This window comes from Phaethon aethereus, assembly GCF_964289735.1.
Source record: "Phaethon aethereus genome assembly, chromosome: 13".
NCBI lineage: Eukaryota > Metazoa > Chordata > Aves > Phaethontiformes > Phaethontidae > Phaethon > Phaethon aethereus.
The window spans coordinates 1,102,928-1,171,184 of record NC_138589.1 but is presented as its reverse complement, the minus strand read 5'-3'; the positions used below and the strand labels follow the sequence as shown (position 1 = coordinate 1,171,184).

At 52.2% G+C, this 68,257-nt stretch overlaps 3 protein-coding genes across 5 annotated transcripts in view; all 3 read left to right on the top strand.

The window, feature by feature from the left end:
* The window catches only part of RIPOR1 (RHO family interacting cell polarization regulator 1), a gene marked incomplete at its 5' end in the record, with an annotated part of 7,168 nt that extends 3,786 nt beyond the window's left edge, over positions 1 to 3,382 (top strand). The window contains 4 exons of the mRNA XM_082005620.1: positions 315 to 511; positions 595 to 678; positions 972 to 1,062; positions 2,071 to 3,382. Of these exons, the coding sequence (XP_081861746.1) occupies positions 315 to 511; positions 595 to 678; positions 972 to 1,062; positions 2,071 to 2,168 (470 nt within the window). The 3' untranslated portion in view covers positions 2,169 to 3,382. The remainder of the gene's footprint in view (positions 1 to 314; positions 512 to 594; positions 679 to 971; positions 1,063 to 2,070) is intronic.
* A 28,324-nt stretch (positions 3,383 to 31,706) lies between these two features.
* Positions 31,707 to 45,492, top strand: CTCF (CCCTC-binding factor; the record flags this gene model as incomplete). Of its 3 annotated transcripts, none has more annotated exons than XM_082005838.1 (10): positions 31,707 to 32,499; positions 33,161 to 33,331; positions 34,214 to 34,347; positions 35,819 to 35,939; positions 36,773 to 36,922; positions 38,285 to 38,445; positions 38,862 to 39,044; positions 39,458 to 39,593; positions 42,765 to 42,932; positions 43,971 to 45,492. In XM_082005838.1, the coding sequence occupies 10 exons, from the start codon at positions 31,719 to 31,721 to the stop codon at positions 44,150 to 44,152; spliced, it is 2,187 nt and encodes a 728-aa protein (XP_081861964.1). In that variant the 3' UTR covers positions 44,153 to 45,492. The 3 variants fall into 3 exon arrangements, with proteins under 3 accessions (XP_081861964.1, XP_081861966.1, XP_081861965.1); XM_082005840.1 differs by having other exon boundaries at positions 31,719 to 32,499; positions 43,977 to 45,492; XM_082005839.1 differs by having other exon boundaries at positions 31,719 to 32,499; positions 42,744 to 42,932.
* A 5,260-nt stretch (positions 45,493 to 50,752) lies between these two features.
* Positions 50,753 to 68,257, top strand: part of CARMIL2 (capping protein regulator and myosin 1 linker 2) — a gene marked incomplete at its 3' end in the record, with an annotated part of 19,029 nt that continues 1,524 nt past the window's right edge. Inside the window, 38 exon segments of the mRNA XM_082005837.1 lie at positions 50,753 to 50,945; positions 51,967 to 52,058; positions 52,175 to 52,225; positions 52,530 to 52,589; positions 53,631 to 53,752; positions 53,985 to 54,082; positions 54,741 to 54,811; positions 55,313 to 55,386; positions 56,310 to 56,385; positions 56,462 to 56,550; positions 56,904 to 57,024; positions 57,026 to 57,088; positions 57,090 to 57,151; positions 57,153 to 57,244; positions 57,470 to 57,579; positions 57,799 to 57,876; positions 58,198 to 58,274; positions 58,359 to 58,463; positions 58,729 to 58,798; positions 58,909 to 58,990; positions 59,845 to 59,941; positions 60,151 to 60,208; positions 60,655 to 60,827; positions 61,001 to 61,069; positions 61,249 to 61,342; positions 61,418 to 61,513; positions 61,871 to 61,993; positions 62,265 to 62,378; positions 62,500 to 62,675; positions 62,775 to 62,862; positions 63,262 to 63,378; positions 63,845 to 63,911; positions 64,982 to 65,253; positions 66,449 to 66,552; positions 66,935 to 67,340; positions 67,617 to 67,736; positions 68,058 to 68,094; position 68,257. The exon segment at position 68,257 is cut by the window's right edge and continues 68 nt beyond it. Coding sequence (XP_081861963.1) covers positions 50,906 to 50,945; positions 51,967 to 52,058; positions 52,175 to 52,225; positions 52,530 to 52,589; positions 53,631 to 53,752; positions 53,985 to 54,082; positions 54,741 to 54,811; positions 55,313 to 55,386; positions 56,310 to 56,385; positions 56,462 to 56,550; positions 56,904 to 57,024; positions 57,026 to 57,088; positions 57,090 to 57,151; positions 57,153 to 57,244; positions 57,470 to 57,579; positions 57,799 to 57,876; positions 58,198 to 58,274; positions 58,359 to 58,463; positions 58,729 to 58,798; positions 58,909 to 58,990; positions 59,845 to 59,941; positions 60,151 to 60,208; positions 60,655 to 60,827; positions 61,001 to 61,069; positions 61,249 to 61,342; positions 61,418 to 61,513; positions 61,871 to 61,993; positions 62,265 to 62,378; positions 62,500 to 62,675; positions 62,775 to 62,862; positions 63,262 to 63,378; positions 63,845 to 63,911; positions 64,982 to 65,253; positions 66,449 to 66,552; positions 66,935 to 67,340; positions 67,617 to 67,736; positions 68,058 to 68,094; position 68,257 — 3,845 coding nt within the window. The 5' untranslated portion in view covers positions 50,753 to 50,905.

Sequence of the window (68,257 nt, the reverse complement as noted above, 5' to 3'; positions counted from 1 at the left end):
GAGCATCGCCATAGGGGATCACCCTGCAGCACCGCCGTGACCGCCCTGGGGCATCACCCAGAGGCTCCGCCGTCCTGGGGGTGGGCAAGTAGGTCTGATCCTAGCGCAGCCCACTCCCACGCTGCCTTCCTGAGCACCCTGGGTCCCTGCTGTAGGTCCCCAGCATCTTGGCTTGGGCACCCCGGCAGCCCCATGCGTTGGCAGCCTGCGTGGGGCCATCTCTGCCCAGCACGGGTGCAGGGTGCCCGGGCATGGCTGCGCGGGCAGCGCTGCCAGGCTCCCCGCACCTCGGCTCAGCCGGCGGTTCCCCGCAGAGCTGCTGGCGCAGAACCTCAACTCAGATGACCAGGACGTGGTCTTGCGTGCCCTGAAACGCGTGCCCGAGGGCCGCCTGAAGAAGGAGGGCCTGAAGGCGCTGAGCCTGCTCCTCGTGGAGGGCAACAGCAAGGTGGTGAGCGCCGTGTCGGCCCAGCTTCGCAGCCTGGCAGAGAACCCCCGCTTCCGCCAACGGGTACGTGCTGGGCAAGCCGTGGACGAGGGGGGCTAGTGCCACAGCCTTTGGAGCACTGACCCGCCCCCCGCAATCTCCCCCAGGCCCTCGTGTGTTACCTGGAGCAGCTGGAGGACGAGGAGGTGCAGACGCGCGTGGCGGGGTGTGCGGCGCTGGGCTGCCTGAAGGTGAGAGGAATGCGGGGAGCCGGCAGCAGAGCTGCATCTTTCGGAGAAAGAGGAGTCGCGTGTGGCCAGCGACTCCGGACACACCTGCGCAGCCTCCCGCTCCCGGGAGAGAGGAGCTGGGGGTGCCCCAAATGTGCCGGAGAAGCAGGCAGGGAGATGGGGAGGGAAGGGACGGGACGAGGGACTTTCCTGCACCATAGGGCTGCAGCGCCCTGTGCTGCCTTCCCCTCCGGGCCGCGTCCCTGCTGCCAGCCCCGCCAGCCACATGCGGCCCCTCGTCCCTTCCCTTGCAGGCCAAGGAGAGCATCGAGCAGCTGGTTTACCTGTGCCAAACCGACAAGGAGCCCGTGCGGGAGGCGGCCAAGCAGAGCCTGATGCTGTGCGGTGAGTGTCCCGCTGCTCCCCTCTGCTCCCTCCCCACCCATGGCATCCCAAGCGGGAGATGGGGGGTCCCGGGTGGTCCCTGCCTACCCCGCGCGCTCGGGCTCATCGTGCCCCGAGCTCTGCTGGGCAAGAGCAAGGCAGCGGGCAGCAAGGGCCAGGCATCCCGTGGCCACGGAGCACTGAGCCTGGTTGTTATTTATTATTTGCTAGATGGCACTGAGAGAACCATCTGAGAGGGTTTCTAGGCCTCCAGATCGCGGCAGCTGCTGCACAGGTCGGGACACGTGAGCCGTCCTCGTCCCCCCGTCCCCGTTCCTGCCGCTTTGCTCACGAATGTCTCCGTCTTAGAGCCTGTCAGCCACGTCACGTTTTGGAGTCTGTGTGTCTTGGTTGTTCATAGAGCCCATCCCCGTGGCGCCCTGGCACACGTAGACGCCTTGTGTCCCATGTCCCAGCAGACTGTCCGTGTCACCACCTCTTGCTGGGGATGGCCGCCGCGGGCAGATTTGCGTGCGGGGGTGCCAGGCGAGGATCTCTGAGCCAGCTTCCGTAGCATGGATGTGCACATCCCCGTGTGTGCCCGGGGCTCCCGGGGCAGCCCTCGGGATCCCCCTGCCAGTGCATGCAGATGTGCGCAGCTGTTTGAGACGCTGGAGCTGGCCCAGTCCTGAGCGCTGGCCCCTTTGCCCCAAGCCGGCACTTCTGCAGCCCAAACGTGGGTGATCCCTGCCCTGCGCGGGCATGGGTGTGGCAGGCAGCCGAAGAACAGGGTTTGCAACACCTGAATCGGGAGCTCTTGGGGGCTTTTTGAGCCGGGTTCTGGCTGGGACCTGCCCGGGGGTGTGCTAAGGAGGACAAGAAAGGTCTCCACTCCGTGGCCGTAGCACGTAGCTCAGCTCTGCCGGGTGTTAGCCACGTTTCCCCAGAAAGGCCGGGGAAGGTGGCTGGGGATGGGCAGGGGACAGGGCTTCTGCGCTTCGGCTCACTGACCGCGGTGTGCGCTTGCAGGGGAAGACGGTAAATCAGCTCACCGGCGGCTGGAGGAGACCCTGGACAGCCTCCCGAGGATCTTTGCCCCAGCCAGCATGGCCAGTACAGCTTTCTGAGACGCCACGCAAACCCACCCGCCATCCCTCGAGGGCAAAGGTGCCGCTGGGCCGCCCGGGCTTGCACGGACTAGGGCCGGCCGGCACCCGGCAAGCTCCCGCTCTCGGCAGCACACCGCAGTATTACCCCTCGCCGGCCGCTCGCCGTGGCCGCACACTGCCTTACGGAGCACCGCTTCCCCTGCCCCCGGCCGCCGGCCCCACGGGGTGCCGCGTACGCACCCCTGGGCAGGGTGGGGGGCGGCTCGCTGCACATCCCACCCTCTGATCGCTATTTAATATACGTGGGGAGCCCACCCTTCCTGCCCCACTCGTCGGCTACAGCTGCTGGGACCGGAGCGGCGGGGAGATGTACCGGATTTCTCTGCCTCCTCTTGCCTTCCTCTTGCTCGAGGGCCCGTGCCCTGTCCCGGAAGGACCTGCACTTTGGAAACCATGCCGTTTCTTTCCAGGAGTTGCCTGGGCCGTGGGGACTGCTGCCCTTTTTGCCACCTGGAGTCCCCAGGACTTAAATAAAATGAAATATGAGATATTAATATATTCTGCTGGCGTTTCTTCTTTCCAGCTCCACGTGCTCCTGTCCCTCCCTGACTGCAGCTGTAGGGAGTGTAGTGAGATGTGGCCCCAGCCCAGAGCCTTTCCTGGTCTGTTGGGAAGCGCCGTGGAGGGCAGGGGCAGGAGGAGTGACAGAGGGACGTACAGACGGATGGACAGAAGCTGCCACCTTTTTTTTTTTGTGTTTGGTTTTATTTTATTTTTTATTTACAGATTTTTGCAGAAAAACAAAAGCAAAAAATTCTTTTCTATAATGTCTCTATAAATCTATATATATAATGTAATTACAGAGAACGACTAATTTTGATTTTAAACCAGAAATAAAAACAAACCTTTAATGAGTGACAGTGTCGCTGTGCAGGTGTTTCTTTGGCCCCGCTGCCCAGGTGCAGGGTAAGCCGGGGGGGATTCAGCATAGCAGGTGGGGAGTCTCATGGGGAGTAATTGTGATTTCTGGCATCGCCCAGGTGCAGCCCTGCCCCACATCTCCAGCCAGAGCCAGCACGTGGGGCTGCCGGGTGCCTTTTGCGGTTTAAATGCCATTTCCAGCGTTGTCTTTATGAACGTTCTGGACCGAGGGACAAAGCTGGGCTCAGCTGGGTTTTTCTCAGGTGCTTGGAAAGGATCAACACTCCTCCTGTGGTGGCTTTTGGTTTCACCGAAAGGAGAGCAGGTTTCTCCCCCTCAGCAGCGGAAGGGGTTTCCACCTTCCCTGAGCTTTGCAAGAATTGCTGAGATGTTGCCCAATTTTGGCTGCTGGGCACGGGAAGCATCACCCAAGGTGGCATGAGGTTGCCACACTGAGGCTACAGCCCTGGTTTCTACTGTCTTCTGTACCTGTGGTGGGAACACCCCACAGGGCCCGACCCCAAGCAGGGGTCCAGAGATCCGGGGACGGAGCCCAACCAGCTCAACTGGTTGTTCAAACCTGTTCCCATAGAGATTTGGCACCTCTTGGGTGCGGGTTTCATCACCGAGCCACAACGGATCAAAGACACAGAATAGTTGAAGAGGGAAGGGACATTTGGGAATGCTCATCCATTCGCCGCCGCTCAGAGCAGGCTCAGCCAGAGCTTGGCACCACATCTGGTTGGGTTTTGAGTATCTCCGAGTATGGAGATGCCAGAACTTCTCTGGCCCGCCTGTGCCAGTGCTCGACCATCCTCACAGAAAAAGCTTTTCTGAAGTTTAACTCAAATCCGTGTACTTCTGTTGCAGCTTGGTGCTTGGTCTTTCACTGGGCACTCCTCAGAGCATCTGCCTCTTGTCTTCTTTACCCCCCACCAGGTATTAATAGACTGGATCAGAACTGCCCCTCAGCCTTCATTTTTCCAAGCTAAACAGTCCCAGCTCTCCCAGCCTCTTCTTCTACGACAGCTGCTCCAATCCCTTAATCATCTTAGTGGCCCTTACGGTCCTGGGAGGGGAGTAGGTCAGCACAGCGAAGATGCCCCAAAAGGCAGCAGAGGCAGGGAGCCCCACGGCACTGCCCCACAGCGCTGCCAGCCACCCGTGCCGGAGCAGGCAGCCATTGCACGGGCACTGCCAGCATTGACAGAGCTGGGGATTCATGGTCCCCAGGCTGAGCAGGATCTGTCCGTCAGCGCTTCTCGGGGTTTCTAAGCAAGTCCCAGCAGGCTACAGCCATCTCCTATCCTTTGGTTTCTTTTTCCCCTGAATAACTCCTGGAAATAAAACCAGCCCAGTGCTCCAGTGGCCAGAGCCACGATTTCAAATTCACTCACCTACGTGGGTGTCCTCCTTGCCCTGCCGAAACCCAGCCCCACCCCTGCAGTGCAATACCACCTTCCAAGATAAGCTACACCTTCCTCGGCTTGTAGAGAGAAGGGAGCAGGGAAGCAGCCTTCTGTCAGGGCAGGCAGGGAGCTGCAGGTCAGGACAAAATGACTATACTCCTGGAACTGCAAGGAATAATCTCATTATTTCTGTGGCTTTAAGAACATCTGGGGAAAACAACCCAAACAGATTAATTTAGGAATCTATTGCCCAGCCCCTTGCTCTGAATGGGTCTATGCTGTCATCACCAAAGACCTCTGCCCCACGGACACTGCCAGGTCACCTGGAATTGCAGGATTGCCTTTTTAACTGGAATAAACTTTAAAAAAAGTCTTGGTTTTTTGGACAGCACTGACTGAAAACATTCCCTGCAGCTTGCATCCTGCTTGGTTGGTTGTTTTTTTTTCATATAGGTCTGGGGAGGAGTAGGACAACCATCACAAGAGCCAGCTGCTTGAAAGGAGGCAGGGGACTCAACTTCGCCCTCCAGGACTTAACGTCTCCTCCAGCCCTTGCGCAGGAACCGCACCACTTCATGGGGTGAACTCCCTGGGAGCTACTCTCACAGCACACGGGGACAGACACAGCACCACAAAGCAAGCACGTTTTGCAGCAGCGTGTTTGCTATTTCAAAGGAGACAGCGTGCCAGCACCACGTTCATCAGCCAAATCTGTGTCAGCGCTTAAAACATCTCCCTCTCGTATGGACGTGCTTGTGCTCAGCAGCACCGACGACTGCTGCAGCTACTTGCTTTTCTTGTAGGAGCTGCAGCCCGTGGGAGGGTATCTGTGTCACGGTTACATTATCCATGTGCTCCGGCTTTGGAAAGACGTTTCTTTTCCCCATTTACTGCTGTTTTCCTTCTAATTAAAGGGGTGCATAGGGATTCTGGAGCACTTTGCGGTATCAGGTTTTACCTGCTGGTCTCAAGGTAGCAGATCAACAGCACAAAATAACTCATCAGCCAACGTACCCTCCTCCTGGACAGCAGCGGGGCTGGTGCATCTGCCCAGGTTGTGACACCAAGAGCACCCACCAGCCAGAATGACCCCAAGCAGACGCTGCCACTTTGGGGTGCCACAAGCTCCGATCAGCCCTCATGTAAGACATGACTTAAATCTTGATGTCATTTTTAGGGGGTTGTCCTTTGGGAATCTCAGCCTCAAAGTTGGACCTCTCACCTTATCCCAGGCTTGTATGAACATTCACTAAGGCATTTAGAAATTATTCGAACAGCTGAGTAGTCTGCGTCGAACCACAGCAAAGCAACAACCTCCTCATGATCATTGACGTGTTCCTCGCTGCTCTGTCAGGCACATATGTACAGGCTTGTTCTCCAAGGAGCGCTCCTGGGGTGACAGCTGGGGCCTCATTTCATGCAGAGACCAAAAGTGTGCTCCAGGCAGTCTCCAAAACTCAGTTTAATGCTGGCTCTCGATCTCGACTACTGTCTTCCTTAGATCTGGGTGCGGAGAGGGGTGGTGACTCCTGAGGGCTTGTACAGCGCGAGGGGGATGGAAGCACAGAGCTAGGAAGCGCAGGGAACGAGGCGGGTGAGCTCACCCGCAGCCTCGGCAAGGCGGTCAGGAGCTCCTCAGCTTCAGTTCTGGCCATTTTCCACTCACGGGCAAGGCGTCTCTGGGAAAGGCCTCACTCAGGCAACTTTTCTAGGAGCATCTGCCCCTGGGTGTCTAATTTGGACAGACTTGGGAGGCTGATTTTTAGGAGCAGCCACAATTAAGGACTGAAGCTGGGGGCTTGAATACTCTGCAAATCAGCTCAAAAGCGCCTCCAAGTGAGAAACCCAAGATCAATAGGTCCAACCCCCAGCACGTGCCAGTAGATGGTCTGGGATGCTTCTGGCAGGAGAAGTCCAGTTTGCCAGAACAACTTCTGTTTCCTAAGCATCAATCTTCCTACTACAAAAGACAAGGGGCCGTTGGTCATAGGATGGCTAACAAAAAAAAGGCAGAGGAATCATTAGCACTCATTTACTCCCAGCCCTGGGTGGGTATTTCAAGGAGGGTAAGAAGCAATTTTAGATACAAGCCAGTGCTCCTCTCCATTTTGATTCGTGCCTGAATTAAGTTTTTGAGCTTTAAAGCAGGATTCATGGCTACACATGAAAGATACGCCATTCTCCCAAAAATCACAGCATGAGAATTGATGGGTTGACAGCTTAGAATAAATCTAAATGATTTTTAAGAAATTCACACTACAGAATCTCTCATTTCCCCAGAAATGTTCTTCGTGGATTCTTCATGCTGTACTGACTTAATTTCCTTTTACACCAACCTGTCTAGTGGACGAAGGGAAGGCAATGGATGTGGGGTTTTTTGATTTTAGCAAACCTTTTGATAGTCCAACAGGACTTGGACTTGAAGATCCTTGTGGGTTCCTTCCAACTCAGGATATTCTGTTTCTACAGTTCAAAATTCTCATGCAACGAAGACCCCAGAGGTCATTGTTGTGGGCAACACCCTGTCACCTCTCACAATTAATGGTCACTTTTTGCGTTTGCTTTGTAACTATCTTCTTTTCCTCCTTCAGCCAAGGCTGAAGAAACAGAGCTACATCCTCCTTGATTCAACACAACTCATCCCTTATAGCCGCTTGGTAAGCTACAGTTGCCCTGCTGTAACGAATTAATGGACTCAGCCTGGTGTCATAATCCTCAGAAGGGAACTTGGTCTCGGTTGTCAACAGCCCTGAAGGGAGTATTGGTGCTCACAAGGCAGCCCACGGCACTGCTACCAGCGCTCTGCTTCTACTGGGAGACTTTAGGCAGGAGAAACCCATAAAGCAGGGTCAGGAGCATCTTCTCACTCGCCGCCACCTCTCAGCCAAAATCCCTCCTCCTCTCCACAACACAGCTCAAGACATAAGCGTTATTCAGACCAGGATTTAAGGGCACAGTTTACACACATTAATGTACGCTGTGTTTGTCTGACGGTTTTCTCACTTGCTAAGCAGGTTGGGGTAAAGCCTAGAACAGCTTTTACTCTGCCCTGCAGTGACATCTCAAGAGGCAAAAATTTTGGGGGAAGATTTTTAATATCAGTTGCAGCTGTAACAGCCTTATAACTCTTTAGGCTAACTAGCACGGGTATGTTGTTGAGATTTCTTTATATTTAGTCCTCTCTCTGAATTCCTGGCCGCATGGTCCTCCAGGAAAAGGAGCAAAAAAATGCAACTTCTTTCCAATGCATCTTATTTTTGAACTATTAATATTTTAACCTATTACTCTAGCTCCATTTCACATGTTTTTATGGTAAGGAAATACAAAGAGGATGCAGCACAAGCTCATAGAATTCTCCTCTCAGCTTGCCTGTCAGTCAGCTACGGGTCTGCCACAACGCTACTGGAGATGAGAAAGTATGTTAAACCCAGAAAATTCAGCAACACAGGAAACTGCAGAAAACGAAAGACACCCGTGCTTTCTCATGTAAATCCACGCATCTCGCTACGGATGCCGTGGCTGCCTCCACCTTTCGGGGGTGGAAAGCTGTGGACAGAAAAAGCTGCGGCATCTAACTTCTGATGGGCAGGACCAAACCTCGTTAACTTCCCTAGAAGCTCCCTGCTAAATACCTGGCATTGCAGCCACCCTTCTTCCAGGGCTGAAGCTAATTTGAGCAGCTTGTCCCACTCGATGACGAGCTTGGCAAGCACAAGGCCCTTTAAAACCACCAGGCAAATACCGCCTAATGCCAGTAACTTGTTGGTATTCATAAAATTGCCCTACAACTTTCCTAGCGAGTAATTCCTGATGGTATTGACTTCTCTTCCCGCTTAAGACAGGCTTCAGTTCCAACACCTCCTCTGCATGGAGGGAGGCTGAAACTTCAGCGTGGCCTTTTCGCTGCGGCCGTCAGCGCCTCACGAGCTCCTTCCCCCGGAGCCGAGGCACAGCCTCCCGCTCCGGTGGGCCTGAGAAGTTTGGCTTAGGCGAAGCGGGGGCAGCAGTTTTAGCTCATGTGAGGCGGAGAGGAGAGGACAGGCGTGCAGAGACAGGGCCGGCGGCGCCTGAGGCTGTCAGTGACAGGGCCGCGGGCCCTCAGCGCCCGCGCCCTTGGGGCACCGGGGCGGCAGCAGCCCCACGGGGCTCCGCAACGCACCCACCGGCACCGTCCGGCCGCGGGCCCCGCCGGGAGACCGAGCGCCAGGCCCGGGACCGGCTCCCCCGAGGGGGCGCGCGGGGAGGGGCTGGGCGGGGCGCGGCGCAGCCGCCCGCCCACCGACGCCGCGTGACGCAGCGACGCACGCACAGGCGCACGCCGGCTGACGCCGCGGACCCCGCGTTTGAAGTTGGCGCGCGATTCGTGCCCCCCTCCCTCTCACCCCGCCCGCCGCTCCCAGCCTGCCCCGCGCGGCCGCTTCCCCGCGCGCCGTCCCTCCCTCCTCTCCCCCTCCCACCCCTCCCCGCTCCGGCCGGCGGCCGCGGCAGCCGCGCTGGCGCAGGCGCACTCCCCCCGCCCGCCGCCATTTTGTGTCCGAAGCGACTGTGGAGCGATTAAACCGCGAGCTGGTGCTGGGCGCTAGCGGCGGCCGCGGCGGGGCGTGCGGGGCGCGGCGGCTCCGCGGGGCCCGTGGGCGGCGCGGGGCGGCGGCGGGGCCCGGCGGCCGGAGCGAGCTCGGCGGGGTGCGGGCGCAGGTAAGCGGTGGCGGGGGGTTTGCAGTCGCTTTCTCCGGCCTCTAGGTGTCACGATGGGGCTCCGGTTCGGCTGGGGCCCCGCAGCGGCCGCCGCCGGGGAAGCAGGGGGCTTTGTCTCCCTCTATCGTCCCCAGCGCGGCCGGCGCCTGCCTGCCACCGCCGCCATTCCCCACAGCGCGGCGCTGGGCTGCGGGCCCGCCCGGGCCTCCCTTTCCACCGTCCCCGCCCGGCCGGGCCGCCGGCCCCGACTCCATTTTCTTTCCTTTGTCTCCTCCGCCGCGCCACCGGGGGCTGATTACCGCCCCCTCCCCGCCACGCTAGCCGCCGGCACCCCCCCCCTTCCCTTCCCCTCCCGTCTCTTCCTCCTCCCCTCCCCCGCCTTCCCCGCCCCGCCGAGCCGGGCCGGGCCCGCTCCCCACCCGCCGCCGCCGCCGCTCCCCCCCCTCCTCCTGCCGCCTTCGCGCGAACCTCTGCGGGGCTCGGCCCGGCGCCCTCCGCCCGCTGCCCGTGGCCTCCCTCGGTGTCCGTCCGTTCCTGACCCGCAAGGGCGGTGGCGGCGGCGGCTGCTGCGTGTCCCGCTCCTGCCGGCCGCCGCCTCCTCGCTGCGCTGGCGTGTGCTGCGGAGTGAGAGGCGCTGCGAGGCGCAGAGCGGGACTCGAGCTCCCTCTGCAAGGCAGGCTGAGCAGCGCCATGCAGCACCGGGACGCGGGCACGGCTGGGGGGCGCCCGCTCTCGCCGCGCTGCCCGGCCGCCAGCACCCCCCCCCCCCCGCCGCCCCGCTCCCGGAGAGAGCGCGTGCCGCCGCCCCCCCCCCCCCTTCCCCTCCGGCGTGGTCGGGAGCAAGGGGCGCCTCCGGGCTGCTGCCGGCCCGGCGACAAGTTGTGTGTCACTTGCTTCCACTTAGCCCGGCCTGCCGAGGCAGGCTTCAGGGCGGCCGCCCTCTTGCTTAGGCTGGAGCCCGAAAGCCCAAACCGTGGTTTTATTCCCTCTCTCGCATGGGTTTGTGTTGCGGGGGGGGGGGGGGGGGCGCAAAACCCGATTCTTTTTGTGATGCAGAAGAGGGTAAATCGCACATGCTCCGCGTCCAAACAGTTTGCGTTTTGTTCCCTATGCCAACTTTAGATTTCTTCAGTAAACGCGTTCAGATGGTATCAGATTTGCCCTTGCCTTAGCTTTGTGAAATAACTGTGATACAGGGGTTTTGTCGTGTTGTATGCATCCTTTTCTGTTCGGTGTAATCCTCAGGACTTGCTTGCTGGTGCGAACAAGCTCGCTTTCCTGTTTGTGACTTCCTTTTTTTTTTCTTTTTTTTTTTTTTCCCCAGTCTTTCTTCCCCCTTAAATAAATGCATGGCTGTTGCTCACCTCCCACCAGTTACTGAATCCTGGTAATAAAGTCCAGAGGTGTTATTGGAAGCATCTGAAATACTGTTTACCACTTCCAGTGTCTGTGGGTTTTGTTTCGGTGGAGGAAGTGTGTAAATATTTTCTCAAGTTCTCCAGTTTATTCTGCTTGGGCAAAGCCTGTTGAATTTGCAGGAGTCCACTGGGTCTAAGAAATAGCTCCGTATTGTATTTAAGTTGTTATTCTTACTTAAGCCGTACCTAACATTTTACTAGTACGGAAGACATCATTAGGGCTGAAGGAAGGAACACTTTGAATGTGAGGGCAAAGCAATGCTTTCTTTTTTCTTTTTTAGGTGATAGATTTTTTTTTTTTTAACTTCCATCTTGCTTTTCTTCTGGATGTACAGGGCTAGCTCAATTTTACTGTCCTATCTCCTTAGGGTATACATGAGAGAGGATGCACAGAATGGCTTCATTAATACTCTTGTAACTTTGTGGGATATTTTTGAGGAATAATGTCCGAGCAAAAGGTGCAAAATTTGAGTTCTTACAGCCTCACAACTGAAATAATACAGCAAGTCTCATCTGATTCGGATAGAGTTTGGGGAGCTGTCACTACAGTGTTAAGGTTGCTGGCAACTCCTGCCTGCAGCTTTGAGGGAAAGAGCTACTGAAAGAACTGCTTTTCGCATTGGCAGGCTGTATCTTGAATATGAATTGTAGCTAATTTGTGTGTATCGTTACCGGCTCTTGTGGCTGCAGGTTGATACCTGTCTGGTGCGGTACCATTGCTGCTGTTTTGAAAATGCCGGAAGCTGACGCGCATTACTCTTGTGTTTATTCAGCGCTTACCTGAAAAATCTAATTATATGTGATTAGTAACTTAGGAATTTCTGTGCAGGACCTACTCCAGAACTCAATTTCTTCTCTTTCCCTTAGTACTTCATGTCCAAGAACTCCTGCTTTTCTAATGAAGATTTTTAGCAGTCAGGTGTTGAGTGTTGTTAGGCTTATCCGCTCTCCGAGAAGAAGGAGCCGGCGTATTCCTTGCCCTTATCCCTCGCGCTTTGGCAGATTCTTCATCCCTTGTGACAGCAAGCAGTGTTGAGCTCTGACCTCTGGATAGCTCTTCCTGCTCTGTCTGAAGAGTTTTTTGTTAGCTGTTTCATGTGTATTATATATTTTGATACAAAAGCCTCCCTGATTCGCCCATCCTGGCAAGTCTTGCTTCTCTTACCTCTCCTTTACCAGAGAGGGAATGCTTAAGGGAGTAGTAGAGTGTTAGGATCACAACTGTTATTTCTTCCTGTGCTTGTATGTGCTGTAGAAATACGTGTAATAAGGAAGAGCCGCCGCTGCAACCCTGCACACGTGAAGGCACACGCTGACTGAGCTGCTAGTCTTCAGCTTCCACAGTGGAGCTGAAAGAAACGAAAGCTTTGATTCAGTGGTGGTTCTGTTTGTGTTAACTTACTGAACTGTACTGATTTGTTTGCTTTAACTTTAAACTTCTGTTCATCCATTTGGCCCTAGGCCAGGTGCCCAGTTCAGTCTTTGTCGTACTAAACCTTGAAATTTGAATATAGCATCAAGCTCTGCTGCTCTGCAATGCGATGTGGTCTTAGAGACAAACAACGGATCCAGGAAATTTCCTTTTCTTGTTCAAAGGTTGTATTTACTGTTTATAAAAGTGGTTCAGAACATGGCTTTATTTTTTTCAGGTTTTTTGCTGAAACTTACAAAGAATCTTTGTTCTGTACTGACTGTAACTCAAGATGTTGCTTTTTTTGTACTGAGGGATATTTGAAATTCATTTAAAACACTCTGTTCTGCTGCTTCTCCCACTTCTCTCCAAAAACCCGTCATTCTTCAGCAATTAACTGAGATATGCTTATTCTAGACGTATTTAATATGAAAACTAAGTAGTAGCTGCTCAGCTGAGTGATCTCAGTATTTTCTGATTAAGAAAAAGAACCTCTAAAGAAGAGTAGAATAAACATGAGGTGGGTAGGAAGTTTTATTTTTCAGGTGGTATTAACATTCAGGTAACTGTACACTGAATGACTCAATATTGGTGTCTACTATAAATTTAACCTAAGGTGAAGTTTCCCTCATTTAGTATTACAAAAACTTGAAAACTATCAAGTCTTAATGTCTTTCCAGGTGAAAATACAGAAGTAGTACAGAGAGAGCTCTCAAGAACGGCACAGTTAACATATGTTACTTAGGGGAGATCTGTGATAGGATGGATTCCTGAAGAATCGTTCTTTAACTACCGCTACAGATGAAGTTGCGAGTAGATGTTTACAGCTGTATTTCTTCATGTAAAGGTTTGTTTTTAGAGACCCTTCAGTTCCAGCCCCCCTCTTTACTGTCAGCTACCTGAGGATTTCAGCGTGCTGTATGGGGTTGATGTTAAGAGGTGAGGCCAGGAATGCTTAAAAGCATTTAAAAGCACAAGAAGTGCAGTGATCAGTTAGGATATGCTGACCAGGTAACACAGGGGAGGGCTACTGTACTGATAACAGTGCAGCAAGCTGTGCGGCAGCTTTCTTATTTAAGGTATTTTCCTTACACTCCGTAGTTCAGGTAGTACGCCTGAGTACATACTGTCTTTGTCAGTCAGCTATCAGCATCGTTTCATTTTTCTGCCATAGTAACAAACTAATTTTCTAAAGTTGGTAAAGCTTTATGGGTTTCACCGAAAAGCTTCACTCAAATGTAAAGAGACTGTGAACTAAGTTCAGCTTATACTGAAAATCTTATTTTACTTCTCTTCTTTTTTTCCCCAGAATCTAAAAATTTCAGTTGGCATCATTGAACTTGTCAAATTCTAACAAAACAGAAGCCAGATTGTTTGGAGCGTGAAATACACCTTTGTCTGTATTAATATGCATCATGATTAGAAGCTTGTATGTCTCAAACATCAGCAGGTAAAGTAGCTATCTGTAAAGTAGAGGAGAAAGTAGCTTGGTCCAATTATATCAAGAATATTACTTGCCTTAATTGGGATGTCAAAGTAATCCTTATTCCCTCTTTCAGGTATTTAGAATTAGGTTGCTGTTCTGAAAGCTGCTGAAATTTCTCTGTTGTGTTTGGTTTTTAGTTTTTAAACAAACAAAAAACCAAACAGAAGACAAAACATAAAACAAACAAACAAAAAAACCACCCCAAAAAACCACCACCAAAGTACATTGGGAGGTGAGAGAGTTGTTTGCCTTGGCCAGCATGTTTTTTTTTTTTTTCCCCTCCCACTTTTAACACTGGAATATCCCTAGCTGTAGCATTGGAAGGAATATTGTATCATTGATGCACTTTGGAACACTAGGGAAATTCCAGGAGGTCGGAGAAGTGCTGATGTATCAGGATTAAAGGGGGATAGAATGGATGAACACGGCAGCTAGTAACGTAGTGCTGTGTGGAGACACCTGAACTACCTTGGGTATTTGACTAGCACTCCATGATGTTAATATATATACGGTTTACATTATTACCAGCTTTTAGTACAGAATTTAGTTAATGGGGAGAGAAAAGTATGTAATTAATCCCAGCAAATAAGGCTTTAAGGAAAAAAAAGCTTGTTAAATTTATTATTTGACTTTCTTAAAGGTATCTCTCTTGATGTTGAGGACCTTACAGGATATAAAAATTAGTACTGAATTTTGGTAAATGCCATTCAGTTCAGGATAGTTTTTGAATAGTCCAGGGCTGTACAAGACTGAATAGTTTTCATGGATGTTCAGCAAAAACTGGTAATTGCTTGTCACAATTTGTTTTCATTACTGATTTTGTTGGTGCAAAAGGTCTGTTGACTTGACACTTTTGCGTGGTAACAGTTGTGGCTCATGGAAAGCCAAATAGCACTAAGGCAGCTGTCATGATTGTCAGGTGAAGTCGATCCATTCAGATGTGTGTACTAAGGCTGCTGTCTGTAAAGCTGTACACCTGGGGACAAGGCAGTTCAGCTGAATTTAAATCAAGGCACATGGCATCCTAGAAAGCAGTGGCTAACTGCATTTTGGAGTCATGGTGGATAAACAGCTTAAACGTGAGTTTCTGAGGTGATGCTGTGACAAAGAAGCTAATAGGGTTCTCAGGAATGAGTAGAGAGGTGTTCTTGCCTATGTGGGGTGGGTTGAAGTCTTTACCAAAATGCCATATACAGTTCTGGCATCAGCACTTAAGTCACTGTCTGCAAGGGGGATTAATCTTCCAAGTTGATGGAGAGCTAAGAAGTAGTGCCATGTAGCGAAGTGTTCAGAGTTTACCGTGCAGCTTCTCGGCAAAACTGGGAGGTTTTTATCTAACGCGATTAGAGTCCTTGGATATCTCCCTGGCTAGATAATACTGGATACTAGTGAGCTTTTTTTAAGTCTCACTGACAAACACAACAAGAATTTCTATCCAGATAAGTTCAAATTAAAAGACTAAGTTTTTCACAGTGAAGCTGATTAACTGTTGGATTATGGTATGAAGAGGAATCATGTACTTAATTTCTTAACATCTTTTGATCAAGATTGTGGAAAAAATTCTGCACATTGCTTCAGCCAGCTGCAAGGTACTGAATTTCTTTTGTTTCATATACATTTAGAGACCTGTAATTCACAAGAGGTCAGGCTCGGTGATCATGCTGAAGAAAAAAGATGGCTCCTCTTCTCTTCCACCAGCTTCCATCTTTTTGAACAGAGATAGGTTTAGGACTTTTCCTTCGAAATCTAGAACATGATCAAGCCGGTGAAATCTTCTGAACAGGAGAAAGTAAGCAGGTATTGATATATATTGGAGGTGTATCAAAATAGTGTCCCGTATATTTAGTCCAAACTTGGGACTGTAAAAAAAAAAAAAAAAAAAAATCCTTTTCTGTGGCTATAGTATTAGTGAGCTGTTGGTAGGCTAAATGTAAATGCTGCTTTTTTGCTGCCAGGGCAGGCTGCTGGCTCGTGTTCAGCTTGCTGCCTACCAGGTAGCCTTCGGACCTTGTCAGCAGCGCTGCTGTCCCATCAGTCGCAAGGCTGTATCATTAAAGGGCTTCTTCCTTCCCGCTTGACAGCATGGGGAATGCTCAGTGAAGGTGAAGCAAGGCAATTTTTATTGAATCCACTTCAGAAAATAGAGCTTAAAATTAATGTTTATTTTATGTTATATAGGATTGTTTATCAAATCATATTTTATCTATATGTATTGTGTGAAATTATTTTGTAGTGCAGTGATCCCCATTTTAAAGTGGATGCTGAATAAAATGCTGAATTAACCAGGAATGAAGCTAGGGAGAGTAAAGCTGTGGAAGAAGGAGTAAACACCACTTAATAATTTTGAGCTCTGATAATGCATCATGTGTGGAGACTTGACACAAGTGTTTGACACTTTCTGAGCTCTCCAGAATGTTACAGTGAGTAGCCTGATGGTGGACTGAGCATCCCTAGGTGGAGATTGCTGAAAGCTAAAAGTATTTTTCGTTTATTACACATGTTAAAGGTGGGAAGGGGGAAAAGTGTAAGCTTGAGAACTGTCATGGCTGCAGAGCTAACTTGCATATAATCCCTGTGCTCCTCTGGATGGTAATTTCAACAGAAGCACCTGGTGGCTTGAGTTTGGCAATTCTGGTTTCTCCTGGGTGTTCATAAGGCGGCAAATAAGGTAGCTGTGCTGCTACCACGTGTGTGCTTGGCAGAAATTCAGCCTGTGTCCAGTCTGATTGCTATTCTGTAGGGTGGTTCCTAGCACTTACACAAGGCCAACTTTTTAGGTAGATGCAGTGAGTTTTGTGGCCAGCCTGTACCCTGTAGGAGGAAGAAATGGGGAAAATACACCACAACTGGTGGAAAACCTATTTTGGTAAGAGACTGTGGAGACACACTAGGTTCAGACAGGGATCGGCAGGTCCAAAGGCTAAGATCCCTGGTCCCATGGCTGGGTGTTGGGATGAGGTTGGTAAACCACAGACGTGACTGCCTGCTCTCCCTACGCAGCGTTTCCTGCTTGAGCTTTTGGAGACAGGCTGCTGGACTAAAAGAGTGCTGATCTGTCCTTGCAAGGCTTTTTTTTTTTTTTTTTCCCTATGTTAGTGTTGGTGAAAGGAACTTTTTTCTTCCGCCCCCCCCCCCCCAACTTACTGATAAAAGCTACACAAGTGAATCTACAGCTCTTGCTACGTTGGGAATAACACCAACGCATTTAGGGAAGCAAAAGTCATGGCTTCCCTGGAAAATTAAGTTGGCTTGCATCGGGACTGTTGTGACACCATCTTCTTCCATTGGTGTGCTGGAAATTGCATTGCCAGGCGAGGAGTTGGTCAGCTGAATTTGCTTCCCGTATGTGTCCATCCGTTCCTCCCCCCCCCCGCCACCTCCCCTGCCAAAAAAAAGGGTCAGGGTCAGCTGGATGTAAGTGAATGTGGAAAAACTGCAGCTCTGAGTTTGATTTAAGCCTTTGTGGAACCGTGCCTCAAAATATTTTGGGGTAAGTAGAGGCTTTCTGAAAAGGTAGTTGAGACCACAAGTACTAATGGCCGCATTTGGATCTTTGTAAACATTTTTTTTTTTTACTCTTTTGAAATAGAGCAGTAAACTTTGCTGTATGTTTAAAATTGCTGTCAAGGAAATTGAATTCTCCCATTGTTTAATGATGAAAGAGATATCGCGGCTCTGGACTGGCTCCTGGAAGAGCTTTTCACTGCTGTGGAACCAGTAGTGATTTTTGGCCAGTTAGTTCACCTTCTTGTGTAGTTTCTCTGTCTCCGTGTATTCGATTTGCAAAGCTGTTGCCTTGAAAACACCTCTAACATCCAAAGACTTAAAATGAAAGCAGGAAGTACTACTGAATTAAAAACACCCCCCTGTTTTGGATTGTACGTACTCGACCCAAGTGTAACAATACTACCTTTTAAAACAGTAGCTTTCTTCTACGTGCTAAACTGTTTGCAGTGGAGGTGCAATATAAACTAGTCTTGCTTTCCCGGTATGGACTGTGAGAGAACCCTTTAGAGGCACTTAAGGAGTTCTCAGATTACAGGTTGGAAAAATAAAATTTTTGAAGGCTGTTAGTTTCAGTCAAAGCTTATCAGATTATTAAAACCTTTTTTCTTTTCTTTTCTTTTTGGAGGATGGAAGAAGTTAGTGTTATCGAGCATTCCTGCTGAGTATATAACTTACTGCCATTTCTGATCTTTGAAGAAAGATTTATCGCTTCCTGTGACAAAACTGAATACTCAAAAGGTACTCATTGATTACTTCATCCTTGCCTACCTCCCATATTAATGCGCTCCTCTCCTTCCTGCTCAGGACTGACCACTGTTGACTCCTACCTACTCTGAGCTACTAGAGCGTTCTGTGAGCACAGAGTAGTTTATATGTGGCTCCTGTAGTGTGTGTGGAAATAGTTCTGTCCTGTTGAAGCAGCTGCATCCTCTCCCTGTTCTACCAGCATTTTGACCTACATGAAGAATTTGGCAGCTTCCATGACAGTATGATGGAGCAAACTATCAAATATTCAGATGTCTGACTTGCCTGACATGACATCTGTAATGTTTTTGGAGCCATCTGCTTTGAGTGGCTTGTGCAAGCAAATCCTTAGGGATGTTTTCTCCAGCTCCACCAGATTCGAAGAAAGGACATAGCAGGAATGTTTGTCCTGCTCTGTCACCAGTCTGGCTCTCCCTGGTTAAAAGTACTCGATCCAGTGCAGTTGTTGGTCAGTAGGATGTTTTACCATTCATTCTTGTCCCAGAGCTGCCTTTTCAAACAGGCTTTCCTGTGCTGGCAGCCAGGGAGCCTTTTCAGCTACCTTCTGGCACTCAAGATACAACCTCTTGTTAAGATTCTGGAGAAAAGAGCACACAAGTCCTTTCTTCAAGACGGATTTTTCTTTTTTATTAGCTTGGATTTACTCATTGTGCTCCTAGGTTTTCTCCTGCAAATAAAAAAAAAAAGGTCCTTTGTCAGTACTGCTTCCACCTGTTCTATCTGAAGTTCATATAGGAGCCTTGTCTGATGTTGTCTTTGTACAGCCCTTCTTTGACTTCCTATCACACATGGTTTTGTGTCTCCTAAACAATGATACACTAAGCCTGTGCTCTTCTAATGCTGGTCTCTTAAATTAAATGTTAGATGGCTTTGTATATTCACTGCTGTGAAAGTGCAGGTCATGAGTAGATTGCCAAGAATGACTGTGCTTCTGCATGTTATAATAAATTGGGTTGGAAGGGACTTAGTTGTGGTACCCTGGTTCAAGCCCTGGCTCAACACAGGGCTAGCTTTGAAGTTAGATGAGGTTGTTTAGGGTTGTATTTAGCAATAGCTGAAAGATTAGAGTTTTCACAACATCTCTGAGCAACCTGTTCCAATGTTTTGACTACTTTGTTGCAGCTTGGCTGTTGCAGCTTGTTTTTTATTGTGTACCTTTTGAGTGTGGTTTCATCTTCTCTTTCCTCTCCCGTTAGGTAGTTGAAGGTAGCAGCAAGGTCTCCCCTTAGCCTCCTTGCAGCTAACTGTCAATCTGCCCTTGTAAGTCTTGTGCTGTAGCCACCTCATCGTTTTGGCAGCCCTGTAATGGGCTCTTTCCAGTGTATGTCAGTGTATTACGCTCAAAAATGGGCATGTGGAGCACTTAAATTTCCAGCTTACCCCTGATTTCCTTCAAGCTTATCAAACCTTGCCCATATGTCAGAGATTTGATTGGAATGTAAATTTGTGTGAGGTATTTTATGCTAGAAAATATGCTGATTACTGTAACAGAAGTAGGCTATCTTTCCACTAAAGGAGGATAGGAGTGGCTGGTCTTCCCTCTGGGACGTTACCGTGGAGTGGATTAAAACAAGGATGCTCTGCAGTTTCGAAGTATGTATGTTTGCAGCACTGGGAAACTGCTCCTTGGATTGTACATTAGTAGATTGATGCTCATTGAGCAGTGTCTGAGCTGCTTGCTTCAAAACATCTCTTAAAAAAAAAAAAAAAATCTCCAGTAAGCTATTTCCTTAAGGAGAGCCTATACCTTGTGAAGAGAGAAGAGTGATGGTTCTACTCTGCATTAGCCCACCATCAGTTGTCATCTGCAGATATCCCTGTAAACTCTTCTGAATTTGTCTGTACTGTGGAAAAGAACAATTCTTATTGTTTTGTTTCTTTTTTCCCCTACGAAGAGGTTGGGTGGAATCTTTATTCAAAATGGATCTCTCCACTGTTAAGTCATTTGCCAAGCAGAAGATGAGGGTTTGAAAAAAGAGAAGACGACTATTTCTCAATTCAAAATTTCAGGAAAACCAAATAGGATAAAAGCATAGCAGTATATACAAGGATGCTTCCATTCAATCAAATGTGCCCTTTTGAAGAGTCCTGGTGTGTTTTGTCCAGTGACAAAACTTCTGAGATGATACAGCTCCATGTGGGAGCTGTTCGCCTTGCATCAAGTGTCTTCTGAACGGAGAAGTCCTTCACTCTTACGGCTTTTCTGTGTTAATTGACAAGCTTTTAAATACTAGGAAATAGTCTTCTCCAGGGTTACGAGTCAGGAATAAAAGCTCAGCTACTAACAGTAACTATTCTATATGCCTACCGCTGTGCACATGCTCTCATCACCACAGAACCTGGCAAGGATGCAGCTTGCGTCAGCAGTCTTAATGTACCCTTAGCAGTGGAGCACACCCCACGTATCCTGTGAGCATCCCCTTTTCTGGTCGGTCCATGTATATAGCATATGTAATTTTTACAGAGTAAGTGTTAAGTAAAAAGACATCAATTCAAACTGCTTTTTTTTTAAAAGCTTACTATCACTGAGCGTCTGCAGCTCCAACAATTTTCTTATCAGTAGTGCTCTTTAAAGCTGATAAACAATTAAAAATAGACTTGCCAAGGAAAAAAATGCAGCCAGAACCCAGGCTTGAGGGCCTTGTACTAAATAAATGACAGAAGAACTGGGGTGGGGGGGAAGTACTTAAATTCAAAGGGCATAGAACTGGTGTGAAATTCAACACTGCTTGGCCCGCACCACTGAGTGCAGCAAGAATATGTGCCTTGCTTTAGAATTACTCCGGTGGAGTTGCTCACTGTTCTGGTTTTTAGCATGTATGCACACTGAGGACTGAAAAGGATTACAGATGAGAAATAACATGCTGTCTTATAAATATTTCAGTTCTGTAAATGTGAGTATTTTAAGCCCTTAATTGATCAGGGTAACGAAGCTAGCTTCGTAATTCTTCAAGCAGCTGAGGCTGTTCTTCCTCACGGTAACAAGGTTAGAAGTCTGTTAGAGCTGATTTTCTTACTTTATTAATAGTGTTACTTACTTCGTTGACAGTATGCACCGTATTATACTTGCTCTAATTTACACCGCTTTAACAATAAAATCTTGTGTGTTGTGATTTGGTATTCCACAGCACAGGAGTAAAAGGACATCTGAAGTAGGCATAACCAGCTCTCAAATGTCATATTGCACTCTTAATTTGACATTAGGCACACAGAGGTTTAGGTTGTAAGAACTGTAAATGCTGTAGAGGTAGAGGGTTTTTTAAAATGAGTTCCTTCTTCCTGGTAAGAAGTGTTAAAGACAATTAAGATACTCTTTTGGTTTTGTTTAAGGCTTTTTTGATAAGTGAAAGGGTCTTCAAGCAGTTATCAATGCTATTCTTAGGCGTGTAGGACTACACATTTTCTGTTAAACAAGCATTAAACATTCAAACAGTGCTTTCCCCCCCCCCTTCTCTTCCCTTTCTCTTTTTTTTATGTAGTTTCACTAGTACGACTCACCTGTTCTGTTCCAGAGTGTGTTCTGACATCAAGAGCTGCATGAAGAATAGCCAGCATGAAGAGAACAAATCAGTCCAGGCAGAAGTGCAGAAGCGTCAAGAACATAAATGTAAATTAAGGGGTTTTAAAGTGTGGTATGTGTTCCATGCCGAGGCAGTAGTTTCCTGAATACTTAAAGCTTACCCTGTGCTGGAAAGAAACCCTCTTGCCGTGCTTCTCTTTTGGCTGGCCTGAGTGTTTGGGCACACCAGAGACCTGGTCTGGATGGAAATAAGTATCTTTTTGGCTGGGTGAGTTCTGGCCTGGATTAGTTTCTTCACCAGTTAGCCACAGTCTGAGAAACGCGTGCGCTAACATGAGGAAGAGTTGGGGGGATGTGGTGGGAACGAGCAGGCAGATTAAAGGCAGGGATGGCTTCTCTGGTGGAGTTAGCACATTGGAAAATGAGGCCTTAGTCCTGGTGGAAAGGTTTGTGGGTTTCTTTTTTTGTCTGAGGTTGAGTGCCTTTGTGGGATTTGTCTCTTTTTTTGCTTCATCTGCTTTGAGGGTTGATTATAATGGCACTTTTAGGGCTTTGTGTATAAGAGTATTTGGAATGTGGGTCCAAGTGAATTAGATATGTGTATAAAATGGATTAAACTGCTTGAAACTTCAGTGTGAGGACCACTGTCTAGGGTTCATCTGGGTTTGATTCTGTTTACATCTGTTCCAACACTAATTCATCTGAACTTTTCTGGGATCTGTCATTCAAGGCTGATTTAATTAAGGCTCCAGGATTTTGTCTTGTCCACCACCCTTCTGCCATAGGTGTTTCCAAAACTCTCCTGGAATTTCCTGTCCCTGCTGCAATAACAGTAAACTACATCTTTACATTTGACAGCCTGACATTAAGTTACCTAGCGCTGCCTTTAGTTTTCCTTAGATGCTTCAGGGTGTAATTTGTGAGGTGACTAATAGTTACTGCACGGGCAGCTGTTGTTCATGGGGTAGGACCCATGTTCCCATCCCAGGGGTGAGCACTTGCTGCTCCTCTGATTTGAAGCCTGAATTCCCTTGTCCAGGCAGGATATCACTACTTAATGAGTACCTGTGCAAAGGTAAAAGGAATAGCTGTTCCCCAAAAGTTTGTTCTTGGATCCTTGTTCGTCTAGATGAAGCCTTTAGAGGAAGACACAATCCAAATACTCGTACCTTACTGTGAAGTCTCCAGCAGACCAGTGCAACAAGTTTCATGGCATCTTTTCAGATGTGCTAGTGTCTGGTGTTGCTGTTCGATACCATGCAACACTGCATTAGGCAGCCAAAGAATCCTGCTCTGGCCAGAGTGATTTTCTTGAAGAAATACCTTTTTTTTTTTTTTTTTTTTTCCTGTTAGCAGTTTGCTAATAGCCTGAATGAAAGCCTGAATTAATGTGTGAGGGGGGGAAAAATGACCACAAATACCTGTTGATAAAATTATTAACCTTTTCCAATATCTACCTATAATATTAGACTTTTTTGTGGAAATGGTTTCACAGGCCATTTTAACCTGAAATATTTTTCCAGTGTTCTCAATTTATTACTTTCAGGGATTCCAGTGGTCCTTTGTGAGCTCCTTTGTCACTTTTATACTATGAAGAACTGTAAAAGAGAGGGACTGACTAGTTTTATGATCCAGCATCAGCTGCAAATGAATTTTAATTTCTGTGGAAAAAAACTGTGACTGCTGCTTTTATGGTGTGAATCTTTCTGTATGTTACAGCTGATAAAATTGCATGTTTGTCCTTGTGAAATGAACATGTTAGCAAAACAGAATACCTTTCTTAATAGATTAGAAAGGGAAATGTTTCCAGAAAGGTGGTTGATACAGAAATGTTTAATTCACATTTCCCCACTTTAACTAGAGAATTCTGTGTGTGACTAAAGAACTAGTGTCATACAGTGAGACTGCACTAGCAGTTACTGGAAGAAAGAGGGAAAATTTAAAACTAAAATTTAAAAGAATATTAGATTGGAAGGAGAAATTAAGAACGGAACAAGGTTTAAGAGCAAGAATATTTACTAAAATTGTCCCTCCTGCCTTCTCAATAGAACTCTAATTCTCCAAATCTAAAGGAAAAGGAAAAAATTGTATTTCCAGAAATAAAGCTGAAGGGCTTCCACCAGACTGCTTACTTGATTAAGGCTTACCATATCAAGTTAAGAGTTAGTTGTAGCCCAAGTGATTCAAGTATGTGTGGAATTTGTTGTCAGTAATTTATTTATGCAAGTGATTTATTTGATTGGGGTGTTTTTTCTTCTTCACAGCACAAGTTTCAAGCAGTTGACATTGTATTATGCTTTCCCCACCATTGTAGGCTACAGCTTATTATGGCAGAATTAGCAGTATTAGCTCTGGCAGAGCTGTGATTCTGGGGACTTTTGCCACTCTCAGGTGCAAGGATTAAGAGGGAGCTTGTTCTGCAAACAGCTGAGAAAAGATACGGAATTGTTTCCTATTATCTTGCTGGAGAACCCTGGATATAAGCTCTGTTTTCATGTTTTGCACATGTCTTCCCCCGAGTTCTTGATCCAAAGTAACAGGTCAACTTTATCCTGAGTAATTGCAGAAAATCACAGGTGTGTGCTGCTTGCCAACTGAAAAATAGAGGTCAGTGCTGACTGAAGGTTCTCATCGCTTTGAGTTACTTCATGAGACATGATGAATGTTTGAAAGAGCTTTGCTGAGATCCCTGGGCAGGAGGAGCAACTAGGAAGGTTACTTTTGTAGGTTACAGAAGGGGGGTGGGCGGGGAGGAAAAGACTGGAGGTAGTAGTAGAAATGTCACGGGGGATGCCTTTTGATTCTAATTCTACACCAAGCTAGCTGTGGGTAACAAATATCCTGTAGCCAGGGAGATGGCTTGGTTGTGCTCTTGGGAGTTTGTAAGGGTAAAATGTAAAGATTACTTTTGATAACATCAAAAGTGTGCTACCATGGTGTGCTACCTTCACATAAGCGTAAGTAAAAGGTAATTTTTGGTTCGTAATTAACAACTACTTGAACAAAATAGTAGCGTATGGGTTTGATCAGTTAAATGCTGTTGACTTTAAACAGGAAGGCGCCCACGAACTGGCTGTGACCCAGAGGGTTGCAGGATGCTTGAGAGAGAGCAGTTTTGCTGTAGCGTGTGCTTGGTGGATGGCAGGGTGGCACAGAGCGGAGGAACACAGCTCAGTGCAGCCACCTAGCTTCTGGGATACAAGGTTCTTGGTGCTGTCGTTTGCTTAGAGCTTTAAAAGCTGGTACTGCTGCTCTAAGGTGGCCCTGGCACTCTAAACCTGCTCCCTGACCTCTGAATCTGCCCAAGCATTTGTGTGGAGAATCGGATCAGCAACTGAATGTGTTCTAAGATAATTAACTGTTTTTTCCTTGCATTAGTTTTCAGCTGGAATTAGTTCTTGATCAAATTTGTCATGGTGAGTGAATTGTTCTGTCAATGCGAAGGAAGGGAAGAGGTGCGAGCAGCTCTTTCAGCAGCAGCGCTGTGTTTTCCTGTCTTACAGGGATTATGAAACCATTATGCAAGTTAAGAATCTGGGCTCCTGTCTGGTTAATGGGGAGAAAGGTGGGTTCCTCTAGGTGGTAATTTAGTGTAGGGATCCACTTAAAAGCTTTGAATCACTCTCTGGAACGACGTATTCTTTTTCCCTGCCCTATTTAGGGAGGCCAGCCTTCCAGCACAGACACCCCGGTTAGGTCACCACCAGCAGGACTTCAGACGCTATCAGAGCTGTCTGTCTGCCTCCGATCCCTTTGCAGGTTCAGTACTTAAGGAAACCATCCTTCTACAACTATATGTTTGCAATTGCAGCTGGCATTGCTGTAGCATTTTTACGTATTTCTTGGGGCTGCTTCACACTGACAGGCCCCTTTTCATCCACTGAAACAGCACAAGCATTTATTAACCCATGATGAAGTTCTGTTGCTCTTCTGTTCTAGGTTTCTCGCTTTTCCTTTTCCTTACGCTCTCTGAGATGGTAAAATATTTCTCAAAGTAATTGCTTAATAGTGAACTAATGAGACTGCCCTTTTTTTTTTAATTTAAAGCTGTAATAGATGTTTGTGAAGTAGTATATTTGATATTTTTTTTTAGTGTCAGCGTTGTAAGTGGCAAGAAGGAAATGAGAAAACAGCTCGAGATGGGTGTAGCAGTCATAACCAGCGTGTATGGTATTTAATGCAGTAGGCAAACAAAAGCTTTATGTTTCCAGCAGGAGAAAATTACTTAATAAAGGAAACTTACCTCAGCTTTCTGCTGTTGGTAATAAATCCTTCATGTTTTGCATGTGATAACACCATGAAAATATCCTCTCCCTAGTTGATTGTGGGATGCTACCTGTTCCTTAAAGTTTTGTGAGCTTTGTCAAGTAGTTTCACATTTCTGGGCTTATCTTTAAAAGAAAAAAGAGGATGAAGTTGGTTCCCTTTCACCTGTTACTAAAGAATTCAACACAAGATTCTTAAGCTTTTGTACAACTTTTATTTATATTTGGATGCTTGAGTAACTCCACTCCTATTAAACTTCTGTATTTTTGTTGGCAATTAGCAAGAGTCTATTATGAAATTTTGATCTCTGTATATAATCTGAGCTCTGGGTAATCCGTGGGTCTTTGGCTTTATGCACAGGTAGCCTGTTTGGATCCCGCTGAGCCTTCCTGAGTGTGGTACCATGGCTGAACTCCTCCTAGAATCACTTTTGAGTTGAAAAGCTTTATAGCTGTGTTTGTGAAGTGCTGAGCCTAAGCTAGCAAACTTTTCTTGGGGGTTTGTGACCTTCCACAAAGTTCTTCAAGCATCTTCCTGCCACTTTCCCAACTGTGTCAGGATTTTCTGATTCTAATGCCATGCTGTGTGGAGAACAAAAATTCTACACCAAGAGAGAAGAGGTTTCGAGGTCTTTGAGAAGAGGTTGCACATATGCCTAGTTGATATTCTGTATTTGTTGCCTGTCTAGGACTACTACTCATATGCCCAGGAGACTGGGAGCAATTGTAGGGAGTAGTGAATAAGAGCAGTGCTGGGAAAGGTTATACTTAGTGCTTTGTGGTTTATAGACAGCTGTTTGCTTTAGAAAAAAGGTACATCCATACCATGTTCATCAGGGAAGCCCTGCTGGAGGAAATGCAGAGGCTGCCTACCTGTTCAACTGCGTTATCTTTGATGATACTTTGTTGGGAGGCTTTTCTGAAGAAAGATGAGGATGTTTCATGATGGGGAGGGAGAATGGCCAAGCACTCCTGCAGTTTGCTAATGTCCTGAAATACTTACATAGACATACACAGTGACTGCAAGTCGGGCGGGGGGGGAAAGCCTGTTTATCCATAACCCTGTTGGATGCAGTTTTTAGACATTTTTCTCTTACTTTAGGTGGCAGAACTAGACTCTTAGCTGACGTTTTTGCTTATTCCTCCCTTTGGCTTTCAAAAGTTTACAGGATATGCAGGAGGATGGTTTAATGTAATGCTTTATTAGCCCCTGATACTCCTGTATCAGGGGCTAATCTGTAAGTGTCAAAGCCGTGACAAGTTTGGAGTGGGATATGTATGTGGATTGACTTGAGTTCAAAGTCTGAATGTGTGGTACGGGGTGGGGTTTTTTTTTGTTTTACTTGCACTAATGTAGCTGCTGATATTTTCGTTATTTTATGAATGCCAAAAATTTATTGACAGGTAGCATTTGGCTTCATTGTTTTTATTGTTTTTTTAAAAAAAGGTTTTTTTCCTCAAGTGAGCTGTGTGTTACAGCACTAAATCTGCTTTTCAGTTGCTTTGAATGTCCCACAGTTTTTAATCATGCTGTGCCTCGTTTGGCAAAAAATAAGTATTTTGCTGTTGTTTGGTCCATGAAGCTTTATGCAGTTCAGGGTTTGGGGTTTGTTGGGGTTTTTTTTTAAACATTGGCTGAGGGGCAGGCAAATGTGTTTTTGTGGCAGTAGCATTATTATAAATAAGCCAGCTAGAAAAACAGGCAATGGCATTAGTTGTCCTAATATCTAAACATCTCTTCTGTGGGTTTGGACTGTCTGCATTGACATCTACAGCAAGTTGTCTTTAATGCTTTTACAATTTAAGATTTTGTAGGATGGCATTAATTGAATGCTATGTGTCTCAGTCTTTTTGTGTTGATATGGTGGGTTTTATCAGCCTCCCTGTACTGGAAGTGTCCTTAAATCATGTTCCTGAATATTAAGAGTTTATACCTTCAAGACAAATGCCTTGCTGGTTAAGCATGAGGCTTTTGGAAGGGACCTAGAACAGCAAAATGTTGTGTTGCAGTTTGGCCGAGCCTTCCTCCTGTGTTGCAGCCAGTAGGGCTAGTTGTCTTTAAATTACTCTCTCAAGCAATCTTTTGATTTCTTTTGTTGGAATAAGGTGTCAGTTGTATCAAATGCATACCCCATCTTATTTCTGCTTGCTTCAGTTTTTTGGATGAGCTGCCCATCAGTTATTTGAGAAAGCTTAGGTCTGTTGTTTGGACGTCACAACTTCTTACCTGACTAATTGGGTTGTGACAGTGCGTTGAGCTTTTCAGTGACACAGTGTCTCTCATTTGAGTTGGTAGAGCCTGTTGAGCGAGCATGTGTGTAAAGACTTGCTTGAGCTTCACATGGGAATTGTGGTGGTGATTTCAGATGTTCTTTGGTCTTTCCTTGGTCACTGTCCTTATTCTGGAGGCTCCTCTCTCGTTTTTTTTTCAATCTTGATTTACCAGATCATCTTCTGTTAACCTGCTGCTTTGTTTTCCTTTTTAGATTCAGTGGAACTAAGCTATTGGTCTAAGGTACAGTAAATGGTAGGAAGAGAGCTGAAGATAAAAGCCAGAAATAAAAAGATTGGGAGAATGGTAAGACAAAATGTGTTCAGCAGTTTTTATTCCTAGTGTTCAGCTGTAGTGGTCTTAGCTGTAGCAAATGACACATGTTCTCTGAAGTATCGGAAACTTTTCCCTCAGAACTTCTTTGGGTAATTTTTAGGAGTGTAGTTGAGGAAGATCCGTTTCTCTTAAAATTAGTGGAAATGGAAAATCCTCAGCAAGCTGCAGGATCACATCCAGTGAGCTGACGGTATCTTCTGGTGACTCTTCCAGTATACTTAAAACTTTTCCTTTAAAAGCCCCTTTATGAAAAAGGAGGATTAAGTTTTTAAAAAGAAAAGAGTTAAAAAGCTAGCAAATACTTTAAGACAGAATTGTTGAGAAGCAAAATGGACAGGCAGCATGAAGCTCACCACAGCAAAGAGATGGAGAGTCTCTCCAGAGGGCTTGTTTAACAGGGGAGAGCCCATATATTTTTGCGTAGCCTCCCTCTTTCTCAAGTTTAGAGACCGTCCAGTGTTCCCTCAGTTGCCGAAGCATTTTAATTTGAGAATCCACACTTTTTTGTGAGAAATCTTAGCAGGTTTTGGCAAGATTTTTGAGCTGGCCAAGACATCAGTCGAGACTCCTGTATGTTTCTGTGTTTTTTATGGTACATTGTTAATATAACCTGGAGTGGTTTGTAGTTTTCTTTAAAATTCTGTAACATCTCCTCTGCTGGCAAGAACCTGGTTTAAAAACAGTAATTTTCAGATTAATTTTACTGAGAGGAACAGGCTGTAGTGCATAGCATGGAATAAGCAGGTGTAAATGCTCATCTGTGTGCTGAATTTTGGAGTACGGGAGATCCAAGTCAGAACAAACTAGAGGGCAGAGAGAGAGGAGGTGGCAGGAGACTGTCCTGGCTGCGTCGCCGTGGTGTGTGTTGTTCACTGCCGGAGGACGGCCGTGCCTTGCTGGGCCCGCTGCTTTGGGGTCTGGCTTCCGCAGGAGGAGGATGCGAGTAGCGACAGGTAACTCTAGGGTAAAGAGATAAGCGTCTCTAAGGTAAGAGAGGGAGCTGGAAGGAATAGGGGTGTCTTAGTTTCTTTTCTGAACGGTTCTAAGAGTCCTTCCACTTACTTCACACACCCCTCGTCATGAGAATCCTTTGAACAGTCTTTCCTGCAGGTCTCAGTGCGTTCCTGGACTGGCAAACCATCTTGACAACGTGACCCGTAGCCCAAAGTCTTCACCTATGTCAGTGATCTGTTCCTTGGTGGACACAGGATTTTTCTGGTGTGCAAGGTGTGCCGCTGGAGGACACTTGGCAAAGCTTGACTTGTTGACTTGCTTTCAGGTGACTTAGCAGGCTTGTTACCAGCTTTGATATTGGCCATTAATGTGAAGGCCTAATTTATGAGAGCCCCACGTCTGCTCAGAGCTGCGTGTGCTTGTTTCTGGGTTGGTGTCCTCTGCTCTGTCCCACTACAAGGCACCAAAGTGGAATTACATTAGCTCTGCAGATGGACTTTTGCCATTTTTTTTCCTCCATCTTAAATCTTTTATTATTACCTCCCACCACTCCCCCAGGCATTCACCACGCTCTTATATTTTGTTTAGCTCTGTCCTTCCTTATTTTTTTGGTCACCTGCGAAGGCTTTTTCTTCTCCTTCTTTGCAAATTCTTGAGATAATCAAAAAGCCAATTTGCTCCGATTGTTTTGCAGTTGCTGTAGGCCAAAGACCAGCACTCCGTTCTGATCGCCTGCTGGCTCGTGTTAAGTACTTACATCATCTTGCGTACTTCAGCTGTTTTGTCCATATGGATTTGCTCTGACTTGAAAAGCTGATGGGTGGTAAAAGGAAAGGAGAGGCTGGATCCCTGCGGGGAGTGCACATGGAGCCATATGTCAGTATTTCTGGTGATCTGGTGCCCCCTGGAGACTGCTGCTGCTGCTGACATAATGAATATCAAGATTGCACTTAATAGATGTCCCTAGGCTGAAGAGGACAATATGTGAACCATATTGTTCTCCCAACAGAAGTGGAGGATACTAGAAAAGGCAGTGGAGTAAAAGCAAGGACTCTCTAAAAATAACAATTACACATCTTGTAATTCTTAAAGTTAATGAAGACTGACAGCTGTCTTTATGTAGATAAGCCTGTGTAGCTCAAAAATGACTATGCAAGATTAAGTGTAGATGTTGGAAAGTAGTATGAGGTGGGATTTAAGCGTTAAGTTCACAAGACAGGCTGAATAGATTCCGTTAGCTGGTCTGAGAGGCCAGCCAATCTAACAGGAAAATGTGGAAGTCTCTTACCAAATCTGGAATGGGAATCGGAACTTTATCACAAGCTTTGTAAGGAAACTGGCGTTTTTGTTAATCTCTTTCAGGAGTAAAATTGACTTTGGTACCTTTTTAACACTTAAGTGAAGGGTATAATAAATTGTATTCCGATGCAGGGAACGTATTTGACCTGATTGTGGAATCTGCTTTCATTTTTCCAAAGTAAACCACCTGAAACAGAGGTAGACTTAAAAAAATACTCCTTTTCTATCATTTTTATTTTATTTGGGGGGGAAAAGCTGCAAAATGATAATTTCTTTTGGCTGTTATTTCTCTTGAAACAAGCTTTCTGCAGACTGAGAATACAGGAATTGCCTATTTTACCCTGACTGCAGAGAAGAATGCTGGATGGTCTGAGGAGGAAGACAATCTCAACGTTATGCTTGTATGCAGCTATTTTCAGGGTTACAGTTAAGGCCCACCAAAATGCTGAGCTTCAGTACTGTTGTCTGTTTATGACTACCTGGATAGATGTTAATCCTCAAAGTATCGTGAGAAAATTAAAGTCCACCAGCTCTTGAGCCCACATCATTTAAATTGAAGTCCAGTTTTACCCGAGCCTTGTCTGCCTGCTGCAGCCTGTTCGGCCCGAAGAGGGCACCATGCACCATCCTCCGCTCTGCTCGGGGGCCAGGCGGTGCCCAGAAGCAGGAATTGAACTCCAGGCTGCTTATAAGAAATATGCCTAACTCGATTAATGTCCTTCTTATTTTTGTTTGGAGAAATTTAAACGGGCAGAAAATAGTAGTAGTCTGATGTGAAACAAATGAGACTTAAGTTCTCGTGCTCAATTCTTAGTGCTTTTTCTTCCTGGAAAAGTTCTGTCATTCGCAAATGTAATACTTGCTTTAAGGTTGGCTTTTTACTTTTAACAGTATGTTCTTTTTGTGCCTTTAAAATTTATAGCCAAAGACTGCCTCTGATACTGCGAAGCTATGTGAAGGGACTAAACAAGTTCGATAAGGAAGAATACATCTGTACCTCTTGCCTGTGGGATTTGTGGTCTTTGAGAAATATCACTTAATCCCTCCTCCTTGCTTTCCTTCCTTTCCAAGAAACCGGTACAGTTGTCTTAACTTCAGGCAGCGTTCTGTGATTGCCTTGGCTTACAGTGGCTAGTGGAGACCTACAGTTCTCGAACCTTGTTTTCTTAATGTGATGGCAATCCGTTGCTGCTGTTGAGCTGGTTGTTTTCCATTAGGCCGCTTGCCCTCTGTGGGGTTTGTGCGGTTGTTAAAATAACATTGGATGGTACGCAGCATTCATTTTCTTGTTTTTACAGCAGGAAGGTGAAATGGAAGGTGAGGCAGTCGAAGCTATTGTGGAGGAATCGGAAACTTTTATTAAGGGGAAAGAGAGAAAAACCTATCAAAGACGCCGTGAAGGTGGGCAGGAGGACGATGCTTGTCATATACCACCGAACCAAGCAGATGGAGGTGAAGTAGTGCAGGATGTCAACAGTGGTGTGCAGATGGTGATGATGGAACAGCTGGATCCAACTCTTCTTCAGATGAAGACTGAAGTAATGGAAGGTGCAGTGCCTCAAGAAACGGAGGCCACGGTGGATGACACACAGATCATAACACTTCAGGTTGTTAATATGGAAGAGCAGCCTATAAACCTTGGTGAGCTTCAGCTGGTCCAAGTACCTGTACCAGTGACTGTTCCTGTTGCCACCACATCTGTGGAAGAACTTCAGGGAGCTTATGAAAATGAGGTTTCCAAAGGAGGCCTGCAAGAGGGAGAGCCCATGATCTGTCACACCCTCCCTTTACCAGAAGGCTTCCAGGTAGTGAAAGTGGGTGCAAATGGTGAGGTGGAGACACTGGAACAAGGTGAACTTCAGCCACAGGAAGATCCCAATTGGCAAAAAGATCCAGACTACCAGCCACCAGCCAAAAAAACAAAGAAAAACAAAAAGAGCAAGCTTCGCTACACTGAGGAAGGCAAAGATGTGGATGTCTCTGTGTATGACTTTGAAGAGGAGCAGCAGGAGGGTTTGTTGTCTGAGGTCAATGCAGAAAAGGTGGTGGGCAATATGAAGCCACCTAAACCAACAAAAATTAAAAAGAAAGGTAAGCTCCCCATCTGCAAGTGGATTCTGAAAATGTACTTGTTATGGTGGAACCTTGCAATATGGTTGAAGTGACTGAGTAGATGCAAGTGGGATCAAAGCTGACGTGCCCAGTGTCGCCTACTATGTAAGAGTGCTCAGCTCTGTTGTTTCTTGGGCAAACCTTCCATCTCCTCCATCTAGGCTATAAAGGAGCTCATTTTGCTCGAGCATGATGCTGTGGCATTAATATTCCCATATAACTACAATTGAAAAGATTCTTTTCATATGTAATACATATGTAAGAGTTTGTGTACGTGTGGTTTATGTCAGGAACTGACATACAGTTTGTGCTGTGAGCTTTTGCTAACCAATTGCTGGGTAGGGTAGATGGTGCAAAATACAGCAATAAGTATGTTTGATTTTTCTTCAAACTGTAAATTGAGGATCCCTTTTTAGAGCAGAGAAGGAACACTGAGTGCTGGCATAGTAATGAAAGCTGAAGCCACGCCAGCCAATAGGCAGCAACTGTTCCTAAGGATATGTAGTTGGATTTAATGGTACATGATGGTTCCTTGTAGTAGCTACACCTCCAAGAATCTTTGCTTTTCCTTGCTAATCTCTCATGTTATGCAGTAGACCACAGTACTGTCAGGGATAAAGATGATTTCCTTCATGGCTAGGTGTAAAGAAGACATTCCAGTGCGAACTGTGCAGTTACACTTGCCCGCGTCGTTCCAACTTGGACCGCCACATGAAAAGCCACACTGATGAAAGACCACATAAGTGCCATCTCTGTGGCAGGGCTTTCCGGACAGTCACGTTGCTGAGGAACCACCTCAACACTCACACAGGTACTGTTGCTTTTGCATACGTTGCTTTTGTAGGATCTGCTCTGTCTTTAGAACAGATAGGCAAACAGGGTGGATCTGTCTTGAATCTGTCTAATTCTACGTACGGAACAAGCTAAAAAAGGAAGAAATTACGTGGTGCTGCTGTTCATTTCTGACTTGAACAGTTTTCTGCCTGCCCAGATCAGGTGCAAAGCTCATCACCTACACAGATATAAAACCAATCCTGGGCTTGATCTGAAATTACCCAGAGTTACAGAAGATCTTCCATTTGTCTTGGGCGTTAGTTATCGTGTTCTAAGCTTTGTGTCGCTGCTGCCGCTTGTGGAAAAGTAAGATGAGAATGAGGCTGGAGTTGAAAATAGTGGAAAGAAAACCCCACCTCAAACAAACAAAAAACCCACCCCCCAAAACAAACAAACAAAAGCTCCAAAAATCAAACGCCATGGAATAGATTATGAACTGGACCAATAAAACTTATGGCTAGGAACTGCAGCACGCTTTCTCCATACATAATTTCTGGTGTAGAACTAAAGGAAATTGAACTGTAATTAAGCGCTTTGAACTTTCTGTCCCCCCAGAAAAGTGTCATATCCCTCATGTTCTCTGCCTACCTACTTTATGTCTAACTGGATGGTTTGAAATTCATAAATAACTAAGTGGTACAAAAATACAGGAGTTTGTTTCCTCCTTGAAAGGATATTAAATCTCTAAGATCTTCAGTCCATTAATTATGTATCTAAAAGTTGTGACTCCTGTGTACTACTTGCTGCTCTAATCTAATCTTTCATGAAAACAATGTCATTAATTCACTTAGTGTCTCATATTATCTTTTGCCACTAAATCTGAATGTCATCATCTTCCTGTTTTGCTGCAAATGATTAGGTACTCGCCCTCACAAGTGCCCAGACTGTGACATGGCCTTTGTGACCAGTGGAGAGTTGGTTCGGCATCGCCGCTACAAACATACCCATGAGAAACCATTCAAATGTTCAATGTGTGATTATGCTAGTGTGGAGGTATGTTAGTTAATTGTTACAGCACCGAGTACTTCCTTCTACGCTTCAAAGCTTGTTCGCCATCTGTTATAAACTGTTCTTAGGCATTTCCTCTTTGGCCATTTGTTTAAAAGGCTCTGAGCAAAAAAAGTTATAAATCAGGTCTGCTCTTGGAAGCAGATGGTGGGGTTTCCTCAGCTAATGAGAAAACAGTTTGAGAGCATTTATGCACAGAAATGCTAGGTGATACCCATTTCCTCTTTGGAGACAATAGTTGTTGTCATTGCTTCTTAAATTATTTGGCTTTTAAGGTGATCGCAGGAATTGTAGCGTGCTCCATGTTGAAGGAGGCAGCCATCTCCTGATGCAGTAGGATGTACTTTCAGACTAGCGGAGCCCTCCCATTTTAGAAATGTGCATTCTGCACATTATCTGTTTATGCTGTTTAAGGTAGCTATAGCCAAAACTAATGAGCCTTTGCCTCAATACTGGTGAAAAGCAGCTTTGCTAATATTGGGTGATTGTCTAATTTGCTCAAGTAAATTAAGCTTCCTTGAATACTCTCCCCTATGGAATATTGTTACTTATGCTACAGGACAGCTTATGTATTGTGATAGGAAGTTTGAGCAAGATGATGAGGAAAATTAATATATTAAAAAAAGGGATGTCTACAGTGGAAGAAAGCTACAGCAGAGGTTGAGTAGAGGCTTTGGGATTTTTTTTCTACCCACACTGTGGCTGCAGTGCTGTAATTCCAGGCCCTGTGGTTTGAGTACTGAATAAATTGTGTTGCAGTGGTTTACGTAGCATGAGTTAGGAAAGAATAACCCAAGTTGGTCCTTATATGAGCTCATGCTGCGTTTTGTAGACATAGGATAGTGATTAAGCAACGTGGTCAGGCTGGAGTAGAAAATACATCAACATTTGTGTTCGTGCTGACATTTGAGCTGGATTTGTACCTTCTAAATAAAAGCAGGAGAGGAAAGGAATTAAGTTGCCCTGTTGATTGTAGGGCTAGATTTTTGTTGTTCTGAGGAAGAAATTGATTTATGTCCCTCAGAGTAACTGGAGAGGACCCAAGAAAGCACCCTGTGGAGAAAAATACACTGTATGGGGCACACTAACCCCCACAATGTTCCTGGGGTGCATGCTTTCCCAGAACACTTTCTTGTGTCTCTCCAGGGTACTTTCAAATTTTAGCATGTCTTCAGATGCTGAGATGGTGGATAACAGTAAGGTGAGCACAAGACTAAACCAGGCTGCACCAAATGTGAGAGCAACCATCAAGCATGACTGGGAACGAGTTGGGAGGCGAAGTAGAGCGGGCAGGAGTGGCTGGCTATGTGCAGCATAAGAATGGCAGTGAAACATGCTTGCTTGGTTTAGTGGCAGGGTAAAAATAGACTACCCTAAACTCTTGACTGATTTCTTGTGCTTTTGGCAATCTTCCCTGCTCATGTATGCTAACTTCGGTCTTGCTCTTGACTTCCAGGTTAGCAAATTGAAACGCCACATTCGTTCTCACACTGGAGAGCGTCCGTTCCAGTGCAGCTTATGCAGCTATGCCAGCAGGGATACCTACAAACTGAAGAGGCACATGAGGACCCACTCCGGTACTGATGCCGTGGTTTTTTAGTGTTTTTTACGTTTTAGTGTCAAGAGTGCTGAGGCTGTGTACAATGTGTGCTCACACTTAAACAGCAGAAGAAATACTACTTTGTAGTTCAACAGAAAACTTTTATGAAGTCTGTAGCTGAAGAGAATGCGCGCCATGATTTGTAAGCACGAGTAAACTCGTAACCTGATAGTGATTGCTGCACTGAGAAATGAGCTCGGAGGATTCTGATTTCCAGTTTGATTGTGAGGTGGTAAAATACAGACACTTCTACTACGAACAGAGGAAACTTCTTCTATTATCATGTTCCACTTCCAGTTGAGGATTATAGCCATTTACAGTTTCATGCTTGAGTGTAGTTGCAAGAGCATCTCATGCATGTTAGTTCAGAAAGATCCTAAATTTGTGGATGGATGTGGCACACAACATTACTGGCGTGCCAAATTAATCATGTTGCTAAAATGGAAGAGGAAGAAAAATGCCCTTGTGTGTGTACATGAGCATTCAGAACCCCCACCCCTAAAAAAACAATCTGATGCCACTTGCTGTCTTCTGGCAGCCTGCGTGTAGGTCTTCCATGCATTTCTCAGAGTAAAGATAATAATTTTACTTACTTGCTTAGAGATTGAACTCGAGTCTCTTTGTAGAAAAATGCATACTGGAGCTAAAACTTCTGGAAAGAGACATCATTGAGCTCTTTCTAGAGTTACTGTTTCTATCACCTAGCTGTCTGTTGCAAGTTTCTGGGAGGTTGCTTTGTTTGTGGCTTCTTGATGAGATTTCTTTTTAATAAAAGTCCTTGTGCTTTTTTTTTTCCTTCTGCTACTGAAGGAGAGAAGCCATATGAATGTTACATCTGCCATGCTCGCTTCACTCAGAGTGGTACCATGAAGATGCACATTTTGCAGAAGCACACGGAGAACGTGGCCAAATTTCACTGTCCTCACTGTGATACTGTTATAGCGAGAAAGAGTGACTTGGGTATGTATCTCTCAGAAGTGGAGAAGAGTCTACAAAATGCTTTCCCAGAATTGGAGTTCACGTAACCCAGCTGCTGTCTTTTTTTTTTTTACCTAATGGTTCTGGAAACTGTACAACATGAAGCACAGCTTCATGTGTGGCAATACACACTTTTAGCTTACAGTAGGTGCTGCATACTATGGTAATTTTCAGTTTCTCTTCATTATTTGAATATGTAGCATGTTTTCCAAGCGTACAAGGCAAGTTACTATTTTCAGGCCCATAGATGAGAGGCGTTTATTGAACTTGGTCTGAGATTACAACCACGTATGGATTAGCATTTGAAAAACCAAAAGATCACTTGGCTTGACCTCCTGCACGTTGGAGACCATTAAGTTTTGTGCAGAGATATTTTCATCAAACTGAAAGGTTTGAATTAGATCAAGTCGTTTAATTTTCTGGGATGTGGAGCTGTGTGTCACAGACAGGGCAGGAAAGACTGAGTTTTCACAAAAGCCCTCAGTCCTTGCAGTGGGAGCGTCTTGATCCTAGTGAGCAGTACCCAGTGTGATTCTGGCAGGCAGGCTCTCTTTTATCTTCGACAAGAAGGTGAAAAAATAATATCACGCCCAGAGCAGCTGAGGAAAAGGAAGAAGCCACGATTTGGCAGAACTTTCTGTCTATAAACAGAATATCACCCAAGTAATGGGAAGGCAGGCTCCCTTCCAATAAAGACAAGTGTAAAGTGCTGCAGTGAGAGGCAGTTTGGGAGGATGGCAGTCAGTTGATGTCAGGAGCAAACGAGCTGATTTACAACAGAGGAAGACCGATGTTAGCTATGAAGACTTTTTCTTCTAATGCTTTAGTCTACCTCGTGCAGCTGTGGTATGCTTTTAGTTGGAGGTTTTTAAGGAAGTGACTAAAACCTCTGCTGGTATCCCTGTTGCCTTCAAGACCTGTCGCTCATGACACCTAATCCTGCAGAAAATCCTGTTTCCCTCCCAGTGTATTACCTGGCTTCTGGCTGCATCCAGGCAATTCAGAGTAGTCCTAAACATAACGGTCCCCAAGACACTTCAGTTTGCCAATCGTATGTTATCAAATGCAAGTGTACTGTATCAGATTGTTACTAATAACCAAATCTAGAATCCGGTGGAAAAACTTGATCGAGTTCCTCTGCAAGACCTTTTCTGTCTTGAAATGGTTCTGGTTGCTTTTAATTGTGACTCTTTTCAGTTTTTAGTTGAATCCTAAATTAACTATTGTACTTTTTTTGGCTTGAGCTCAAGAGTATCTGGAGGGAAGAGCACTAAGGGACTGTAGGATAGTCTCTCATGCTCGGAAGGCCATGGTGACGAAAACCTCTGATCCTTTTCCTCCTAGGTGTCCATTTGCGAAAGCAGCATTCCTACATCGAACAGGGCAAGAAGTGTCGCTACTGTGACGCTGTGTTTCATGAGCGTTATGCCCTCATACAGCATCAAAAGTCTCACAAGAATGAGAAGCGCTTCAAGTGTGACCAGTGCGATTATGCATGCAGACAGGTAAGCCGGTGGGACTGGCACTCCTTGTGAGTGTTAGAACGGGAGCTAAAAATATGAGGTAGAAATCTCAGCTCTTAAGTTTGACCAGCTCTCAAGATCAAATTATATCTCTAAATCTGATGGGTGTGAAGGAATGTTCAGCGGCCTTTGCTTCCTGACGGTGTAGTGCTCCCCTGTAGAGAAGTACCTTCTAAGTCACAACCTTGACGTATCTCTTGACAAAGGGATAAGAGTCCATATAGGACAGAAGTAGCTAAGACTGAATATGCAACCAGTCGATGTTCTCACGTTCCTGCAGAATCTTCCTTTCCTTGATATTAAGGATAAAGTTTTGGCCTCCTTTTAGCTGAAAATTCACTCTTTTGTGTCCGTGTGTCTGAGTTCTCAGGTTACTTTTCCTGTCTTGTCCCTGTCAGGAGCGGCACATGGTCATGCATAAACGGACCCATACTGGAGAAAAGCCTTATGCCTGTAGCCATTGTGATAAAACCTTCCGTCAGAAACAGCTCCTCGATATGCACTTCAAACGATACCACGATCCCAACTTTGTCCCCGCTGCCTTTGTCTGTTCCAAGTGCGGCAAAACATTCACTCGCAGGGTAAGGGAATATACTGTTTTGAATTGTGGGGTTTTGGGGTGGAATGAGGCTTTTAGCCAAAGGGAGGGGAACATGCTTACTCAAAAGGCAGGGTGGGTGAGGTACAGGGCACAATACTGAGCTTTTAAATAGATCACTTCTTTTTGAGAGGAAAAGAGAGGAGGGGGAGACCTGGTGTAATTCAGAATTAGTACTAGCGTGGATTAGCGTTGACATCGTGAGCAATGTGGAAATGCAACTTTACGGATAAAAGTTAATGAAATTTACCCATTTTCCCTAAATAGTCTTCCTTTAAAAAAAAAAAAGACATAAGTTACCATAAATGTGTTGGAAAGTACAGAGCCAGAATATCTGATCTTGAATTCAATGCATCTTGTGTTTTTTGTTGCGTTTTTTTCTCTTCCACTGAGTAGAACACAATGGCCAGACATGCTGATAACTGCTCTGGCCTAGATGGAGGGGAAGGAGAGAATGGAGGAGAGACAAAGAAGGGCAAACGTGGCCGAAAGAGAAAGATGCGATCTAAGAAAGAAGATTCCTCTGATAGCGGTAAGAAACAGCTCAGTATATTCTGGAAATGACAGGCCTGTGATTCACTGTGCATGTTAGCTGTTAGTTTGCCTGTTCTGCAGGTTTGTTCTGGCACTTGAAGGGCTTTTATCTAGTGGGCAAGATAAAAATGATAGTATGTGGCCAAGTTCAGAGGTGACTGCCTGTGAAAGATAGTATAGATTCTGCTGGCCCAGGCCTCTTCCAGGGCAGAGTAGTTGAAAAACAAAAAACCACCAGTCTGATGCCCCTTGACTTGGCCCTGCAGTTCCTGTCCTGCCTGCTCTTCTGTATGTGAAACTCTCTGGGCATGTATTCAGCGTCCCAAAAGAAATTGTGTGTTTCGGTGGTGCGCTGCTACGAAATGGTACGTGCCCCTGCTTCACCGCTACGTGCAGTGTGTCCAGACAACCCCACTGCAGAATAGCTTGGCTGCTTCTGCGGGGGAGGGCTGGCAGCATCCAAGAGAATGGTGGAGATAGTGCTGGCAACCTGTGGAATGCTGTGAAGGGCCTGCCAAGACAATTAAAGGGTCAAGGAGCTGGTGGTGTCTTCCACTTCATGGGTGTGTTTGCATGTATGCTGGTATATTGAGAAGATGGCTTTTGAGGGGCCCTGACTATGTGGACAATGTGCCAGAAGATGGGTTGGGTGCAGTTTGTAATAGGGGGGCTGCTCTCTCTAAGCTTCTCCAGAACAGGGAAATGACAGAAGCTGTTGCAGCAGATAGCGATCACCTTCACTGCGGTATCACTTGTGAAGGAAAACTCCATCATAGTCCTCGCTCCTGGTAGAGGGAAAACTTCGTTGTGTCTTCAGCAGGAAAATCCAAGTAGAGCCTCAAGACCAACCAGTTCCCAGATGATTCTGCAAAAGCAGTGTTGCTGATCAGCCTTTTATCTGGAGTGCTTTATATAATCAATCAAGGGGTATAGGTTGGGAGAACAGGGATCTTTCTGGCTAGAGAAAGTGTATCTGAAATTCTTAGGTGGCAAACCGGTTCTATAGGATGAGTGCGGTCAAATGGCTTGTGCAAACCTTGACTGCAAAAACTTATTGTAGAAATAAGTGCTTAAACTCATGTTTGTATAGGTATTTGAAAAAATGTGCTACAATCTGAATAAAACATGTATAACTAATTGTTCATTTAAAATATGAAAAGATCGTGGAGGCAGAGAGAGTAAACTGCGTTGATGGAAGGCAATTCAAAATGTGGGGTTCTGGAGTATCTAATTTTTAATATCTGACTTCTAGCCATCCAGTCAGTTCAGCCTATTCTAAAAACCCAAATTCTATTTAGTCGATACAGTCTGGGTTCAGAACAGGTTTTTTGGGGAAGCTGGTCAAAAGTCACGCTGGTTGGGTGAACTGATGATGAACATTGTATGATTGTGGCTCCGACTCCATGACTGAGAGAATAGCTTCAGCTTCAGATGAGTTGACAAGTCTGGGTTGACTTCCTCAGGAGTCATTTGTTAATTATGAAGAATTGACTAGTGTGAGCTGACTAGCAGTAAGAAAGAGGCCCTCCCCGTGTTTTCGGGAGGATTGCATTACTCGGTGTTGGTTTTATCTTTAGACCTGCAGCTTCATGAATTTCAGCAACTGATAAATACCTAAAAATGATGAGCAAAGCTGTGACGAAACAGACACGTCTTGTGCTATTGGGAAAAATACCAAATAGCAAACGATAGTTTTGTCTCTCATCTGGCCTGTCCGCTCAGCGTTAGACAGGCTGTTACTTGATAGACATTGAGTTGAGGGGGGAATGTAAAACAGCTCTAAAAAGGTGGGACCTGAGAAATCTAATAAATGAAAGAAATATGGCTTAAGGGAATATTCCTTGAGTGACTGTGTAAAATAATGCAGCATATACATGCCTCAGTGTATGTAAGGGACAGTTTGTTTGGGGGGGGGTTTTGGCATGAATGGGAGGTGCCATCAAAAATCCGTTGAGTAAATATACTGTAAAATATACTGTACTAAACCTGTCCTGCCTCTTGGAGAGGTCTTGGAGAAGATCCTCTTGGTCAGTGGTTGGTTAACTGTACGCTGATGGCCCTGAAAGCATGGTGAGTGGTCTGCAGAGCTGTGTTCACCCATAATGCTTAAGAACTCCTCAGTTCTCTGTGGTTCTGCCATATTCAACTTGAGATTTTGAGGTTTTGGACATAAATCCCAGTGTCTGGGAGCTGCTACCCTGGTTTCCTATCTACCTAACGGAGAAAGACTCAAGTATGTCATTGCTGTTTCTTGAGGGCTAGGAGACTTGCTCTTGGACCCCTCATCAATTCTAGTGTTTCATAGAGATACTGTAGTGGCTGCTACTGCTTTTTATGTGCAACTGTCCCCTTTTATCCTCTTAACCCCTCTATCTTCTCCACATTTATTTCCTCTCCAAATCACCTCAGCCTAAGCATCCCGTAAGCAGTCCCGCATGATCCAAAACTGTGTCTCACCCCCAACCAGCAACTCCCCCCATATCCATTTGTCTGAAAGGCGATCTTGGAGAGCTGCTCCTGATCGTGGTGGGTTTCACGCCCAGACACTGGGGCTAATGGTTCTCCTGGGAGTGCCCCAGACAAGATGTTTGTCCCTTAATTTGGGTTCCCACCTTCCATTGTGCTCCTCTGGGTCGTGCAGGTGGGACTTTTACCAGGCTGATGGCTCTTCTGGTGGGCCTGGGTGTAGCCCAGCAGTGTATTACTTGGTCCCCCTCCTGCCGTTGTCTCTCTGATCTCCTTTGTGGATGTGCAGAGGAGCTTTTATCGCACGGTTGGTCCCTGGAACAGGCTCCCCAGGAAAGCGGTCATGGCACCTAGCCTGTCAGAGTTCAAGGAGTGTCTGGACAATGCTCTTAGTCACATGGTTTAGTTTTAGGTAGTCCTGCAAGGAGCAGGGAGTTACTCAATCCTTATGGGTCCCTTCCAACTTGAGATATTCTATAATTATGTTTCCTTTTGCTTTCTGAAGGACAACTTGTTCTCTGTAACGCGAGGGTAACAGACTAACAGCCTCTGCCACCTACTTCTTGACAAAGGCCTCATTTGCCTTCTTTTTCTCATCAGAGTTGATTTCTTTTGGATGAGGATTTGATGTTGGTTCTCTGTAGATGGATGGGTTTCATTCTTGTTTAAACTGAAGACTTAGCTGACAGGATGTTTCTTACAGAGGAAAACGCTGAACCTGATTTGGATGATAATGAAGATGAGGAGGAGACAGCAGTAGAAATTGAGGCTGAACCAGAAGTCGAGCAAGAGGCTCCTGCACCACCTCCCAGTAAGAAACGAAGAGGAAGACCACCAGGCAAAGCTGCCACCCAACCAAAACAATCCCAGCGTAAGTCACTCTTTGGAGCTTATGTGACACTGCTAGCCCAAGCTGCTTTTTCCTTGGATTTGGCAGCTCTTGTAGGAGAACTGCTCCCCTTAAGTGAACTTACTTGAAAAGTTGGTAACTGTACTTGTCTCTACTTTGCCAAGAAGTCACCTTTCGCATGAAATTTCTTGCAAGGGTTTCCTTGTCATGAGGGTACGTAGCTGCTTCAACCCATGCTGAAAGGAGAGGACATTATTTTTTCTTTAGCATTAGTCCGATTCATCGATGTGCAAACTGCTCACTGCTTTTTGCCCCAGTTACAGTGTCTCTACTAACGTACAGCTGCTGGTAAAGCAACTTGTTGGCACAATCACTGTGGTATCCTTACCAATGCAGACTTGTGTAGCTGTTACCACAAAAATGCTTCAGGCCTGTAGTTCTAAGCGTAGCATCAATGCAGATGTAGTTTCAACTCCACGGAGTCTTCTCCGTAAGAACAGACATCGGTAACTGTGCAGCCCAAGTAAATAAATTCTAGGAACAAAGCAGGAAAGGCACATTTGTTCCTTCAAGGCGTAATGGCTTCCCCAGTGGCTTGCCTGTCTGCTCAGCGCTACAAGCGTGGCCCGTGTCCTTCCTAGAATTGCAGCCAGTGGAAACATTTTATGCTGAATTTATCGCTAACGTCTCTGGATTCCCCCGAATTTGAAGTTTTTGCCTTACGCCCGTACATTGGTAGAGTCTTGTTTGTTGATTACAGCATCCTTTGTTTGAATAATGTCTTAATATCAAAAGGCGTAACTGGAACTGTTGTAGTGGTAGCACATCTTCATACAGGGGCAAGGAAACAGATCCTTGATACTTGCATGAATGAGGCAGGTTGAATCGCTCCCCACTAATGTGGGAATGTGCGTTGTGGGCCCCACCTTCCCTTTCCACGTGGAAGAGTCTTAAGTAGCTGCCGAGAAGTTACCTGGTGAGGTGTGCAGGCCAGCTCCGGAACCAGTAAAAAATATCTGTTGTTTCCCCCCCCTCCCTCTTTGATTTCTGCCCTTCTAGCTGCAGCAATCATTCAGGTTGAAGACCAGAACACTGGTGAAATTGAAAATATTATAGTTGAAGTAAAGAAAGAACCTGATGCGGAAACAGTAGAGGAAGAGGAGGAAGCTCAGCCTGCTGTAGTGGAAGCTCCCAATGGAGACCTCACTCCTGAGATGATTCTCAGCATGATGGACCGGTGATGGAGGAAGACCACGCTGGCTGACTGAACTGGCCTGGGCTGTGTTTAAGCGGCTCAAATCTATTTTTCCTTTTACCTTTTTTCTTGGCTTTGGGAAATGCATCATTTTAGACCATTTTACCAAACATACTGGGAAATAAAACTTCAAAATGATGTTAGAATGTGATTTAACTAGAACTTGCTGTTTTATGTTAGCATTACAGGATCATGGAACATTAGGAAATATTTTTTGAGTCCTTGAGGGTTTCCTGTGAGATGCTTGATTTAGTTTTGCTCTGAACTGCATTGTAAAGCTGGTCCAAGGGCCGTGTTTACATGCACCAAGTTTTAATATACAAAAGCCTTGACTAGAGTATGTGGTAAACCACTCCGGACTTTTCCCTTCCAGTTCCCAGAGTCCTTGAGCCTCCTTCTCTCAGTAGTGTTTTTAACTGTAAATGCAGACTTGGGAGGGTTCTAGACTTTTAAAAATTTTTGTTTTGTTTTGTTTTTTTTTTGTTTTTGCTTTTACCCACTGACTAGCTCCGGTTCTCCAAGTCGGCTGCACACGGTAGTTTTGGCATGCTCCAGCTGGTTTCTGTCCTTAATATGCTTTGCATTCTGCAAAGCATTTCTGTAATGGTCAAGCTTGTAAATAACTTTTTTTTTTTTACATTTTAATCTTTTTCCATTAATTAAGAGGTATGCAAAAATGCAGTTTAAATAAACCCCAGTATTTTAATTCCTTTCAAACTAAGCGACAAGAGAATTGATAGAGTGTAAATGTTGGAAAAGCTGTTGATAACCAATCGCATAGAGAAGAGATGTACCCAGACTCTTGCTTGCAGAAAGAAAAACCCACATGTGAAACCTGGTTTTGAAGCACACGAAACTGGCATTTGAAACATGTATAATTAACCTTCTTTTTGAGTTATAATTTCACGACTACATTTTCTTTGCTCTATCTTGTAGTTGTATTTTGTGTTTATGAATCCTATGTTAAGGCAGAAGTGGTGATTTTTAAGTCGGTCACTGCAGCCCTCAAAACCTGGGCCAGGAAATTTTAATAGGTCAGTAATTACGCAATTTTGGATCTCTGATAAAGACAAAAAAGGAATAATGTGAAATACAAATGATGCCTGTATATGAACTGTCACATGTTAAAATATGTAAGCTTTTTATAGAGCCTCAGTCTTGCTGATTTCAAACAAATTTTTCTTCTATGTATCGCTTTTAAGAGAGCTATCAGTTTAGCTATCAGACTCTAGGTTGATGCATTTTTGTACTTAGCTGTACTGTGTGATATTTTTCATTATTTTAGGAAGCCAACATGGGAAAAAAAATACTGTTATAAAATATGTAATGGGGTTTGAAAGCTGGGAAGGAGAATATACTGCTGTACAGCTAATAAATAATAATGGATTAACATGTGTGCTCACTGGCTGCTTTCTTTGTGGATATTAATGGTGTGATCCAGCAGGGATCTCGAGGTTGTAAAGCCGCTCCTCCTCGAAGGATGCTGCACGCTGCAAGCTCTTCTCTTGCTGGAGGTGTTCCTGCTGCCCTGCGTGTAGTACCAGGCTGCTGGCTCAGCTGGGGCTGCGTGGAGGAGTGTGATGTAGAAGCGGAGAGGTGATGTAAAACATGCTGGGCCGGCTTGCTTGAGCAAGAAGTGATGCAGGAGGAGTTGTTGCTTTTGTTCCTTTTGGCTGTGATTAATTAAATGACTGTCGCTGATGGTTTAGAGAGCAGGTATGTTACTTCCATTTCGTTCTGGGAAGTGGGACTGATGCTTAGGTAGAGTTTTGGTGGTGTATCATCTCTTAGTTACCTGTGAAAGCAGCTTGGAGAGCCAACTGAGAGTGAACGGCTGCACGCTGTGTAAGTTCAGGATACTGCCTGTCGCGCCACCGACTTCAGAACAGGAGTCACTGCAAATGGCACAATAAATACTTGAAATCTTAAAAAGCACCAGAGTTGCTAGATTTAATTTTGGCTAGTCGTTTGTTGACTGGTTATCTCATCGTGAGAGATGGTCCTCAAACTGGCCAAGAAAAGCTGTCGAGGTCAATGGCCTGGAGTCCTGAGCAGGCTGGGAGAGGAAATGTAAGGGCTTCTTCTGCGAGAAGGAGCTGGGTCTGGCTGCAGATGTGGATAAATCCTCATGTGCTCTCTGTTGGACAAGGAGCTTGTGTCAGCTAGCCCGAAGATGCTTCAGACAGGCAGCGCTCTGAAGGAGATGTGGTTTTTCCATAAGCCTAGAGCTAGCGAGGCTTTGTGGCGAGCTGGAAAAGCGAGGGCGTCCTCGGGATCTGCACGGAGTACCACCAACATGTCTTGAACACTCTGGCTCAACCCACCGCTGACAAGCGGGGCTGTGAAAGACGTTGCGGTGGCTTCCTTTTGACTGGTGACCTGCGGTGGTGGCCCAAGGAGGAGGTGTGCGTGCTCTAGCGCTGCTGAGCTAGGTCTTGGTCTGCGTGAGCGCTGCTGCAAGACCTCCATGCTCAGCAGCGTCTGCTGTCGTACCCAGGTCCGAGTGACCCCAGGGCACGTGTCCAGCTCTCCTGGAGTTCAGAGGAGCTGGGAGAAACGGCTGCGTGTGAACGCTTGACGGTGGGCTGAAAGGAAGGAAGCCTGGGAGGTGTGTTTGTCCAAAGACAAATGAGATGAGGCTTCTGTTGTGCTCCTGTGAGGAAACGATTTCAAAGCAGCATTTTATTGTGGACTGCTTTTTGAACTTTCTCCAGAGACCCAAGCAAGGTTTTAGTGGGGATGGGAGCAGCCACCCTGTGGCCATCCTCCTTTTTTCCTCAGCCTGGTGTGTCGCTTTGCGGTTTGCTCAGTTGACCTGGTTTCCTCGTGCTTGCTCTATCAATAGTGCTGTTCTGCAGCCTGCTTTTTATTTGATTTGAGCTGGGGCTCCTGCCTTGGGCAGATGTCTCTGCTTGTGTGCCTCTCTTACAGGCTTTTGGTTTGCCCTCGGTGGAGCCGCTCTGGAGAGATGCAGAACGATGTCCCAGCCTGTTCCTGAGGATGAGCGTGCCGGGCAGCGTTTCTGGATGTGGACAGAACGTCTCAGCTCAACCCCAGTGCTGTTGTCGGTGCTGGAAAAGCTGTGCCCCACGTTCTGGACCGTGAGTAAAAAGCTGGGGCTAGTACGGATCCGAGGAGCATCGCTCCCTTGGCCGATTGCTTGGCCTGGCTCCCAACTCTGGTGCTTGGGCTGCTGTCCTGAGGGCATGTTGGAGGGTGGCAGCAGGACAGAGAGGGGCTGTGACCGCTGCTTGGAGAGACTAGGGCAGGGAGGCAGCTGCCGGCAGAGGTGGAGGAGACAGGGACACCCTTGGTAGAGCAGTTAGTGCTTCCCAAGCTGCTTGACCCCCTGCAAGGCTCCCGGAAGGTGGGCAGAATCCAGACTGGTGCAGACACGACCAGGCTTGCAGACTAAGCTGTCCTACGTGATCTACTGCGTTGGTGGGAGCGGAGCAAGATCCAAGGAGACCTTTAGCAGGAAGGCAGACAGGCATGGTAGGCAGCCAGCATGGACAAGCAGGAAGGGGAAAAAGGAAACACACAGAAAGTAGAAGGGGGGGACGGGCTGCCCAGGAGGAGCTTGAGTGTGCGGGGATGGAGTTGGGAGAGCCAAAGCTCAGCTGGAGTTGGACTTAGAGAAGCATGTGAAGGACAAAAAAACCAGTTTCTGTATTAAGAAAGGCTTCGGCAGCAGCAGAAAGGCTTTGGAAAAATGCAGGCTTGCTCTGTAATGGAGCAGAGGACTTGGTGGCAAAGGACACAGAAAAGACCAAGGTACTCAGTGTTGCTCTTGCCTTGATCTTGGCCGGTGAGGTGTTGTCCTCAGACCTCCCAGGGCCCAAGCCTAACGGCAGAGTCTGAGGGAAACACCTGAAGGTGCTGAGGAGACTGGCCAATGTCGTCACACACTCTTGTCTTTGAAAAGTCCCGGTGAGCTGAGGAGGTTTGTGACACCTGGAAAAAGGCAAATGTCCCACCCGTCTTCAAGAAGGGTAAGAAGGAAGATCTGGGGAACTGTCCCCATTGCATTCTCCAAGGAGGTGGCTGGCTGTGTAGACAAGAGGAGAGCAGCGAATGTTCATCTGGGCTTTAGCAAGGCTTTTACCACAGCCTCCTGTGGCCTCCTTATAGCAGAATTGAAGACACAGGGGCTGGAGGAGAGGATTACTGGGTGGGTGGAAACTGGGCTGGGCCACTGTGTTCAGCACGGTCAGCAGTACGACGTCTGACTGATGCTGGTTGTTCATGTTCCTCAGGGATCGCTTGTAGGGCCAACTGGTCCCGTCTTGGCTCCCCAGCGCAAGTAATCGGAGAGAGACTGGCGGAGGCCCCTGGGATGGTTGCCACTGGAGCTCAGGATGAATAAGGAAAGACACGGGAGACTGGTGTGACCAGCCTGGAGGACAGAAAGTGAAGGGGGACCTTTCTGCTGGCTGCAAATAGCTGATGGGAGAGTGCGGAGAAGATTGAGCCAAACCCTTTTAGGAGGTGTCGCAGTGAGAGGGCAAAAGGCACCAGGGGCAAATTGTGGACCAGAGGAAACTCCAGCTGGAATGAAAGAACACCTTTTTCTCACCGTAAGCATGGTCAAAACATTGGAGAAAGGTGCCCAGAGAGGCTGTGGGGATCATCCTTGGAGATGTTGTCCAAGTCTCAACTGGGCACGGCCCTGAGCCGCCTAACTGGCCCAGTCTAGAGCAGAGGGTTGGACCCAGAGGTGACCACCAGCTAACGCAGCTCAAGGTGTCTGCAGTGGTCAAGAGCCATGGGAGAGGCTGTCACTGGGAGAGCAGAAAGGACGTGGTCACTTGGAGGGGACCTGGGTGCCCATGTCAGTGCAACGCCGGAGCACCTGGGCTGGGAGGGGAGCTGTGCGTAGGGGTGAAGAGGTCCTGCTGTTACCCCCAGAGTATGGTAAGCGCTTCAACTTCCTAAGGGTGATCTAGGGATGGAGAGGAACGCCAGGATCTCCTTCTGGGAAGGTCCTGGTATTCTAGGATAGAGCTGAAAATGCCCAGCCCGTATCCTCTGGGGAGAAGGACAGAGGAAGTGGGTTGCTCTGGACATCTGGGCTTGCACGACAGGCAGGGAATGCTTGTGCATGTGGCTATCTTCCTCCGCCCTGCTCCTGGGGCAGATCTGCTGCCGCACCGATGCTCAGCGTGCTCCGGCAAGTGGGACCCAGTATTTTGGGGAATGAGCTTGGGATGTGGCTTGCCTGGACCTCCTTTGAGCTTCTAAGCTTCAACAGAAGCCATCTTCTGAGGGGTGCAAGGGGACAGCGGCGCTCTCCATGTCCTGACTATCCTTCCATGAAACAGCTAGGACCTGGTGCCCCTTCAGATACCAGTAGCCCGGTCTCCTGTCATCCTGGAGAAGCCAGAGATCCAGCGGATCTCTGCTCTTGTTGGATGCTGACCCGTGTTGGGCGGTGAACGCTTTTGTGCCCTCCCCCTTCCAGGTGTTCATCCGCCCTCCGACGCGTAGCCCGGGAGGCTCGAGGAGGTGCCTCGGCAGAGGTTGGTCCCTGCCCTGAGCCACGTTCTCCCCAGGCACCTCCTTGAGAAGAGCTGCGGCGCGTTGTGGTTGTGGAGATGCCGTCCTTGCAGGGAGATGGCTTCCTGCCTTCGCTTTCGCGCCGAAGGCGGTTTCAGAAGCGCTGCGTGCCGCAGGAGAGCGATGTCGCCCAGCCCTCCCAGGCATCACCTTCTGCGGAGTTATTCCACCTCTGGAAAAGCTCCGGTGGGAGCCCTCGGCTGGCAGATTGCAGCTCAGGCAGCCTGGAGCTGGGTGACCTCTCAAAAAGGGCAATTTAGGGGGACAAGGCAGCTGGCAGCCTCCACCCCAGCTGGTGCTGGTCACGGGGACCCGGGCTGCCGGCCGAGAGCAGCTCTGCTGGTTCCCTCAGCACCGTCTCCTGAGGCCCTGGTAGGGCATCCTGAGCCAACGCGGAGAAACGTTGGCTCTGGTGAGGTCCTGCAGCGCGGGGCACGGGAGAACTTTCCGCTCCATCCCAGAGCACTTCTGGCTTTTCGCCTGCTCCGGAGCCTTCCCCGGGGCGCGGAGCGGTCGATGTGCTCGCCCCTGTCGCCCCACGGAGGTCACCTAGCCTCGGCCTCTCCTCCTTGCTTTGGGGCAGCCGTTTTGTCAGTTTTGGCATGACGCCTGGGGCACTTCTGCTCTGGAGAAGCCCTGCCTGCAGCACCCGTCCCCCTGGACTCCCCTTCCAGATGGCCGGTGCGAGGTGACGGGGCTGGGCTGACCTCCCCGTGCCAGGAAGGGTAGAGCTGCTCTTTCCTCCCCGCCGCCCCGCTCACCGGCCATTTTCAGGCAGTAAATCTCTCCCCGTGAACCACCTGCAGGGCAGGTCCTCAACCCTCCAAGGCTGCAGCCATGGGGAGATGACGCCGCTCCTGGCTGCGAGGCACCGGTGGGGTGTCCTGCTCGCCCAGGCGAGGCCACGCGGGAGGAGGAAGGGCTGGGCAGGGATGCCCCTCTCCTCCCGACCGGGCCGGTGGGCCGCCGGCGCCGTCGCTTTCATTTCGCTTCTCTTGCTCGGGTGGTAAATCTGGCCTGACGGGGCAGGAAGAGGCACCGAGTGCCGGGAGGGGGAGGAGGCAGCGGCGCTGCCGGTTGGTAACCTCCGCGCTTCCTCCCGGCGAGGGTGCCTTTCCCGTGGCACCCAGGGACGCTGCCCTGACACCCGCATCCCCGGGCGGGTGACCCCCCGGTCCCAACCATGGCCGGGTCCCCCGGAGGGATCCCCGCTGAGCTGCAAGGTAAGCGTCGCCCGCTGCCGGGGCACCGATGCCACATGGGAAGCGCCGGTACGGGGCCTGCTGGGCCCCGGTTTGCCGTGCCGGGGTTAGCAGAGTCGCTTTCGGGTTCCTCGTCAGCAGCAGCCGTGGTTCGGGGGGGGATCTTGCCCCCGAAGCTCGCGCGCTCGAGGATGCTCCTTGGGCTGAAAGCGTCCCCGGAGAACAGGCTGGATCCTCGAGGACGTGCTTCCCCGTGGCTCCTGCTGCCCGGTTTGTGGGCGCAGCCCGGTGCGGCTCGCTCCCACCGGCTCGGGGTCCCCAGGGAGGCACGGCTCGCAGCCCGGCTCCCCGGCGGCACAAGGGATGCCCGAAGTACTTCTGCTCCCAGCCTTCCCTCCTTTGATCGAAAAAGCAAAAGGCCGCGGAGGTCTCGGGGTCCTGCGTCCTCCCCAGCCCCACCGAGGCGTGCGGCGGGGTGGGGATGGCCGGCTCGCTGCGTCCCCACGGCCCCAGCTCATGCTGGTCTGCGGCGGCTGCGGGAGCGACCGGTTTGCAAACGCAAGTCGACCGGCACGGACGACCACCCGTGTAGGTCACGGCCGGGAGAGTTCCCCCCCACCCACAAAAAAAAATGCAAAAGCGGAATACGTCGCTGGCCGCGCCGCGGGGAGGAGGGGCTTGGGTGCCGGTGGTAAATTTGGGAAGGGAGGAAGAGGAACCGGGACCCTCTTGTCGCTCAGCGCCAGCTCCCAGTGTGCAAGGCAGCACGCCCGGCGCAAACCGGCGGCCCCGAAGCCCCGCGCTCGGTCGAGGCCGCGGAAGCCGACGGAGACGCGGATTTACCACCCGAGCAGCGAACGAGACCCAAAGCTGGTCAAGGAGCGCGTGGCTTAGCCGAGAGAGCAGCCAGGGTCTGACCGTCGGGTGTGGATGGAGAGGGGTTGTTTCGGGGGGAGACGGCGTCCCCGAGGGCAGTGGGGCACACGGGAGAGGACCCGGGGTGGCTTCAGCCACGACGTCATGGGGACGTCGGTCTTTTCAGAGGGCATCGCCGCCTTCCTGGGGACGAAGAAGATCCTCCTGGTGACCAGCGTCCAGCTGCAGGTGAAATCCAAGTACGACGACTATGTCTTGGTAGGTGCCGAGTCCAGCCTGGCTCCCGCTTTCCCCAGGCAGCCGTTTCGCGGCCGCAGAGGGGGACGGGGGTGGCTCTCGTGTCACCCCTGCCCCACCGATGTCCCCTTGCCTAGGTACTGACGCCCTGGCGAGCCTACGTGCTGCCGGCGATGCTGCCGGTGAGGGTAAGTGCCGGGGTCCCCGCGCCACCGTAGGGCCCTGTGGCTCCCGGGCGGTCATGGCTCGGCTGCTTGGGGCACCGGGGTGGGCGTGCCGTGGGTCCGCCGGGCCACCAGGTCCGGAGAACCCCCCTGGGAGCAAGGTGAGGAGGAGGAGGACGGGGTGAAGGGGAAGGGAGGTTGGGGTCAGGGGGCTGGTGAAGGCTGGGGGGCACGGCCGGAGGCGTGGGAAAGGCTGGGAGCTGGGGAGCACCCTTGGGTCCCCCTTCTCCGTCGGCGCCGGGGCTGATCCCGCTCCTCTCGCCCCCAGGTTCACAGCAGCTTCAGCTTCCTGGAGGTGCGGGAGATGACGGTGCGAGAGCCCAGCTTGGTGAGCGGCACCGAGACCCGCGGCAAACCCGGCCCGGCCACCCACCCCACCTTGTGCCCGCCTCCCCCCACGGCAGCCCCCGGCCCGGAGCACCCAGGGGTGCTGGGGGGTGAGCGCGGGCGCCTGCGCCCCGTCCCCTCCGGCAGCCGCAGGCTGGCCGCGGCACCTCCCGCCCGGCAGGGACGAGGTGACAAACGGCTCCGGGCTTACGGAGGCGAAGCCAAATTTAGCAGGAGGGTGTTTTTAAACCCCGGTAATCCTCTTAGAGGCCTGCGCCCGGGCCAGATGCGGCGGCTGGGAGCGGTGGAGGAGAGGAACGGGACGCTCCGGTTCGGATGGGTCGGCCGAAACGGGGCCGTGGTCCTCGTTAACCTCTTCCTCGGCCTTCGGGCTCGTTAAAGCATCGCCAGCGGTGACAGCCCCGGCCTCGGAAAGGGGTTTTGCCGCTCGCCGGCCGGAGCGGGGGGGGCAGCTGGCCGGGCTGTGGGGGGTTCAGGGGCGACCGAACCGCAGGCAGAGTGCAGGCAGGGCTGTGCCCCGGCAGCCCCGGGCTCCGGCGGAAGCGCCGTCCTCGCCCGATGCCAGCAGATAATTGCCATCCCGCAGGCCGCGATCGGCGTAATTAAATCAGGGAGCGTGTTGCCATGGGAGTTTTCTTTTTTCCTTTCTCTCTGGTAGGAACCCAAAGCTAAAAAACCCTCAAAACCCGATTAGATAAATTCAGGGAGGAAACCTCCGTCCTCCGGCTGCAGGCAGGGCCGAGGCTACTCTCCCCCCCACATTGCTTCGGGCTGCTTTTGCGTGAATTTTGGGGAGGTTTATGCCTTATTCCGGCACCTTACGCACTCTTTAATGTATTTTATCCTAAATTCCTGGCGCTCGGAGCCTCCCCTGTGCTCACACCGCTCTGGGCTGGGTTGGTAGAGAGCGGCTGGGTGTTTCCAGCGAGGAGCTGATGGCTGTGGCCGCCGTGTCCGGGGGCTTGGGGACGCTGCGTGCTGCCAGCCTGCTCAGGCATCTCCCATCCTTTGGACCTCGCAGGTTGTCATAGAAACGGATGCCGCATCTTACGCCTTCCGGTTCATGTCCTTTGACGATTTGGAGCAAGTTGTCATCCATGTCACCATGTCACTTAAGAAGGTCTTTCCAGACTCATCCCCTGGGTAAGGATCTTCTGCTCCTCGGGGGTAGTTGTGTAGGTACCAGAGCAACCTCTTTGCTCAGAAAAGCCCCAAATATGGGATGGGTTCAAAATTAACACCTTTTAAGCAGCTGAGGGGAAACAGACTCGGGAACACTCTGGCCATCCTCACGCAGAGAAAGGTTGTAGCTAAGCCTCGAGCGGTGGGGATGCTCTTCTCCCAGCCCACCGCCACCGCTCTGGTCCTTCCTCAGGATGCTGCTCAAGAATTCTCCGCCCAACCTGTACGAGAGGATCCAGCGGATCACGGACTCACTGGAGGAGATGCTGCAGAGCAGCCCCGGGCCCTGCGGTAAGCCCCATTTTTTTTTTTTTTTTTTTTTTTTCTTTTTTCCCCCCAAACATCTCCCCCAGGGTGGTTCAGGAGGGTTGGAGCACCCTGGGGACCACCACAGCTCGACGTCCATCAAGGCTGACTCTGCTGGCAGCCCCCACCTCTGCTGGCAGGGCACCCATGGGGGCTGAGGTGGGAAGGAGCCCTGCTGGTGGGGTCTGCTCTCCACCAGCCCACCCCATCCCACGAGGCAGGAGCAGGTTTGAGGGGACGTAGTTCTCCAGAAAGGAGCAGGACATCCATGAGGGCAAGGATGCTTGGCGTCCACCCGTGAGGATGCGCGGCTCGTGGGTGCTTCCACCCACCTCGTAGGGCGTCGCCGCGGAGCCGGGGGCTTTTCCTGGCGTGGTTTGGAGTAGGATCCCTCCGTTACCATCACAGCGATGCGCTTTGCCTGGTATGGATGCGGATCAAGCAAAGCACGCCGTGTTGTGCCATCGCTTTTGGGCTGAGGGTAGACCACGCAGGACCTTCTGGCCCCACTGAGGAGGGAAGAGAGAGCCCTCAAAGTCCCTTTTGAGCCCCCTTTATCCCTCCACTGCTTCCTGCCCTCCCCAAAGGTCTTCCCCGCGTTCCTACGGGAAGGTCTGCCGCCAAGACCGCCTTCTCTTTGCAGGGGGGTTTTCAGAGACCTACGCTGCTTTATGTGATTACAACGGCTTTGCCTTCCGTGAGGAGATCCAGTGGGTAAGTTGGTCCGTCCCATGGAAGAAGAGATGGACGACAGGGTGCCGGGTGGCAGGCAGGGACCACCCCAGGGACCTGCTCCTTGGTGGGGTGGAACCCAAGTGCAGGGTGGGGATGAGATGCCTTGGGACCAGGTTTTGTCCCAGGCTGTCACCTAAGGAGAGCCCCTGGAAATCTGGGACCTTGCTGGGTGTCCCTAGTTGAGGAGAACCCTGCTGGGACCCAGCCACAGCAGGACCAGCAGTCCCCCCTCTTCCTCTGGGACACCGACTCCAGCCCGCCTCTCCCCGCACCCTCGTCCCCACCAGCCTGGGGGTGCGTTGCCTTCTTCTGGCCGGTCCCTGCAGAAGTGGTCCAAGACCCGCCAAGCTGTCCCACCAACCCAGGACACACGCCCTGCCAGCAGCAGCGCCGGGGGAGGTTTTTGGGCTCGGGGTTTAGGCAAGGGACTCCCCAGGACCAGGTGCTGAGCCTGATTCGTGCATCCGTCCATCCGGGCAGGATGTGGACAACATCTACCACAGCCAGGACTGTCGGGAGTTCAACCTGCTCGACTTCAGCCACCTGGAGAGCCGGTGAGTCCGCTGGCCGTGCCGCGCCAGCACCCATCTCCATCCTCCCCTCTCACAGCAGGGGTGTCCCGACGCCGAGTCAGGCGCTTTTATCGCTTTTCGCGCTCCGAGGATGCCACATCTGCAAGGCTGACGCTCCCCCGCAGCAAGGACGATGAGCCCCGTCCCGTGGGGCACCAGCCCCGAAGGGGGCCGGCCAGCCTCCTTTCTTCATTAAATTTAACACTCAAACAAGCCCGCGAGCTGCTCGCGGAGGCGCAAACCGAAAAAGCCGGTGCAAAACCGGCTTCTGGCAGCTCGTGTCTGTCAGGTGTTTCCCTATGCAAAGCAGCTGGCGCTGCTCCCCCGTGCATATAGAAATATATGTAACGCGTAGCTGTTATGGGGTTATCGGCTCGTAGCGGGCCGTGAGCTCTGGCTGCGCCTGGATTTACCCCCGTGGGGCTCAGCCACGTCTTCATCCCGAGAAAGCTGGAGCGAGGGTTCAGCTGAAACTTGATTCCGGTCAAGCAAAACCTGGGTTGTTCTTTACACAAGAGCTCAGAATTAAAAAGAAAAAAAAAAAAAAAAAAAAGGGGGGGGGTTGACAGAAGTATGCAAACATTTTGATTAATTTTATTTTCCCTGAGGGAATAATTTGGGGAAGCTGAGCTGTGTTTGAGGGTTGCTTTAAATTCATGGGTCCCAGTTCTGCTCTGTTGAACACTTGGGCACCCCAGGGTTGGGCGTCTTGGGGCACCCCAGGGTTGGGCGTCTTGGGGCACCCCAGGGTTGGGCGTCTCAAGGCATCCCAGGGTTGGGTGTTGTGGGACATCCCAGGGTTGGGCGTCTTGGGGCACCCCAAGGTTGGGTGTCTCGGGGCACCCATTTGGGACCAGGCTTGGCTCAGCCTGGCCCCTGACTCCCTCGTCCTTGTCACCCTACAGAGACGTGGCACTGAGCGTCGCCGCCTTGTCCTTCAACCTGTGGTTCACCAAGCTCTCCTGCAAGGACTTCAGGCTGGTGAGTGCTACCGCCGCGGCGCTGGGAGCACCGGAGGTGGCCGGGTTTCCAGAAGGGCTTTCCTCTCCCCTGCCAGAACCAGGAGATCTCGGAGCAGCTGCTCTACATGCTCAGCAAATCGGTGACGCTGGAGGAGCTGGCGCTGGAAAACAGCGGGTTGAAAGCGTAAGCAAAGGCGTTGGCAGGGCCCTGGCGCGGTGATGAGCCGGGTCTCGGCAGCCCGGTGGTGTTCCGGGCGCGTGCACGGAGGTCCGTGGACGCATGTGCGGGGGGGGTGGGTGCTGGTGCGCCATCCCCTCCATGGCATGAAGCTCGCTGGGAGCAGAGACCTCCCCCCATAGCCTGGAGGCCAACAAACAGCACCCACCCTTGGAGATGCTCTGCTTTCTCCTGCTGGCTCCTCAGGCAGAGCCACCTCTGCCAGACGGGCAGGAGCTGGTGGCACGTCCCCGTTAAGGCTATAGGGGGTTGGTGGCCATGTCTCCTGGAGGTGGCCCGGGTGATCCTTCTCCCCGCAGGGACTTTGCCCAGAGGATGGCCCAGGCGCTCAGCAACCATCCCGACTCCGTCCTGCACACCATCAACCTTGCTGGCAACCAGCTGGAAGACAGAGGTACCGGGCTTCGGGGCCAGGATGAGTTTCTCACTCATGAAAACTAATGTTCAACTCCAGATCCCACCAGCAGCTGCCCCCCGCCCCAGGGGCTGTAGCTCGGGGCGGGATGGCCACCCGCCTGCACTGCCGCGGCCGCTCAGGGCTCTCTTTCATCAGGGGTCGTCGCCTTCAGCCGGCACGCGGAGAAGAATCCCAGGGGTCTGCGGAGCCTCAGCTTGGCCAGGACGATGCTCACTGCCAAGGGTACAGCCCGGCATCCCGCTCCCTGCCTGGGCACCGTCCGCCACGGCGGTGCCTGGGGACAAGCTGGCACCAAAGGGATGGCTGGAGGGGCTGCAGGGGCACCCCGGAAAGGACGTCGCCAGGGATGGGGTGTCCTGCTGCCCCAGCTGTCGGGAAGCCGGGAAGCGCCCCTTCCTCTGCTCCACGGTGCAGGGGACCCACGGGCGTCCCTCTTTCCCCGAGCAGGGATGAGCACGTTGTGCAAGGCCCTGGCGGATAACAAAGCCGTGGGATCCTCCCTCCGGCACTTGGACCTCTCCGGAAACCCTGGCACCCTGGCCGGGGACGATGCTGGCGTGAGTGCCCGGGCTTGCGGCACATGGGTCTCCTTGCCGGGAGGGTGGGAGACGCCCCCGGGAGCCAGGATGTGTCCCGGGAGCAAGGATGTGTCCCAGGAGCCAGGGGCGCGGGGCTGGGCAGGAGGGAGGCTGGAGCTGGGCTTTCTGGGCTGTAGGGTGCGGGGTTGGGGCTTCAGGGTCCCGGGCAAAAAGCCACCGAGCCCTCCCCGCCCGCAGAACCTGCAGAGCCTCCTCCGGCAGTGCCGCTCGCTCGCCCACCTCAGCCTGGCCGGCACCGACTGCCCTTTGGATGCCGTGAGTACCCGCGCCGGGGGGTCCCGGCGGCGAGCCCCCGCCCTCAGCCCCGCTTCCGAAAGCCCGCCGCGCCGCTGGGGAGTGCTGCCACGGGGATGGGGAGACGGGGCGGGCGCGGGGCGGTGGGCAGCCGGCCCGGGGGTGGGCTGGGGGACATCTGGGTTCAGCAGGAGGAAGGAGGAGGGAACCCCGGCGCGGGGCAGGACCCCTTAAGAACCTCCCGCGGCTCGTCCCGCGCCGTCCCCCGTCCGCCCCGCCGGCTGCGCGAGGGGGCCGCAAGCGCCGGCCGGCGGCTCCTCGACGCGCCCCCCACCCCGGCAGCTTTTTGGAGCCCTGGTCCCCGGGTGCTGCGCCAGCCTCGTCCATCTGGACCTCTCCAAAAACGCGTACTCCCACAAGTAAGTCAGTCCCCCGCGGTGGCGGCGGAGGGGAGCGCGGCAGCCGGGCGGGCGATGATGCCGCCTCGCGCCCGTCCTTTTCAGGAGGGTGAAAACCATCTCCCCTGATGTCAAGGAGTTTTTCAGCCAGGCCTGCGCCCTCAGGCACGTCTCGCTGGCGGGTACCAAGCTGCCAGCGGACGCTGTAAGGTGAGGTGGGGCTGCGAGGCATCCCCCCGCACCCCCCAAGGGGAACGGATTCGGGGCGAGCGCGGTCCGGGCTGGGGGACGCAGGCACGGACCTCGCTCGGGGCGTTGCACGTGTCGAGAGGGCTGGTGGGGAGGGTGGAGGGGGCTGCGAGGGGTAGAACTCCGGGAAGGGTGTCTTCTCCGGCGCCCCGGCCCCACCGCCGGGGGTGCCCCACGGTGGGTGCTGGTTGCTCGTGCTGATGGGTGGCTCCGGCGACCCTTCCAGGGCGCTGCTGCAAGGGCTGGCGGACAACAGTCGCGTCAGTGACCTGCGCCTGGACCTGAGCAGCTGTGAGGTGAGGGGCCAGCACCCGCGGGGCTGGGGTGACCTTCCCGACGGCAGGATCCCGTTCGCGGGGCTCGGCGCTTCCCCTTGTGCTGATGGTGTCTTGCTGTTTCTTCCAAGCTGAGATCAGCGGGGGCCCAAGTCATCCAGGACCTCCTCCCCGACGCCAGCTCCATCAGCCACCTGGACTTGTCTGACAACGGTAGGTTGCTTTTTTCCCCAGCTGGTTGAAGATCTCGGCAGGTCCAGCCACCACGGGCTTTTCGGCAGAGGCCAGCTCAGCCCCAGCGCCTCGGGAGGTTGTGGGAGTCCCCAGGGAGACGGGTGGGACCTGCTGCTCTTGCCCACCTCTCGGCCATGCTGGCTAACGCGACGTGGAGCTGCACGTGTCACCGGTAGAAGTCCTTCAGCAGCGGCAGCCGCAGTGGTACAAGCTGTGTCTCGCGGGGGTGAAGGCGCCCAGCGGCCAGCAGTGGTTTCCCACCTGAGAAATTACCACCTCTGTCAGGATTTAGGGCTTTTTACCCCCAAAACCACCACACACACACACACACACACCCCCCCCCCGTTTCCCACGGTGGGCAGTCCCTATGTGTCCTCTTCTCGCTCTGCTGATGTCCTCCCTGGTGCGACGGGCCTCTTCCAGCGCGGTGGGCAGCGGTGGTGGCCCTTCCCTCTCCCCTCATTCAGAGAGAAAGCGTCTCCAGCATGGGACGTGGGGCCATTTCTTTGCCCCCTCAGGCCTCAGGACCTGCCAAAAATTCTCGTTTCACATCTTTCCTGGTGCAAGCCTCTCGAGCTCGCTGAGTCACGGGATCAGGAAGGTTGGAAAAGACCTTGAAGGTCATCAGGTCCAACCGCCAACCCAACACCACCGCGCCCACTCCACGAATCTGAGGTGGTCTTGCGTGGGGTGGGCTTAAGGATGTCGCCTTGCCGAATTTTCCCCGGGGATGCCACAGCCCTGAGGATGGGGGGTGCAGGCAGCTGCCTGCGCGCTGTCAGGACTGCATCGTGTCGTCCAGCATGCCGGTGGGTGTCTCCCATCCCTCGCAGGCTTTGACCCCGACATGGTGACGCTGGTGCTCTCCATCGGCAGAAGCAAGTCCATTAGGCACGTCTCGCTGGGGAAGAACTTCAACATCAAGTCCAAGTAAGCGCAAGATCGCAGCGCCGGGCCAGGAGCCGTCCGGGCGCCGCGCGCCCAGCTCGCCTCTCCCCCTCATCCAGGCCCACGGGCCGGTTGGGAACGCTGGGGATTGCCCGTTCCAACCCAACGGGGAGCCCGGGGCTGCGGGGCGACCGTCGCCCGGTGCGGGGCCGCTGGCGTCCCTAACCCCCCTCCCCTCCCCTCTCCCACAGGGAAGGGCTGGTGGACGTCCTGCACCGCATCGTCCAGCTCACCCAGGAGGATGACTGCGTAAGTCCGGCTTGCCTTCGGCCTCCCCAACCATCTCACCCTCTGGCCTCCGTGCCGGGGGCCATCCGGACCCCTCCCAGCACAGGCTGGGAGCCTCCCTCCCTCCCTCCGTCCGAAGCCTCCTGCTCCTGTTTTCCTCCTGCCGAAGCGGATGCTCAGACGGAGAAGCGAAAGCTGTTCCCCGCCGCCGGGGAAAGTGGGAGCCGGCGCCGAGATGCTCGGTGTGACCCGGCTGCAGCCCAGCTCTACCCCCCCCCAAAAAAACCCCACCCCTCTTTCCTCCTCGCTGCCTGCCAGGCATCTGAGCTAAACCCAGGGTGTTGCCCGAGCACCCGTTCCCCTCCTTTTTTCGGGGGTTCGGCATGACTTGGGCTCCCCCAAGCCGGGGGGGATGCGTCCTGACGTGTGTCCTGGCCGCCTCTTGCCCTTCCTTGTCCCCTCTCCAGCCCCTCCGGTCCCTGTCGGTGGCCGAATCGCGCCTCAAGCTGGGAACCAACGTCCTGCTGAGCGCCCTGGGCAGCAACACCAGCCTCGTCGCCCTGGACATCAGCGGCAACGCCATGGGGGACACGGGGGCCAAGATGCTCGCCAAGGCCCTGCAGATCAACACGAAGCTCAGGTGGCCGCGGGGAGGGGGAACGGGGAGGGGGACGTACCGCCCCGTCTTTTAACCCTGGTTCCAGGCTTTTTGGTGCCTGGGGGTCAGATTCGGGGGCTCCCCTTTCCTGGCGCGCCGCGGCGGGTGGGCGCGCTGGGTGCAGGCAGGGCTCACCCGCGTCCTCCTCGTGGCAGGACCGTGGTGTGGGACAGGAACAACACGACGGCCCGCGGGCTCCTGGAGGTGGCTCAGGCTTTGGAGCGGTAAGGAGGGAGCAGCGTGGGTGCTCCCGGTTCGCCGCCCTCAAGAAGGGCCTTTAGCGTCAGGATGTCGCCGTCCCCGGGAGCCTCTTGTCCCCGTCGACGCCGCGAGCGCGCGGTGGGGATGAGCCCCGGGGGGTGGACGAGGAGGGGGTCCGGCTCACCCCCGCGCCGCCCGGCAGGAATTACACCCTCAAGGCGATGCCGTTGCCGCTGAGCGACGTGGCGCAGGCGTACCGCGGCAACCCGGAGCAAACGGAGGCGGCGGTGCACAAGGTGGGGGGGACGCGGGCTGGGGGGGAGCGCGGGGCCGGCCGCCGCCGGCCGCTCACGACGGCCTGCCTCTGGCAGCTCCAGTCCTGCCTGACGAGGAACCAGCTGCGGCGCGCGCTGCCCGCGCAGACCTTCCGCCTGCAGCAGGGCATCCTCACCGCCTCTTCCGAACAGGTTCGCTGGCCGAATTACGGCCGGGGGGGGGTGTGTGGGGGGGGTCGCCCTCCCCTGCCCCAAGCCGCCCCGCCGGCCCTCGCGAGCAGCACGAACCCCTTTTCCCGTCCCGTTCCTCGCTGCGACGCGAGCTCGCGCAGCGCGTGCCTGGCGCGCTCTGCCCGCTCGCCAGCCGCTCCCCACCACGCGGCGTCCCCCGTTACGAGGCGGGGATGCCCTGGGGCCTGTCCGCCCCACCCCGCCCCGCCGGCTCGGCCAGCACCGGCGCGTCCACCCCCGGCGAAGGTCGCGGCCGGGAGGGGAACCGGCGGCGGCCGCTCCGGCGGCGGCGCGTGACGCAGCCTCTCTCGGCTCCAGGTGGTGAAGGAGATCTGCCTGAGCGTGCAGAAGCGCGTCGACGTCCTCGGCGCCCGCCCGGGCAGGGAGGCGGACGTCCTCCGCGCGGAGGAGGCCATCAGGAACGCCAACCTCTCCGTCGGCGTGAGTCGGCCGCGCGGGGGAACCCCTCAACCCGCCTGGCTTCGGTTCAGGAGCAAAGCGGGTTTATTGATTAGTTAACGGCGTAATTAAGTTGTCCGGGAGGTCTGGCTGGGGCTGGCGGCGACGCACGCACGCACACACACACGCACACAAGGGCCAAGATGCCCAAGTCTGGCCCAGCAAAGCCAGAGCGGTGGGTCGGGTCTTCCCAGCCGACGCTCTTCGGCGGGGCAGCCCGGGGACAGTCGCGCTGTCTCTCTCCCGGTGGCAGGTCCTGCCCCTCTTGTACGAAGCGGCCAACGCCCCGCACCAGAGCGGCCAGCTGCGGCGCGAGCTGCAGCGTCTGACGGAGGAAGCGTCGCAGACCTGCGGCCGGGAGATCCAGGTGGGCGCCCAACGGGGACCTGCTGGTGGCACGGGATGACCAGGATGCGGCGTCTGCCGGAAACCACGTGGCTCCTGGTAGAAAAGACGCCGAAAGCTGCCCTTTCCTTCCCAAACTTCAGGCGATCATGCAGGCAGCGCTGGACACGGCGCGCAGCCTCTGCCCGGCCGTGGTGCAGAGGAGCGGGGTCAAGGACCAGCTGGTCAACGCCATGTCGGAGCGGATCTACCTCCAGGACCACCTCGACCTCGGCGCCGTCCTGGACCAGATGATCGCCGACGTCTTCAGCAAGCTGCAGTGGGTGGCGCGCCCTTCGTCCTTCTGGCTCCGCCGCCGGCTCTCGCCCGCGGGACCAGGCGGGGATTTTGGGGGGACACCCCTCTCTCTTGCCCCCAGTGAGATCAAGCTCTCCGTCACGGCCGCCGTGGCCGACTGCATCGTGGATGCCGCGCTGGGAGACCTGACCGTCGCCCAGTGCAAACTGGTGAGCGCTGGGGGATGCCAGCCCCTGCGGGACGGGGACGCTGGGATGGGGGGGCTGGGTACCCCGGCATCGCCCAGGCTCTGATCATGGATTTGCTGCCTGGGAAGCGGGGCAATTCCCACCTCGGCTGCTTTTCCTCCCAGGTAATCCTCTCCCGGTGCGGATGCCCGGAGGGGTGTCCGGGAGCGGCTGCGTGGTGGGGGGGGGTGCTGGGGTGAAGCCGGGCACCGGCCGCTCGTGCACCGGGGCAGCTGCGCCGGGGCTGGCAGCCGGCTAATCGGGCCTAAATCCCCTCAAATCCCGGCTGTGGGTAAGGGAGCGGAGCAGCACGGAGCACGCAGGGCGGCCGGGCGCGCTTCAGCCCCCGCGGATAATTTAAGCTCTTCCTAATGGTTTTAGGCAGAGAACCTCCCCAAGCAGGGGCTCGACCTCCCGGTGCTGCTGCCGGTGCCGGCTGAGGACGATGCCGCCGAGCCGGCGAGGGGCCGGGATCCTCCAGACCTCGCCGCGGAGGAGGTAGGGTCTGACCCCGCTGCCACCGCGTGACGCCCGGGCTATGACCCGCCTTTTATCCGCCTTACCGGATGATGCCGGGCTTAACGCCGCAGCCTCTCCGGGTGCACCGCAACCCCGGCACCCACCCCCGGCCAGCGCTTAAGGCAATTAGTGCCGGGAAATGGGACCGGTAGCCCACCCGGCCACGCTGCCCGCCCTGCCGGCACCGGGAGCGCGTCCTTGCGGTGCCACGCGCAGTCCCTCCGGCCGGTGGTTGCTTCGGGCCCTGGGGTCCAGTCCAGCACCACGGGGTCCCAGTCGAGAAAGCATTCATGGGCGGTTTCGGTGCCGCGCCGAAACGGCTGGGGTGCGGGTCTGGGGGTGATGGAGGGGTTGCGCGCCCATCACCGGGCTGGCTCCGGCTGCCGCGGGACGCCGCGGCCGGCTTGCCGACGCCGAAGCCGCCACCGTCCCTCTCCCCCCGCAGTACAAGATGGCCCTGCGGAGGAAAAACAAGCATTTCAGGAGCGTCCGGCCCACGCCAACTGTGAGAAGTAAGGCCACCGCGCGGCTTTCCCTTCATCGGGGCTCGGTGCGTGCCGTGCCGGGGCCCGGCAGGGGCGGGGGACTGGCGGCAGCGACTGGGGGGGGTGGGGGGAGCTGCCGGCCAGAGCCGTCCGCCAGGATGCTACGGGACGCTGGCGGGGGTCGGGCCCCTTCGGCGAGCCGCTCCCGGCGCCGCGGCATGGGTCTGCAGGCAAAGCCCACCGTGAGCTCGCTCTGGTGCTGGTTTCGGGGGGCTGGCTGGCGCAGCCCCCACGGGTGGCCGGGTAAACGCCCTGAGCTCCCTCCCTGCGTGGCCAGGCAGGGATGGGGGGTTCGTCCACGGTTCTCCCGTCTCCCCCCACCCTCCCTGGGAGCACCCTGGGCATTGGCATTGCCAAAACCCAGCCGCTACCCCAAGGACGCGGAGACGTTGTTCCACGGGTGCTCCCAGGTGCTTCGTCGCTGTCGCCCCACGGAGCCCTGTGCGAGGGGGGCAGGGGTTGGGGGGGGGGGCAGGAATTGGAGGGGGGGGTCCCGAGCAGCTGATGGGCGACTTCTGCTTTCCGGGGCTTTGGCTGCGCTGCGTGATTGGCTTTGGCTGAAGCAGAGCTCACGCCACGCGCCGGGCACCCGGGTGACCCCAGGGGACCCCTGACGTCCCCAAGCAGCACCCTGACCCCCACCCAGTGGGGTGACGGGGTGGGGGGGGAGCTACCTGCAGAGCAAAATGGGGTGCCTTTGTGGGTGCCGCTCGCTGGCAGAGCCTGTGCCGTACGGCCGCCGCGGGCTGGGGGGGCCAGCTCGGTCCCTGCTGGAGCACCCCCCCGCCGCCGCCGCCGTACACGCAGACCTCGGCGGGCTCCGGCTACACCGCAAAGCCGCAGCCCCGGGGGGTGCCACGCGAGCTGACGGCGGGCAGACGGCCACCCTCCCCTCCCCGCGGCGTGGCATGGCGCAGCCAGCGCCCCGCCGCGCGTGGGCGAAGGTGGCGGGGATGAGGATGAGGATGAGGATGAGGATGAGGATGAGGAGGCCTGGCGATGCCAGGTGCCAACTGAGGCCCTCTCGCCCCTCGTAGGCGTCTCGGAGCTGGAGCCGGCGGCGGGTAGGGACGCCGGCGGGCTCCGAGCTCACCGGGCGCCGCCGTCACTCAGCCTCGCCGCGCCGCCGGCACGCCCTGCCTCCACAAAGGATGCTGAGCCTGCGGGCGGCTCGCTCCCCTGCACGCAGCCTGCCACCGCCACCGGATCCCTTATGGACCTGCCGACCGCCGGCGAGAAGCTGGAGCACTGCACCAAAGCCAGGCCCCGGCCCAACCGCCGGCACAAGCAACCGCCCAGCAAACCCAATGTAAGCGGGGGGGCGGGGGGAGGCGGATTTGTGGGGTTTTTCCTGCTTTTTTTCCCCCAACTGGTCAAATTATTGCGGCGGATGTTCGCTGCAAAGCAGGGAAATGAGATGCGCGGAGCCACGGCCGGTTTATTATCCGGCGTTTCAACCGCTGCCGGAGCCCCCTCGGAGCCGGGGGGGGCAGCATGAAAGGATGGGCAGGGGGCTGGGGAGGAGTGGGGTGGGGGACACACCACCAGGGAAATCCTCCATCCCCGATCCTGCTGCCCGCTGGCAGACGCCGAGCGGCGAGAGCCGGCAGCGGGGAAGGGAAAAACCCGCAGAGTTCGGGTGCAGAGGGCCGGTGCATTCGGCAATGGCTCCGGCTGCCTCTCTCCTGCGCCCGATTTGCTTCCCCCCTCCACTCCCCCCCACCCTCCTCCATCCAAAACCCGTCGGCCCCGAAGCACCGGTGGCTGCGGCGGCTCCCGGTGACGCTGGTGGGGGCTCTGCCGGCTGCGGTGGGGTGGGTTTTGCCTCGTCCCACCCGCCACCCGAGGGGCGAGGAGTGGCTGGGGGTCCTGCCTTCGCAGCCCCCTTCCCAAAGGAAAAGTAACTTCTGGGTGCGGCCGGCGGAGGGTCCGGCTCCTGCCGGCATCGCCTCGTCCCCACGCCGCCGTGATGCAGCTGGATCCTGGCACAGCCCACCGCCACACTCGCCCTTGGACCGCGGTGGGACCAGCACCGCCGCGGGGCCGGGGGAGAGGGCAGGAGCCGTTTCCCGCAGGCAGGGGGGATGCTGGAGGCTGGCAGGGAGCGGGCAGGGCCCCGGGGGGCCCTCACCCATCTTTCCGCAGCGGGACGGGCACGCTTGGCACCCCGGGTTGGCCAAGCCTTGAGCAAGGACGGGCTTTGACGGACGTGACGTGGCAGGGAGAGCCGGTCTCGCACGGCTGGAACGGCTCCTGGGCAGCATCGATCCAGCCCTAACGAAAAGCCCTTATGGCTCGAAACGCCACCCACGGGTGCCACGCGCCAGGGTGAAGAAGGCGCCGCGGGAGGAAGGGCTTGGCCCCGGCGTGTGGAGCGGGTGGCCACCCCAAGGCTGGGCGTGAGGATGAGCACCAGCCTGAAGGATGCGGGTGGCGGGGGGGGGGGTCCAGGCTCGTGGCGTCTCTTCGCCCGGCGCCGCGCTGACGGCTGTGCTTGCTCGCAGGTGCAGCCCGTGGCCTGCCGCAATAGCGAGGACCGGAGCATCACCCGCGTGGACGAAGGGCTGGAGGACTTCTTTGCCAAGAGGCTCATCGCAGAGGAGCTGCCGTAAGCCCGAGGGGGTCCCCGGGGTCTCCTGCGCCCACCCCGCGCCCTGGCACGTGCCCGTCGCCAGGATTTCGCCTGCCCTGCAAACGCCGAAGGGATGCGGGGGAAAACATCCCTCCTTACGGCAGGCGCCCAGCTCAGGTGTCAGGGCCGGGATGCGGCCGTGGGGCGCAGGATGCGGCCAGCACCTTGCTCCCGCCGGCCCGGGGAGGGGCCGTGGGGGTCTGCCCCATAGCGGGGAGGCAACGGGGCAGCACCCGCGAGGTCCCGCGCTGGGAAGGGGTGCCTGGGGTCTGGATCCATCCCTTCGGGGTGGGCAGGGGGAAAAAAATGATCCCTAGCCCCTCGGCTCACCTCTCCCAACGCTTCATCTCTTCCCCAGCCCCACGGCTCCAGAGACCTCCCTGGGATCGGCCCCTCTGGCCCCCTCTGGCTCCCGCACCCTCAAGAAGAAAATCGGGAATTTTTTTGCCTTCAAGAAACCCAAATCCAGCTGGGGCTCGAGGTGTGAGAAGGAGCCCGAGGGTGGCCCCGCCGCCCCCAGAAGCAGGCGCTCGATGCTCAGTGACATTTTACGGGCCCCCGGCAAGGCGGGCGAGGCGGGCAAGCCGCTGAGTAAATCAGAGGAAGGGGGGCTCGCCGCCGAGCCCCAGGCAGAGCCCGAGCGCTGCCAGACCCCCGACTCCGCCCGCAGGATCCGGCCCAAGTACTCACGGGAGGGCAAGTCCCAGTCGCTCATTTTGCTGCCCGGTGAGGATGAGGACGCTCTGGGGGTCAGGCACGACAAGGTAAGTTCTTGTCGCCAAGCCGCCGCTGCTCTTCGGCTCGCCCGGTGGGTGCTGCTCCCACCCAAGGGCACCGGTGGGTGGGTCAGCTGGGCACCACCGGGGGAGGTGGGGACGCCGGAGCGATGGCTGGGGACATCGCCGCGGGGTTGCGGCCGTGCCGGGGTCTGCCAGGGACACGGGTGCTCGGGGACCGGGGCGCACTGTAGGCAGGGAGGTGGGTGCTGTGGGCGCTGCGCTGGGTGCCGTGGCCCTGGCAGGGCTGTGTCCGTCCCACAGAAGAGGCACCTGGAGAAGAGCGAGGGGGAGCTGCCTGGCTCCTTTGAGCAGCGCGTGCAGGTCGTGCTCCACCGCATCGGCGTCGCCAAGGGTCCGGCCGCGGAGGGCAGGAAGCAGCAGGTGGGGAGCGGCTCCGCTTTCGGGATGGGTCCTGCACCCGAAGGGCAGGCGGAAGAGGTGGCTCATGGGATCGGGGCCACTCCCGGCTCTGTGCCGCCACTGCCTGTGGCCTCTGTCCTGTCACCTAACCTCCCACAAGGGGACCGATATGCGGGCTCCTGTGCGCTGCATGGCGTCCGTCTGTCTGTCTGTCCCTCCTTCCCTGGCGTGCACCCATGCCCTGCACCACCCTCCCCGGAGCCTGGCAGCACCCTGCCCTCCGCCACCCATCGTCCCTGCGGGCGCTGCCCCCCTGACCCCCAGGTTTCTTCTCCCTTGCAGAGCAAAGACAGCGAGATCAAGAAAGCCGGCTCGGACGGTGAGGGGCCGCATCCTCCCCACCCTGACCCCCGCCCAGCTGGGCACGGGCGGGACCCTCAGCTGCAGGTCCCCACTGTGCCCCCCCCTCCGCCTTGCTGGGTGCTGGTGGCACTGGGAGGACCCCAGTACGCTGATGCCAGCTGGTGGCTTGTGCTTGCAGG